Source organism: Falco peregrinus, chromosome Z, assembly GCF_023634155.1.
Source record: "Falco peregrinus isolate bFalPer1 chromosome Z, bFalPer1.pri, whole genome shotgun sequence".
Lineage (NCBI taxonomy): Eukaryota > Metazoa > Chordata > Aves > Falconiformes > Falconidae > Falco > Falco peregrinus.
The window spans coordinates 62,801,043-62,873,131 of NC_073739.1; positions in this window are offsets into that span (position 1 = coordinate 62,801,043).

Genomic DNA, 72,089 nt, shown 5'->3' on the forward strand with positions numbered 1-72,089 from the left:
ATTAAAAATTAACGCGTTTGCTTTGCTGGAGGGAGTGCTGCAGTTTACTCAAAGTAAACCTCTGTGCTTGTGCTGTAACTATGCTTTTGGAAGGTCTTAATGCAATTAAAGTTCTTTCATTCATAATAATGTAATGGCCTGCAGTTTAAAAGCAGTTGCTTACTCTGAATTCAGTAGAGAATCTCAGAAATCACTCTTGCAGATGAAACAAAGCCAGATTCTTTTCCAAGTTTTGCTCAACTGACAGCTGAGGCGCTCCAGACTTTTCAGGATTAAACGCTATTTAGGCTGGGCTGGATGATTTCTCTGTTCTGCCTTCATCTAATTCAGGCATGTGGAAAACTGGACCAGACACTGAACTGATACTTTGCCATACTACGCAACTGAAGGACATTGCTCTCAAATGTGGTTTTAAGCAATTCTTACTGGAACTGAGAAGAAATTCAAACCCCTCTGCTACTGGTACAATTGGAAGAGCTATTCTCATTTCCACACGTGATGCTGGAGCTTCCAAAGGTGTCTGGGGAGGTAAAGTCTTTTCCTTTTTGTGGCATTTAGGTGCATAAAATCTTGAGAACTCATCAAGCTAGACATTAAGCACCTAAGTGCCTCCTTGATGTAGGCAGATTGAGCCTATTTTCCAAAGTGACAAGCAGCTCACTTCTGTGCTGGAAGCACACACTGTCTTTCTGTGTTTAGGAACCATGACTTCAGACACCCAGATTTGAATGTATTGTTTGGATGACCTCATAAAATTGCTAACTGTCCCTCTCTTATAAGGCAGAGGACTGCTTAGGGGACAGCCTAGTTCCATCAGTCTCACCTGCTTACACCTCTGTAGCCCAGCTTCTCTCGTCTCCAGCTTCTGCTAAGGCTCCTGAGGGTCACCCTGTCCCTGACACCAGCAGTGAATCATGCGGTGCACCAGCCCTGACCATGACTGGGAGAGAAGCTGCTTGTCTTGATGCAAATTCTTTCTTGCAAATAACAGGACATCCTTTCTTGCCTTCAGGAAATTTCTTGGATCTTGGTCATCAAATCAAGTCCCATCTCCAGCTTCAGTGTCCTGAAACAACAGGCTACTTTCACAGCATGATGAGAGCAAAACTCAGTCTTTTCCTTGCTGACATGTAGAATTTATTTTTTTGGGTTTTTTTTTTTTTTTTTTTTTTTTTCCAGACTGTATGTTTGAGAGGATCAGTTTTTATAAGTGGAGGGACTAAGGCTCAGCACATGTCACTGCAAGGGCAAGTTCTCTTTATTTGCACAATATACTATTGTATTTATTGGCTTTTGTATAGCATAGTTTCTGAAAGCTGGTATAATAGAGAAATCATCCAGCAGGTTGCCATGTTCTTTTGCACTGCTGCACACCTGAATGTGCTATTATAAACCTTTCCCATTGAATCAATAACCTAAACGTTTCTAAACCATGAAGACTCTTCTTCACAATCTGCCTGTTTCCCTGTTCTGCAGTGTGGCACTGGTGCTACCACAGGCATTTCAGTCACAAACGCACTACTGCCAGGAGCAACTACCAGGGCAGAAGGGAAGGATTTCCTGCTATCTTGGTAAAGGAGCCAGGATACGAAGGAAAGGCTGTAAAGATCAGGTCAGCAAGGTTTTTATTTCTATTTCTGACTTTCATTACTGCTTATCAAGAACCCAACAAAAAACCCCCAACAAACAACCCCCCCCCTCCCCCCCAAACATCAACTGAAAGAATGACCCACGAAGAGGGAGGTGCACCTGAAATATTACAGTGGATTTGCCATGCATATAAATTAATTTCTTCAGATATGGTTTTTCTCCTCAAGCTGCTTAGAAGGTAACAATAGAAATCAGAAATCAACATACTGGCTGAGTTGATAATACCTTTTCTCTAGACTTACTGAGTAGATCTACCAAGTGACTGAGGCAACATGCATTGACAATAAATATGAGAAGTCATTGGCCTCAGCCTTGAGAGCACAAAACATCTGCTCTGAACACAGTGTTGCCTGAGCTGAAGGCTGCAGCATTGTTCACTTGTGTGCCTGTTGTCTACTGAGAAGTCCAAGAGAGGCTGCAACACTACAGGTGGGTTTGGGTCATAGTCACTGCCCAGTCTTCATGGAAGATAAGTCTACTCATGAAGCCTTTTGTTCGTCACAGATCTATTTACCTACAAAATAATTATTATGTAACATGTTGCAGCAGCATTCTGGCAGAATACATTGTGAGAAGCTTTGTTTGCTCTTCAGCTTACAGATTTTGATATTTTCCAGAACTAAAAATCATTTTTTGGTGTGCATCATTTCATAAGCTCTATGGACACACACTGCTTCCTCCTCATATGACCTCTTAGTACTCTTGTCAGTGGTCAATACATTCACCACTGTTCAGCATTAAAGTTTCTGCACAAAGATTCTTATAAATTTTATTTACGTCATGCTTCTCCTCTGAAAGCAAGGTGTAAATACAAAACTCTCAGGTCTTAAACGTACATCGCATCCACAGCAGCTTGAAGAATAACTGGTGGATGCTAAGGAAAGCTGTTGAAAGGAGACATGATCATCACTTTTTCAGTCACTTCTTTTTTTGAGAAAGGACCGCAACTCCTGAGTGTAGACCTAAGAGAGGAATAATAGTTACAAAGTGGCAAAATATTAAAGGAAAAATTCACAGACATGGGTACCACTCGGCTTGCTTTAATCACAACTCAGAGCTAGGCCACCACCTCAGTGCGTGGCAGAGAACAAAGGGATGCAGCACAACTTGTATACAGTTATCAAATAATTACTCAATGCCCCAAGTTTTTCAGAAGTTTCCTTTGGTCTTTCAGTTTTGCAAATCCATCACCTGACTCTGTCCCAGTGGATTCATCTATTCAGTTCCAGTCTCTGCCTCAGTTCCAAGGTCCTCCTCAGATCATTATCTTCTTTCTGCCTGCTTTAACTCACACAAGCCTTCAAGCACACTTAATCTCTGAACAACCGATTCCTATTCACATATACTAATTTTTCTAAAAACACTTGTGTTTCTGAGAGCACCTGTGTATACAAATTGATAATATTTTTTCAATTTCCCTACTGATTAACTGTAAGTTTTAAACCAGCCTTGGATTAGGGCTATACAAGGGACAAGGCCTGTTTCTGTCATTTAGCAGCTTCAACACCTTAAATTTCTTAATTCGAAATACATTTTCTTTAACACAGAACCACAGTTAATATCACCGCTTCTCCAACTGTGAAAAATTAACTGCTGTATTTAAATGTGTCAGCTAGGACTGAATAGAATTATTTTAAATGGTGAAATGCAGGTTCCTCAAGGATGATTTTAGGGACTTCTCTCATTAGCAGTATCATGGTAATATGTAAATGAAATTACTGGAAATCATAGATTTTAGCAATGAAGTGAACTACCAGTTTTCCCAGATTTTTGCTTTTTGCCCCCTGATTTTCCCCTTGCAATAATGGCAGCTCTCCCCACATAATTTCCAGCTTCTCTATGGCAGCTCTTTTTTGTTATCTCTGCATTGCCATCTTCATTGCTTCTTCAGTACCTCAGAGGGTCCCTTTCTTTCACCCAGATCACAAATCTTCACAAAACTCCAGTGGAAATAATGTTATGGAGACTCTACCTCTCTGTGTTAAATTTGAATTAAACTAGCCACCAGATTAAAAAACTGTTGGAGAGGACTGGCAAACAGACAATGATTCCATAAACTTCATTTTCTTAGGAGACCAAGCTAGAAGGTAGTAATAAATCAAAGACAGTAATTGGTCTAAATGTGAGAACATAATAAATTATTCTTAACATTGCAAATAAAATGACAGAGATTTATACCTCTTAAGAACTCGTGCCAGTAGATGGAAACAAAATTTTATATAGCCAAAGAAACCTGAAGGCAAAACAAGGTAGGATCAGATAGAATGTTGGTTACATCCCCCATCAATGGAAATTTTTCACAGAAAAGCCTAAGACTGTAGAAAATAAAGTCGGTATTTATGAATAAATGTTAAGGGAAGATAGACAGGGAAAAGTGGCACAGTTCTTAAGAATCATTAGCCTTGCACAAGCATGAAAATAAACATATTATTTGACACAAACAAAAAAAGGTATTTAATGCAAACAAAATAAGTTGTTTTATAAGCTCTATAGTTGAGTGCCATCTACAATACTATGGTTGGTGGTTTTCCTTTCTTAAAGGTAAAATACTATTACAACACTATGAGATGAATACTAGGCTTTAAGGATATCCTTTGTAAAAGAAAGCTAAACACATGAAAGTTGGGCATGTAACATTTTCAGAATGAAAAGCATACTCCAGAAAATCTAACTAAGCATGAAAGTGTGACTATAATAACAACACAATGTAAAAATGGTATTAACTTCTGATTCAGCAGTTCATCTCCCCATGGGTCAAATCCCGATCTGATGATATAGTCAGAAAATACAGTCCTAAAATGCATATTTTGAAAGGCTTATGATCAATCTCTTCTGAATGCTTGCATAATGTGAGTCATCAAATTTTACTCAGTAATTCCTGCAGAGAAGGTTATTATTTTCCATGCTATGTAACTGAATACTATCAGCTTCAATAATTTGTGGCTGAGTTATAGCATATCTTTCAGAAGGACATCCAATTTAAGGCTGGTGGCTAATGAACCACTTCCCTTGTGTTCCAATGATTAGTTACAGTGTTAAGGAGTTGGATTATATTTGCAATTTATTTTTATTTCAAACTTCATTTTTGGTCATGGGTTCTTGGGACATATTTGTCTGCCAGTTTAGAAAGTTTTCTGAAGTAGAACACCTGTGCAGTTATTTGGAAACTGCATTCAAATTGTCTGCTAATCTTTAGCCACTGGTTTCAGCAAGAGTATGGTTTGATAGTCCAGCTCCTTTGAGCTGTGCTTAGCTGAAAATAGGCTTGGCTGAGCTGTACTTAGCTGGAAATAGGAATAAACCAACACAGACTCTGCTTTACTTCTCAGAGTTCCACAGAGCAGATTCTGCTGTTTTTCTTACAGATTATGTTGCATGTGAAAAAAAGGGACCAGCTTAACATTCAGGTCAAACCCTGAGTTGTCTGACTAGTGGTTACAGTTTTCATATGAGGGACTACTTTGATGTAGAAATGTGTAACTTTATGTTCATAGGTAATGTCTTAGAATATTGCTCACAAATGGGAAATAGAGTTTTAAAGCTGAATAAATACCAGGAAGCATTTTCTATGCGTTTTCAGGTCTGATTTTTTTGTTTCATCTACAACCATGAATCTTCTGTGTTCTTCTGAGAATACCAGTGTACTCAAGCATTGCTGTGCAAATACTAGGAAAATGTACACTTTTGTAAAGCTTAAATGTGTCAATATTTGCTGAAAGCAAATTTTAACAAGAATATTGTAGCATGAAGTTCTAGATTCATGTAGTACTGTTCAGATACAGAACTCACTTAGACAGAGCCCATTAAAAAGAAGCGCATATTTTAAGGCAACAAACACACAGAGGACAGATTGCCTACTGTATTTTCATTTTATTATACATCGCAGTTAGATGCTTTACTTATTAGCAAGACTAAATAGCAAGAAAATTGTGAATCCAAGGATCAGAATTACCGGGGAATTGGGGTAAAAGCTGTCTTCTTGGGTTTTCTTCTTTTGGAGCTAAGGGTGGCATCACCTAGGACAAAGAAAGAAAATTACAAGAAAATATGATTTAAATAGAGCAGGTTAAGATTTTTTATCCTACTTGTTTCATGTTAATATACGGTTTCTCATTCTAGAAGCTGAAGACTTCACTTCTGCCTGAGGTGTGAGGGGTAGTGGTTTTGTGTCAGTCAGTCAGTCTTGGAAAACTCAGGTGTTCCTCTCACTCTTAAAAGCCATAAACAAAAATGTTCCAGATGTTGACACATCTCCAGCACACAAGAACAGAGTCATTAAGTCAAACAAAATATTCTTTTCTAAGATTCAATATATTCTGACTTAGTTAGATTTTGCACAGTTAATCAAAACATGCCTTCCATGCAGTGAAATAAGTTAAACCAGAAAGAAAAAAAATCCATCTAGGAAAATGAAGCAGCAAACCTGTACAATTCCTGTTGAAGTTAAAAGCATGATAAAGCCAGTGAGCTTCAGATCTTAGCGCTTACTGTATAAAAGCATATCTGCAATATGCACTGTGGATGTGGTTTTTCTAGAGCCAATATTGTGACACAGGTATTTGAAAAAGTAGGGGTATAATGTCTTTGTCAAAAATACACTTATAAAGCAAATGATGTTTTTTTCTGTGAAAAACTGACCTTCATCTGTGAATTGTACTGCAATCTAGAGAAAAAAATTTAACATTAGTCACTAGAGTCATATGTTCCTACTATTAAGATGCTTAATGCAGTCCTAAGCACCTTTCTTTGTCCAAAATAGTTCTTTCCTACATTTTACCACTGAGAGCTAGGAACCCAATTAAAAACAAAACAGAATAAAGCTGTGAAAAAGAGGTACATATGCTAAAACAACAAAAAACCAAGAAAAATCTACAGGCCACTCAGTCTCACCTCTCTGCCCAGCAAGATCATGGAGCAGATCCTCCTGGAAACTATGCTAAGGAACATGGAAAACAGAGAGGTGGCTGGTAACAGCCAATAAGGCTTCTCTAAGGGCAAATCATCCCTGAAAATTTGGTCACCTTCTATGACAGCATTACAATGTTGGTGGATAAGGGAAGACCAACTGGTGTTGTGCAAGGCATTTGATACAGTCCTGCACCATCCTTGTCTCTGAACTGGAGAGACATGGATTGATGAATGGACTGCTCGCTGGATAATGAGTTGGCTGTATGGTTGCACTCAGTGGTATTGCATTCAACAGCTTGATGCCCAAGTGAGACTAGCGATGAGTGGTATTCCTCAAGTGTCAGTACTGGGACCAGTGCTGTTCAACATCTTTGTTGGTGACATGGACAGTGAGATTGAGTGTACCCACAGCAAGTTTGTGGATGACACCAAGCTGAGTGGTGCAGTTGGCATGCTGGAGGGAAGGGATGTTGTCCAGAAGGACCTTGACAAGCTTGAGAGATGGGCCTGTGCAAATCTCATGAAACTCAACAAGGTCAAGTGCAAGGTCCTGCACATGGGTCAGGGCAATTCCAAGCATAAATACAGGCTGGGTGGAGAATGGATCGAGAGAAGCCCTGAGGAGAAGGACTTGGTGGGTGTTCGTAGACAAAAAACTCAACAGGACCTGGCAACGTACATTTGCAGCCCAGAAAGCCAGCCAAATCCTGGGCTGCATCAAAAAAAGGGAGGTGACTTTCCACTCTGCTGTGGTGCGACCCCTTCTAGAGCACTGTGTCCAGCTCTATGTGCATGAAGCTGGTGTATTTTGGGATAAGGATAACAATTTCTGCAGGGGTATGATGTGCATCACTCACAGAAGAGGCCATTCTTGAGGTAAATCCTTCCTAAAATTGGCAGTGTATTGCTGAACACTCATTTTTTTTGCACAGAATGTGAACAATGTGGGTATAAGCATAACCATATTTAAGTCCCTAGGAGATCTGTGCTTGACTAAACATGTTGATAATGTACCCTGCTTAGATGGGCAATGTTACCCTGATGCTCAAGCTGAAAATACTTGTAGTCTCAGATGTTACTCTTGTTTCAAATACAAATGAAAGAAAGGAAAAACGAACAGGTTTGTAGTCTGTCTTGAAGTGTTGGAGGAACAATCGTGATGTGGCAGTGAACATGAATTGCTTCCAAGGCACTTCCAAGCAGTGCAGAAGCTGAAAGAATAATAATGTATTTCTCTCTCTTGCTTTAGTAACAAGCTGTGTTGGGTAAAAGTTGCTATATACTTATTGTGAGGCTTGTGGCACTAACTTGCACATGCTAGTGGAAGCATACCTCTTAGTGATTGCAGTGTGAAATCAAATATATTTCCATTGAAGCTAGCGGCAGTCTCTCAGTTCATATGAAAGGGACTCAGTCAAACAGGTCTCTTGGGCAGGCCATGGCTCGTGTACTTGACATTGCTGGAAGACTATGTTATGACATCCTTTGGGAACTGACAAATAGCTACCCCAGCAAGCTCTGACTGGGCTGTGTGAAGCTTAGCCCAAACCATCCTCTGTTGAGTGATGAACTTGGAGGTTGTTGGTATAATGAACACATCAGATTGTTCTGCACAAGATCTTGATGGGACAGGAATATTATCTTAGTTTGACTGAACAGTGTTAAGAGCTGAATGCTAGTAGTTAAGATTAAACCACAGGTACAGAAATTTTCTTTTTAATTCCAAGAAAGCAATACAACATTTTCAAGACTCAAACTGAGTCTTTCCATGAATTTAATTTAAAAAGTCAACGTTGAACATATGGTATGTAGAAAGAGCAGCTGTGATTAAAACTTTTTTTGTTAAACTCACTTTTAATTTTGGAAGCACCAATTATTCCATTGTACCTGAGAAAACATCAGCAAACCAGAACTGTAAGTACCAGTAAATTAGGCTTTATTGTAAGGCATTGTATTTGAAGTGACTCGTCTGACTCATGGTGACTTCTAGCAAGTGTATTATTAATTTAGTGCAGTAAAATGGCACGAAGTTCTGAGACTGGATTGTCCTTAGTTACTGTCCTAGTACAGCTTTAACACTGCAAATGACCCCAGAATCATAGCAGTATTAAAAGCAGAAGTAATACAGTACAAGATGAAAAGCTTTTGTTTACTGTGTTTAGTAATGCAGGTCTCTTCTGTCTGTGCAACACCAGAACAGAGCTCCTGTTGCCACAGTCAAAAGTAAAGAGAGAGTTTCCAAATGAAAGCTAATACTTTGGAAGGACTTTCAAGTTAGTAGTATGTATAAAAAAGCTGCTAAGGGTAAGCTTTTATCGTTTTACTTGGGAATTTTGCAAGTTCACTGTTATTCTGTGCTTCTTTGAAATGACTCACCCACTGTTCTCATACAGAGAAAAACCTTTAAACCTGCTGAATCTGATGGGCTGTGCATCAAGGCTAAGGTGACAGCATGACTGAGGTGACACAGTCAGCCACTTGCAGGGTGTAGTTCTGCATTGATTTTGTGAGTTCTGCATTCTCTCTCACCAGTAGCACGTTATTCCCTCCTTTGTGCTATGCTGGGAGCTACGTCCTTGGTGAGAATTGGGTTTAGAAGATAAAAGCATTTCATATATTAAACCCAAACACTCAGGATTAGTATTTACAAGCATGTAGTGTGCCTACAGATGTGTAGATGTGTCTGTAAGGGAGTAGCTATTTCTACAGGCATTTAGGTGCATTGCATGTAGCAGGGAAAAAGGTAAGGCTGGATTTTCTAGGTACAGAACAAGGAAATGAAACTGATTACTTTCCTGTGGAAGTACTTAATCTGATTAGTTTCTAGGGGTAGTTTGCAAGTAAAAAAAAAGACTCAAATTCAGGTGCATTTAGTCCCTCTTTAGCCCTGGGACTTTTCAAAAGCACAGACCATTTCGTGCCTCTGTACTTTGCCAGCCAGTCTCAGCGAGCAGCTAAGCCCTGGGGGGCTAAAGGCATGGATGAGTGGAGGAGACCAGCTCTCCTAAATTATGTTTATATCTGTGGGGTGGGATTATATGTGGATCTGAGGTTTTGCAGTGGAACTACCATTTTCAGCAAGGTAAGTTATTAATCAGCTCTCCACTGTGTGCAGCTTTGTCTGAGCACTGCTGCCAAACCAGCTTCTCAGCCTGAGGGACGACTTGATGAGAGCAAGCCACCATGCTGCCAAGCTACTGTGACAGATACACTGAATCTGCCCCATGCAAATGTGACCTTCTCTGATTTTTGTCTCACTGAGAATACACGGATCATACAAGGGAGTTGTCATTGTTTAAAACATGCTTGTTGGTGTTCTGCATGGCTAGTTATAATCTTTGAGGCAGGAACCATTCACACTTGGCTGGTTACTATCTAAAAACTGCAAAACATCAAAGATGAAGCTGTAGAGATGCTGCACAGGGATCAGCCACTTGCTATAGCTTTGATCTTGTATCAGCTGGTAAATGTTTGGCATGCCCACAGCAGCTAAGTACAGGGAAATGCTTCATTAAGTTAAAAGCTGTGGTACTTAGCTGACCATGCAGCTTTGTAATTAATTGAAGAATCCTTCAACTGTCACACTAATGGTCCTGCCCTTTTCTAATGGAGTGTCCTTTGCTACCATGCTTTTGCTCTGAAGATCATCCACATTGAGGTACACTCTCCAGGCAGGTGTGGCTAGGGTGTCAAGGGACCTAAGTCCCCAATGCTTGATCACCTGGCCCACTCAAAGTTGGACCATGAAGCAAAACTGTTGTCCCACGCTATGCTGGGAGAAAAAATCCAGTGTCACCAGTGTTGTCATACTACATGTCAGGTGACAAAGTGGAGTGATCAATGCTTTCCTTCTTGCCCTTCCTCTTCTGTCTTCTAGTTCCACATTTTAACACATCTTTCTTTCCTTGCAGCTTCTTTCACAAACATCCCCACACTTCAGCACAGCAATCCTTCAGCCACCTGGAAGTGCTGCTACTTCTATGAAAGATTCTCTTCCTCTTGGTCAGTCACCAGTGAGCTAAACACATCGTGCTGGTGTGTGTGTGATAGTTACATGGGCTGGAGTGTGGTAAGTATGTAACCTGGGGTTTCCAGTGAAGATTTCAAGGTACTGCCTTCAAATTTCAACATGAGATGAAAAATGACATTGCAGCATAAAACTTCCTGTAGTCAAAAGCATCTTCATGGAACCCAGAATTGTATTTTCATTAGCAATAGCTGAAATAATAAAATTCTCTATAAAGATGGCAGAGACCATAAAATGTGTGGAAGGCAAAAACATACAGCCCAGTTCCTCTGGAATACTATAGCGTGCATTTGCTGAAGTTTACAAACTACATCACACTTCATTGATACTGCTTCCGTATACCCATTAAGCTAAAGACAATAATTCCTTTTCAGTTTTCTCAAAAAAAGCTATAGCCTGATTTATTCCTCAATTTAGTGTTGACATGGTTGGAAAAAAATAGTTTTGAATGCCTGTGTGAAAGACTTTCTGTGGTGAGATCAGGTTTCTCCTCTTGCCATCTCTCCACTTTTGCACAGAGATTTGCTGTACAGGCTGCTGGCTGTCCATGTGTTGAGGTTTAACCCTGGCCAGCAGCTAAGCACCATGCAGAGGCTTGCTCACTCCTCCTCTCATGGAGCGATGGGGATAAGAATTGGAAAGGAACGTAAAACTCGAGGGTTGAGAGGAGAACAATTTAATAGGCAAAGAAAAAGCTGCACACAAGCAAAGCAAAGCAAGGAATTCACTCACCACTCCCCACGGGCAGGCAGGTGTTCGGCCATTCCCAGGAAAGCCGGGCTCCATCACACGTAACAGTTTCTCGGGGAGACAAACACCATAATGCCAAATGTCCCCCCCGCCTTCTTCTTCCCCCAGTTTATATACTCAGCATGACGTTATATGGTATGGAATGTCCCTTTGGCTAGCTTGGGTCACCTGTCCTGGCTGTGTCCCCTCCCAATACCCCGTCCCCCTCCAGCCCTCTGGCTGGCAGGGCCCAAGGAACTGAAAAGTCCTTGATTAAGTAAAAACATCACCCAGCAACAATTAAAACCATCAGTGTGCCATCATCATTGTTCTCACACCAAATCCAACACACAGCACTGCACCAGCTACTAAACAGAAAATTAACTCTATCCCAGGTGAAACCAGGACATTTTGCTGGTGTGTTACCACTTACCACTGGTGTGGTGCATCTGTTGTTATTTTCCTGAATTGTTTATTCCTTTGGGTTTAGACTATGTTATTTTAGCAGGAAACAGAAACATACAAGTTTTTTATCGAGTTGTCTGTATCAAAGTACTAATGCTCTGAGCCTGGTGTAAGCCAATCTGCAAGAATACCATAAACAATGACAAATGACTGTTAAACATAGCTTCAAGTCATCACAAAAGCAGTGCGAGGAGGTGACAGGTCACTACTGCTTCCAAAGGCAATCGTTATGCACAAAACGCTATGTGGTGGTATAAAGCATAAATAGCAGTGAACATAGGAAATATATGTTGTGTCAAGGTCTCCCACTTTTCTCCTGATACCATCTGGACTGATGTCTGCCACCATATGTGAAATGACTGAGGTCAAGAAAAAGTCTCTAGATGTCAGACTAGCAGTATCTGTTATAATGTTGGTTTTGATGATCTTTTTCATCAAGTTGCTCCAGCCTGATTCTCACTATGTAGATGGCTCCCAGCTGCAATGTGAGTCAGCAGTGCTGTAAAAAGAGGCTTTCTGTGATCTGGCCCTTCTGGATCAACGTCTCTTTGTCACACGCATCAGCCCATGTAATCGCATCCAGAAACTTACTCTCTGTTCTTCTCATCTTTCCTTTAGCCTTCCCTCCAAGGCTTTCTACACAATAGTTTTGAGTATTTGTATAGATGCCTTCCATCAGATCATGGGTAAGTTCCAACAGTAAAATGCACTTCAACAGAAATGGTATCACAGCCCTTGTAAGGAAGTAATTTGTGATTCAAATTTTGTAGTTCTACTTGTACTAGGAAATGCTCTGGATCTTCATGTGCTGCATCTTTTGAAGAGTCAGCTTCAAAGACGTTCTTGAATCAGGGACTGTTTTATGAGTAAATATCTAGTGGGAGTTAATGATAAGTTCATTTAAAACCATTTTGTTTTTGCTGTAGTGCTGTGGGAAGGGTTTATGCGTTAGCATTAACACTCATAATCAGCAGGACTGAGAAGGAATCTAATCCTTGGCACTTCTTAAGCACATTTCAGTGATCAAAAGGGACTGCAGAGATTATGTTTTCTTTGTGTCATGCAAATCGTGTCAATTAAATGAATTTGGAGTCTGAGCAACTCAAGTAAGGCTAGAAGAAGCCTGCCTGCGTACTTGAGATACAGTTATTTAGAGGGCCATCAGGAGATATGCCTGCAGCAAAACCAGTGCTACCATGAGGAGGGGCAAGCTCCTGATCATTGATTCAGACAGCTCTGGAACAGACTGTGGTCCCTGTATGCCTGTAAGTCAGGACCTACTAGCACTAGTAGCTGTTTGCAGCCAGGGGCTTACTCAGGTGGCACCTGCTTACCAGTGAAATAAGAAATAAGTATTGACTTCCAGCCAAAAACAAGGATATTTTGTTCTACCCCTGAGGAGGACCAGGGACAATGTTCCTTCTCTGTGAACACTGTGTACTTTCAGAATGTTTAACTGCAACCACTGTGGCATGGGATATTAAAACACTGCAGAATAATTTAATTTTGAATGTCTGTAGAGCTGAAAAAAAAAAAATCCAAAGGTTTGTGGCCTTTGATTTGCCATATGACTTAATGAGGAGGGCTGAGTCATCCATTCAGTTTTGGATTCAAACCCTTGGAAAGTTCTGACCTTTTCCCAACTGATTCCATTCTCAGCACTGTAATTTGCAGCAATTGGTAATCTATGGCTAATTTGTTTCTCTACATTTATGTCTAATCACAATTTAAAAAATAGTCTTTGAATAATAAAATATTAATTAACTTTAATTTTAAAACTTCACGGCCTTGAGAGATTAAAGGCTAGGAGCACAGGGCTATATTACAGGAAAGAGGTACATGGATGAGATCTGCTGGGCTGTAGTTTCCAGCCCTTGCTACAGCAGGCATGGCCTTGTATAATCCTTTACATCACTTTTTGTAGGCATATCAAGAAACCATTCAGGGTTGTCTCCTTGAGTATTCCCATTAGAAAAACTGTCTTACACCTTATTTCTCTGATAATTAGAAACATTTCTCTAAATTTCAGACTAGATACATTCATACCCCCAAAATATTCTTATACCAGTTTTCTCTCCTTTACCTTCTTTTGTGTTTACCCCAAGGATACTTTAACAGGCAGCAGTCACATCATCTCAGCCTTCAGTCTTGCAGGTTACAAAAGCTGGTACCTCTAAGCACCTGCTGGCAGCAGCACATAGGAGGGCCCTGACCACTATATTGACATTTCTCTTCCTGTTCGCTTTTGACTTATTTTCCCTAAACTGAGGGTGGATTGATTATTCTTGCAGATTCTGCAAACCTACACAAAGCATCTCTCCACTCTGGGCATGTAATTTAAATCCACATGTGACTGTGGAAAGTTTCATAACCTCCATTATTACTCCAGAGGGTACCTCTGTGCTTCATGGCACTGTGCATGCTAGCACCCCTCTTTAGTGGACACTAAAGGTGTAAATAATCTGAACCTATACGATACAGAAGTCTGCATAAACTATTCATCCCAATCACCTGTAGGAGAAAAATTGGTATTTCTGGATATAATTTATTGCATTTTAAGGTAACATCTACAGTAAGAAAAATCATGTGACTATGATCTAGACAAGTAGCTCAAATATAATTATCTCTATTTGCCCAGGTATCATTCGCCTAAAGCCTTTGGTTCCATTTGCCACAAGTCAAACCCTCAGTTTATATTCTAAAGACAGAAAGAATTATTTTAACAAAAATCAAGATTTTCCTAAATATTACACACTACTTTTCCTTGCCTTAGTGTTATGGCTTGCATTATTTTGATGGAGTTGTATTTCCCATGGCATTTGGTATCTGGGAAACCAACTGTATGATTTTGTTGCAATCGAGAAGAGTTATCCACAAGTTTTATCGGTGTATTTTGGATGCTGAGGGGAGAACACAACACAGCTAAGCCTTAAGCCACAGATAAGCTAATGGATTGCATGTGAGGCTGTTCTGAGGAAGGTTAGAACAGTATTTAAGTTTTGCTATAATGAATAGTCGGAAAAGAAATAGAAGAAAAGCAAATAGCTTTTTTATTTTTTTTTTTTTTTTAAACATAGACAGGAAATAGCAAGACACAGAAAAATATGTTAAGTGCAGAGTTAAAATGTGCCCATGAGACATCAAAATAGAAAGGTGTATTTGAGTTTAGTTGGATGACATGTAATATGTCAATGTAATAATTATGCACAGCAATAAGATAATAATTGTGCAAAGCAATAAGTCAACTTTCTTAGTGCAGTAAGTGCTCCAAGAACTGTTGAGACTCATAACTTTTTGATTTAAGCTGGAGAAGAGCATATTGAAAATAAATAGATAAAAATGTTGCCTCAAAACACAGCATTTAAAATATATATCACAAAACCTTTCAATTAGTACGAGATTATGCTTATGCCACTTGTCAGTCAATTTGGCATATTGGAAAAGCTGAAACAAAATCGATTTTAAGAAGTTAAGATTTTTGTCTTTACTCATGTCTTTTAAAAATCTTCCCTAATCAAAGTGTCAAATGAAAGTAAAATAATTTTTGTGATGATATAAATACATATTGAATCAAATCACTAACAACTATGATCCACATGGAAGTTAGGAGACAGCTTATGAAGACACAGATAATATTTTGGTGACCTTAACTTTATTTGATGAAAATTTGATTACATTTGTTGCATGGAAATACTAGGTCTGCTGGAGGGTCCAAATGAGGACAGGCCCAAGAAAGATAATCTTCCTGGCTTTTTTCAGCTGAATTTAACATATGTGAAAGGACCACACTGTGAAGTCATCTGACTGAAATCCTGTTTAGCAAAAATACTTATTGGACAAAGTTAATAGATGGTTTTCTGCCAGGGTTTCCTAATCTGCCTTTCAGTGCAGACATGGAAGTATGTGTCAGGATCTACAGCCACCTGCTTTTTGAACTTCATATACAGATTGGTACCAAAGGTGCCAATTAGTGTTGACAGAAGGCAGATATCTAGTAGTCAGCAGCCAGCCTGAGATTACACACCTGGTCTGGATTTATATAAACATAAAAAATAAATCTAAATAAATAAAAAATCTAAATATAAAAGTTTCAGGCCCTATTGGCAATCCTTTGTGGCAACTTGTCTTTCTGGCTTGAGATGGATATAATTCATTGTGAGACGTATTAAATGAGTATTGTTAACCTGGAAATGTGGGCACCTGAGTCTGAAAACCAGATGGTATGTGTATTCTAGATCTTGGTTCTTAAATTTGGAAAGTCTGAGACTCAGTTCTTTATTTTAGGGCAAATAGCTGGGGCAAATCCACAGATACATTCTAGGACATAAATAACTCAGCGTCGTATTTGCTACTACAGAATACATCTACTGCTCATCTGAACAACATCTTAGGAGATAAAATTATTCAGGGGTATAAAGAGAGGCTGAATTCTACATCAGTCAGTACTCTACATTTTCCTTTCTTTTTATTTTTGACAAACTAGATCATTAATCATAATAATTTGCTTTTCTTTTCTCCTAATCCTACAAGTTTCTCTTTTTCACTCTGTCCCATTTCCTTCCACCTTCTGTGCAATGTTCTGTGTAGATACCTCACCTTTTTTTACGTTTACCCATCTTAAGCAGATAAATCTGAATGCGGAGATGACACATTGTCAAGTTCCAATTTTCTCTTTCCAATGGCATTCAGTGGATGTCATTCTTGGTGCCCCTGTCCCAGGGTTCATTTGGCCTTTTAAAGATACATCCTATTACTGAAGCTGATTACAATATCCTTTGACAGAAAGAGGTTTGACTAAATTAACAGCTCCAATAGACATGTGACGGTTCCTGTGGAGTTTCCAGACGCAGAGGACAACTAAGTCCGTGTAAAGTTCTACACATTTGACCTTCTATTACCCCTCAAGAGTTATTTTGGCCAGCAACAACGCTAATGCTTTTTTTCCTGTGCGCTGTTTGCAAGTGTTGTTAAATTGGATGGTATTTGTATCTAGCAGGTAGAGCACTTGCTCTATAGCATTGCAGTCAGGTGGCACTGTAGAAAGAATAACATGTTACAGTCTCATTTGGGGACAGCAAAGGTTTTTCTCACTATATTATAAAACAAGAACTATTAAGGAAAAAGGCAACATGAAAAAAACTGCTCAAAATTACTGGGAATGACACAAAGGTATAGGATTTTAAAATGGTCATATAAACTATGTTTGCTGTCGTTCTCAAACTGTTATTGAAGATTCCTGGCATATGAGAGAGATGTGATTTTCCTTTTGGGTAGCTGGGATTTCCTGTTTCTAAGGATTAGCATATCCTCAAGAACTGGTAATATTAGGTATGGATAGAATATTAAAATACTGGGAGGTGTTTATGGAAAGTGGAAAACTTTTGGTGGATGAATCTCCACTTGTGTAGCTGATTGCTTTTGCATGAATAGAAAAATAACATTTCTGCAAGTTTTAGAGATTTAAAGTCCTTTGGTCAGAACAGTTTGTCACCTTGTTCCTCCTGATATTAAATGCAGGGGGTTCAACACTTTTGTACTGGTGAAAACTACCTCAGATCACCTGGCATTTTTTCTGCTGAAAGAGCACGTGGTACTTTTTCACAGTAGGATGAGACCCAAGTTCCGCTGTGTGTAAGCCATTATGCCTTTGTAAATACAACACAATTGGAGCTACCTTAATCCCTGGTGAACTAAGAGTGAGCTACATCGTGATTACTGGGGGTAAGAGCCTGCCTGCATGTGAGAGGTTAATACACAGTGGGTAGTCTGAGATCTCATGGCACCTAGTTCATGTTTTCATAATAAGTGTCAAAGTCTGCTTGATGGACCTAACAAAATAACAAGGATGCTTGACCTCTGCCAGCTGCCATGAGGATGCCAGTGACCAAAAGTACTAATGAAATTGCAGTAGAGTACCAAGACTTTAAACCTGGTTAATAAAAAACTAGGAGATTGGCTGCATCCAGGGATGCCTGGTCACACCTGTCACAGCCTGTTCTTTACAAGTTGAAAAGGGAAAAGCTGAGTGAATGCCATGCAGCCAGCTGGGACCAGTATTCCCAGTGGCTCCTCCTTGTGCTTGTGGCTCCTGTAGCAAGGGTACAGCAGCTTCAGCAGCTGTGATGTGTGTTAATGCACAGCTCACTGAGCTGGGTAACTGCAAGAAGACCTTTGACAGACATACAGTTTTTTGACATCCAATGTATCCCCTACCCTCTGCCAACAGCTCTGAGTGCTAAGAATAAAAACTAACAGCGCCTTGGTCATGAAATAAGATTCAGCCTGCAATTTCAACCCTGTAGAATCTTACATATGTGAATCATCTATTACATATGGAACTGGATGCATTATTTAATCAGATTTTTATTTATGTTGAGAAATAAGTGTTTTTTCAATACAGCTGTGCTTTAACACATTTTAAAAATGTGTGTGAGGAAACATAGGTATTGATTTCTTCTTCCCAAAACCTTGCAAAAATTGTATTTTTTTCAAACCATTTTGTTTGTTTAATGTGAGTGGGAGCATACCTGTTTCTTTTTTCCATCTGCTTATTTTTTCCTAGTGAAAACCTTTTTTCTTGGGTATTGTGAACTATGAGATAAAATATTTTTTTTTCAAAATTCCAACAAAATTTATTTTATTGGCATGAAAACTAAGTGAGATTCTTAGTAGTACTGAAAAAGTGTTTCCTTCAACGTTAAGGATTTATGTAACTTTCTTGGATACAGGATTCTATCAGATATTGTAACTGAGAATTAATTTTAATTTTGGGAACAGCCGTAGTGCTTGAAGGAGAAGATTGTAGTTTCTTTGCACTTACTTTTAATTTGCAGAGAGAAGAAAGATGTGAAGAAGAAAAATCCACTAGAAAATATGGCAGCTAAGAGAGGTTGCAGGGAGGTAAAAACATCAGTTAGACCATATAGGCAATAATGTTAAAAGGAGACCACTGAAACATAAGTAATTAAGATTTTGGAACTGTAGTGGGTCTGGCTGGGATGGAATTAACATAGCTGTTATAATCCAGCACATTTAATATTTCTTTTCTTTTTTTACCCTAGACTTACTAAACTCATTTATCTTGACCCGTGAGTTTTTCTCACTTTTGTCTTTCTGGTTCTCTCCCTTCCCACTGCAAGGTAATTGAGTGACTGGTGAGTGCAGTTGCTGTCTGGGGTCAACTCACCACAAGAACAAAAATCAGTCAACAGTATAGTATTCAAACTGCGCAGATGAGATGATACTTTTCCAGTTTTCTTACTGAATTTGAAACTGCTGGTATACTAAATCATGTATGTAATGTGTTGTTTACAAGCCTCACATTACAAGAGAGAAGGGTGTTCAGTAAGGAGGCCGAGAATGACAAGTAACTTACATTTATTGTGATCCCATACTAAGCAAAATGAAAAATTGATAATAAAATATTAATTTACACAAACAAATGAGTATACTAAGTTGGCTTCATGCAGACTGCAGCACTATATTACTATATTTTTATATATATATATATAAAAAAATATATATTTATATATATATAAAATATAAACAAATGTGTTTATATTATTACAGGCATTGGCCTAAGGAAACATCCCTGGTCTCAGATCAAGTGATGGTGAGTGAGGCCAGTCTACATTGCTGGAGGCTGTTGTAGACAGTGATCCCGACGATGTAACCTTTGGGCCAGGAAGTTCCTACAGCTTTTGCTGGAAGTTGTGGCAGGAGAGGATCAGTGCGCCCTGGTTCTTGAGTCAATCTATCAACCATTCACTGTGGGTTTGAAGGGATGAGTACACTGACTGGGAGTGGCTGGTCATTATGTTCTTACAGCAATTTCATTACAGACCTATGTGTTCAATAATGTAAAGAATGTTAGTACCAAAATGGACCAAACAGAACTTCTGGTAAATAAGAAACACGGTCATGACCAGAACACAGAGGCTGAGAAATCGGAAGTGTTTGGGAGAGAGAGAAATGAGTTAAAAGATAACATTAAACATCAGTCATCCTATCTCTAGAAAACAGGGATAGCAAGGACAGATCTAAATGCTTTGGAAGGGCTGATGGATAGCTGAAGAGCTGGTACTGTCTCTTTGGATACTTTGGAAAAGCCAGCAACTGGCAGGGCTTTTTCTGCTCTTGCCCTGCAGGACAAAGTTTTTGACATGGATATATTACTTGTAAATCCTATTAGAGGAGGTAAATGTTAGCTTGTTTTTGTTTCCCAGGTAAAGATTCCGAAAAAAAGTACTGTAAACAATGACAGAGATTATTTTATCTGAAATGGAAGGACAGTCACTAGGTAAGTTTGTTTTAATTTCAAAGGAAAACTGAGAAAGTTTAGAACTTTTTTAGCTGAAAATGCAAATGTTTTATGGAATTTATATTGAATTTTGGAAGAAAAGAGTTTCAAGTGTATGTAAGAGACCACCACAGAAAGAATATTAAGATAAGCAGATTGCCTACAAGGAATGCATTAATGGATTAGCCAGCAAAGAAACTTATGTCAGAAATTGTGGCTGTAGGGTGAGAATTTCCTAATCCATCTGTTTAAATCATGTGCTGTCAGCTACCCAGACACCTAGGGAACAAAATCTGCCTGAATTTTCTTCTCTGCCTAAATGTTGGCCAATGAGGCATAGTTTATTTTTGTGCATGATTATCTACCTTTCAAAACCTTTCATCTTATTTTCATCTTATTTTATTTTATTTTTTATTCTTTTGTTGGTCTTAATATTCAGTTTTTTCAACATATTATTTCAGATTGATTTTTTTTTGTGAGCCACGCAATTACTGTTGTATTCCTCCTTGTTTCTTCTGTGTGGCACATAACTAAGAAAAATCCTTTCTTGGAGAGCTCTAGAAATAGATATCACAAAGCCAAGCTGTGCAACATTTCAAGATTTTTTTCCCCTGAACAATATTGTAGTGGGACATTTGACCTATTGATAAAGATAGTTTAAAAGATAATTTAACTATAATTTTTTGAAGGCAATAATATGACCAAAACAATACCCCCACACACACATTGTTTACATGTCTTTGGAGAGCTAACCTGTTTTCTGAGGAAACAGGAGTTTGCTGTCTAATAATCCTGAACTATGGGCATGACTACTCATGATTCAACCTTGACATGAAATAGTGCAGGAGATATGTTATTAAAGTGCATATAGCAGCCCTTTACCCCCAATAAACAAGGAAGAAAATATAGTAATACCTGTCTCAGATGTCATTAACAGAGCTTTAATGAAGGTCATGATCCTTTAAAAAGTAACAAATCCAATTAGCAGCAAACTAAAGGAAAAATTGGGCTCTGAACCACCACAGTTATACTGATATTTGGAAAAGGTCGTGCTGGACATACAGGGAGTCTGCAGAGACAATAAAAGGTAAAGGAAAGTGTTAAAAATAAAGATGCTGACAGCACGTCTTTGAGATGGACTCAAGGGCAGAACTGGGACTGTGCTTGATTGGCACTGTAAAATGTCCATCTCGATGGTGCAGAAAGCTGCAGGGCACTGACATGGATTGTAATTGATATAGCAGCCTGATACCAGATGTCTGATACAAAAGATAACTGAATCCAATAAGTTTGATTGCCTCAGATAGTTCCTTCAGCTACTCAGCTACTGGCATCATATGCAGTGACTAACTGGAATGATGGAGAATTAATTAGAAATAAACTGATTGTGACAAATCTTTCTGCAGATGAATAATACGGGAAAGGTAAAGTAAGCCTCCCCTTACAGGTTTCTTTTCATCCTCAAAGGAGTAAATGAAAAAATTCCCCAGAATGGCTCCTGAGGGTGTTTCCTGGGGCACAAGGCTCTTCAAAGAGCAGAAGCAGGGAACAGAACAAGGTTGTCCATCATGATGATGACTGGTGCATATTCAAACTGCTGCAAACCATGCAAAGAGGCTGGCACAGCCTGGGGAGCATTTGAAAGGAGGAGAAGGCAGACAAGTCCCCTCTGTCGGTTTGGCAGGTTTGAAAGCTGTGATCACACTAGGGAGGTTCAGATCCCCAGAAATGCCAACGCGAGCTGTAACCTTTGATTGTTGCCGTGATGAAAGATTGCAGGAACACACTGGCAGATTTTCAAGGGCTGAGGGACCTGTAAGAAGTGTACAATGCCATAAACTGTTGCTGCCTGTGAAGATGAGATTGTTAATCCAGCTGCAGTGCAAACCCAGGACAGTGCAACAGGCACACTGTACATACTCTGGTGTTCCTGACCCTTGGTCTTAGGTTCAGGACATTAGACACCAACAGCAGTAATACACTGCTGGAGATCCGACCCCTTTTTTTGTTTCCTCGAAGTACTGCACATTTTCTGTTTTTCTTCTACATTGGGAACTTTGGAACATTATTGGCCAGGGAAAGCCAACATCCTGCGGCTCCAGAAATATTATTTGCAGCTCCTGAATTATTTTAGCAGCAACACTGTCAAAACTTGGTGTGGATGGTGTGCTCTGAACCCAGAGCTCCTGCTGTGCCTTTGAGCTCTGCTCACTCTGAGGTGAAAACTACAGAGCTGTCTCTATTGCAGTAGCTATGGATGAGTTTTCTTTCACAGCCTTCAAGTACACTCTTGCTCAGGTGCTCTGACAAGTAAGGCGACAGAGATACATCTCCTCAGTTTAATGAAATGGAGTGGAGCTGTTACAATAACTCTTTAAAACGTCTGTTAAAATGTGCCCTTGCCAGGGCACTTTGAAGTCCCTGGGGCATTTTAACTAGGATTTTGATGGCCAGTATGAAGGTGGCAGTTAGTGCTTCACAGGTGGCTGCCAGTGAAGATTAAACATCCCTCAGTGCTCCAAGTTGCTTCTTGATGGGTGCCTTTAAGTAGTATTTGACCTCTATTGTGGTGATGGTCCTTTGACACCCACTACCCCCATAAATGCATGCTGCTCTGTCCTGCTGTTTCTATTAAGTTTTCATTTGTCTTTGTAAATCTTCTAGTAATTGAGCATAACCGTGGTACAGTACCCACCTAGAAAGTTCATGAGCCCCATGCTGTACTGCCATACAGCATTTTCAGAAGTACCTTTTCCTTCATTATGAGTAATTACTATTTGTGGAGCTCCTGGAGACCTGAAATGAAAGCGTCCTTTCCAAACACCACTGACAGATGACTGCAGATGAAGGCATTTCCATGAATATGCATTTAGTCTTTAGTTAAACTTGATTTATCAGTGCTCTTCCTGTTTCATGGTTGTTACCCATCAGAATTTGAAGTGAATAAATGATATGCATGACAACAGATTTATACTAAAGCATCTTCTTGGAAAACAAATGTTTGACTCTTAGAAATCAGCATTCATGCCAGAAAGGAGGAGAGAAACCTGGATGACTTACACTGCTAGCAAACATTACTTAAATTTCAAGTGTCCTTGTGTATGTAATAAACATAAATTTCTCTTTGTCATTAAAGACCACAAAACAGTTTAAAGGTCTATATAAAGAAATGAAATGCAACTAATTTATAGGTAAGGGCTAGCTTAATAATGCTTCCATTTAGAAACAAACTATTACAAATATACCCTCTCTAAACTAGAAGCAAATTAATTATTGTAATAATTAATTAATATAAAATTATATTAATAATTACAGAGCTAGGGTAGTAATGCTATCCCTAAAAAGCCACTGAACAGGCTCCAGCCAGGGGCCAAAAGTGACTTTAACTGCTCCAGGAGGAGCAGGGAGTTTGAGGGAGAGAGTCCATGGGTATAGCACATCTTTTACCCCTTCCAAACACTCGTCAGTCCCACAGTCTCCTGCTGCAACCAGTCACTTGGTAGCTCCAGAGGCAGCAGGAGGTGTTGTGGATGCAGAGGTCCAAAGCCTGGAAGTGGCTCTTGGCAACCAATATGGTATGCTCAAATAGAAAACCTCAATATGAGCTTTCTGCTATTTTCTGCATTTTTTAAAGAAAAACAACTAGGAAATTATCCCCTTCAACCTGTGCTCATGTTATTATTAAATGCAGAGCAATATGGCCAAAGATTGTAGAACTTTGTTATTAAGACTGCAAGTGTGGCTGACATCAGCACTTTGAAAATGTTACTTCACTGAACTTTTATTTCACGCTTCTGATTTTTCCTCATTAAGCCTTCTGCCACAGTTAGTGTGAGCGAGAGGCTTGCTTTGCAGGCAAGCAGCGACCACACAAGGTGAGAAAGGGAGCATCCACCCTCCTATGGGGCAGGGCTGGGAAGGAGCTGCTGAATGAGACAGCAGCTTGCAGGAAAGTAAAGCCTGTCTGGTGCAGCTGGGTGCTGTCTGGAAGAGATGGCAGCTGCCCTGCCTCTGCTGCTGACTCATTTATTTCCACACTAGCTGACCAAACCTTGATCTTTGGTACCTGTCAGAATTTTATGAATACTCAGTTCATCTTGTGGCGTCCTATCTGAAGAACATCTGATGACATCTAAACATAACTGCAAATGAAACAATGGAGAGCCATTCTTTCCATATGTAGTTTGCTGCACGATACAAAGCACTCACAAAATAAGGTCTCAGGCACCCACATATAGTACACTTCAAATTAGTGAAATATTTTGACCTTAATATGCCTCCTTCTCTGTTTTCCATCTCTAAAATGAAGGTAGCAACATCATTTAGGTACTTTATGAAATGTTAAAATGATATACAAAGCTGATCCTAGCAAACGTGATTAGCACTATTAGCACAATTAGGTCCTAAGAGGTAGCTTCTGAGAATGGCTGGTAATGAAGGGGAAAATCCACTAGTACTGTCGGTTGGAAGCACTGAATGAGGCAGGGATATTAACGAAGAAAATTCTGTGGTTAAATAACAGATAAAAATTTCATAACATCCTTAAATACTAGTAAAAATGTATTGTTATCAATGTTGAAGATTTTAGAAAATATTATTTAATCTATATGAATACAGTGATCATTTTGTTACTCCTGTGGAGCTCTACTCAGACTGGGCCACAATATTAGTCTTAAAATTTTTTGATTAATGGAAGAATTCTTCAATTGCAGCTGCTAAAATCACCAGAACTACATACCCCTGCTACCTGAGGTAAAACAAACCCTGAATAATAGTATTACTTTTAAGAAAAATAGAATATCTTCAAATTCATAATAACATCATAACTATTGTTTCTAGTATGTTGGTGTATCCAGTTACAGAAGACAGTGTTTCAGCTGGTGTTTAGATGGTAGCTGTGTTGTAAGAAACCTTTGGCAGATCCTAATGAATGAATAAATCTAATGGAATATTAACACCCATGTGCAATACTAAATTGCTTCCTGCTGCAAGAAACAAAGCTAGTGTCTTTGCTTATTTGAAAATATTTTTACTGAGTGAATATCAGCTTCTTTTGAAATTCTTTTGCTGGTTGGGGCAAACATGCTATTGTTTTTGAATTGCATCTCAAGCTATCTGCTAAAATCTGGTTTTGTCCTTCAGTTTATTTGAAGAATACAATATCCGGGTTAAAAATAAGGCTCATAAAATTAATGACCTACCGGTCCTCTGAAGTCCTGCCAGTTTTTGAATTATCCCTTTAGACAGAAATAACACACTGTTGTTTGCTAGGTAATCTGACTGTCAAATAAATAAATAAAAAAACCCCTAATTTGCAGCATTTACTTTCAGGTGTTTTACCCAGCTAGAAAAACACCAATGAAATGGCTTTCTATAGGTACACTGTAAACAATATAAATGTGTGGTTAGCTTAGTAAGAAAAGACTTCTCAAAGACTCAAAATAAAATGTTTTTGCTTCTGAAAGCTCATTAAAATCCAAACTGTTTCTTTAATGTATCTCTAATTGCAAATACAGGCTGCTACTTCAGCATCAGTGGGGATGGGTTCCAAATCTGGAGTCAGTCTGTGATATTTGGATATTCAGAATTGCTTTCAGCTGGTCATACATTTATTCTAATATTACATTTCCTGTTATAGTTCAAAGTGCCAAATCCTTAACAAAATATGTTTAAGAGACAGATTTTGTTAACATGAAAATCCCCAGACAAATGTTAAGCCCTGAAAATAAATCTGCAACTGACACATGAGTTTCATTCTGTATTCTGTCTTCAGTGGTTGATTATTTTCCTGGAAAGAATAAAGAAGCCATTAACATGTAATGAAAGAAACAGCTTCATTACTTTCCCCTTGAAAAATACATGGCCATATGGGGCCTTTTGTACACAAGGATTTTCTTTTGCTAGCAAGTTTATCACTGATGGTATGATTGCTTATACTATCATACCACTTGGAGTCGAGAAAAACCTTCTTGGATATCAATCAGAAGGTAAAAGGTAAAACAGCTTTTTGTTATCTCTAGCACCAGAGGTCCTGTCAATGCTCTGCTCCCGGTAGCAAGTGCCCACACTGGCTATGTGTGCTATTAAATAGGCTTTTTTTTTTTTTGTTTATGGTGTGAAGCAAACTGATTGCTATAATAAAATGATGTAGGCTTACTTGAAATGATGCTCACCTAGTGCAGAACTCTCTCTGGGTAACCGCAGAAAAATACACATATTTACATATATCCTAGCTGGAAAATGTATACTCTTTGCAGTGGAAGAAACCACATTACTTCTCTGAGTTGCTCATAGCCAGGCCAGCTGCTACACTAGAAGCTACAGCTGATGCTGAGTCAAAGACAAGAATGAAAATGCAACACTTGCTCTTGCAAATCTCCCTGTTTGTATTGACCGTCTTTCCTTTGTGTTGAGAAAACGTGACTCCCATAATTCTTCATTGTTTTATGTAGCTAATTACATAATGTAGGCATATACAGTTAAATCAACCATTTTAAAGGTACTGATATGGAGGGACTGGCAAAAGGTTGTTGTGATAATTGTGAAATTCTCCAGTTATTACAGTTAGGTCTTCTGCTCATCTAAGTAACTCCTTAAACTTTGTAGAGTTGTCATCAACGCATGGATTGCTTCATATATTGCTTATTTTAATGCATATTGCTTAAGGTGACATCATAAACTGAAAAATGAGTAAGTAAAAGGGGGTAGTTCAGTAAGACTAATATCAAATATTGCGCCTGGCCTTGGAGTTGTTTGAAAATTTGTGTAGTTTTAAAACTGTTGTCTCTCTCTCTCCATCCCCCCCACCCCCTAGTGTTTCCTTCATGCTACTAGAGTATGGAACCAGTAGCGAGAGCTCATGGTGTAACTGATGACCCAGCAGAGAGAAGCCACATTGGTGAAGTGGCTCTGGACCAAAATGGCACACCTTCTGCTCCCTTCCAGGCAGAGTGGTCAAAGATGAGACCTGCCACCCAGGTTCTTGCTAAGCACACTCATGGAAAAGTGCTTTTCTGATCGATAGCTGTCTCAATACTCACCATTACATGAGTGTTTTTGGAAATCTGACCCTTATGCTGGTGATCACACATTTCTTATCAATCTCCAGGCCTCAGCCAACCAAAAGACAGGCAAGGAAAAAGACTTGCCTCAGTTTTATTTAGGGGACATCTGTCCTACATGTTCTTATGCAGTTCATCCTATTATTATTCCTTTTTCCTCCTTTGTCCCTCTCCATTCTGTTTGCTTAGACATCACTTTTCGGGGCAGTGGGTTGTCATTTACTATGCATGTGAATGCTAATGATAATGCAGTCTTTTAAAAAATCAGAGCCAAAGGAATATATTACTTAAAATCTACAATTTCCATCATGCAGCATCATTTTCTAATCTCTGTGTGTTGTGCTTTTTGCATTTGAGACTTTAGATAACACATATGCTTTGCAAGGTGGTCTACTGGTCAATATATTCTATATTTGATTTGGTTTATGACATCGTTTTCATATACCTTTAATTATTGGGTTAGGGTAATGGAGTCAGATCTTATTTAGTGTAGGTTATGAATACTTATGTGGAAGAAATTTACTTTATTTTAAAACATATCTACTAGCAACAATCTTTGCTGAAATTGCATGCAGCCCATGGTACTAATTTTATTTATAAATTAAAAAAGTTTTATCAGAAGGCTGATAGGTTCACCAGATTGAGTTTTTGGGGAAAGCATGAGGTTTTATGCATTTTTTATTTTGCAAAAATCACTTTAGAAAGATGAATTTTTATTTTTTCTTGCAATACCTTTTAAATACTTCTTACACAAAATACCAGGAATCGGCTCTTCTGCCTTCTATACAGATGAGCAAATAGCACAGGTGCATAAATATCACTTCTTAGGAAAGCAAGACTCAAAAGGAATCAGTGTTCTAGTTTTGAATTGGCTTTGTTCTGAAATTTAAGCATTTCATGTCATACATCTTCTGGAACTAGAAATCTTGGAACATTTAACATATTTTTTTCCGAGATGATTTGCTAGACCATATTTTAAGGTTGTGATTGTCCTTGTGCAATTCTGAATGACAAGGAAATGACACAAATCAAATCATCTTGGACTGGTACAGTTTTTTTCTTAAGCTACCGGCAGGAGAAACCACCAAGGATTTCTGTTCTGTGCTAATTCTTGTACTGGCTCTAATGCCAGCTTTCTAAGTTGGTTCTGTTCTCAGGTGATATGAAATTATGTATTGTAAATGTGTTTGTTCACTTAGCACTAGTTTTCCTCTTTCAGTGTAATTGATTGTCATAAATTTAAACCTGGATGCCTGGTGATAGCATTTCCCTTGTTCCAGCCAACAAAAATTACTGTCAAACATCAATTCCAGAGCTCACAGGGCAGAACTTCTCTTCAAATGACATATTGGATTGATTTTTTTGGTGAGGGCCATTCACCTGTTTATTGCTATTATGCAGTGGAAGGGTACAGCTTTCTCTTCTTGTTTAGAGAGTTGCTGTGGTGTGGTGATTTTGTAATTTTAAGATTCTGAGACCCTGAGATTATCAAGGCCACTGGAATCCCAGTGGAGTATGAATAGGCTTTTGATCTGACTGTAATTACTTCATTTGATGCAACATTCCTGATATTTTAAAACTAATTCTAAATTATAATTCTTACTGGTTTTTATCCTTTGGGTATCTGCCTTCTTTCTAGGATGAGGTTAGGTTACGTGTCGAGACTAGAACTCTCTTTGCCTTGCTATTTGTGCCCATGCAGCTTTCCCTCAGTCCTAGGGAGGTATGTCCTCCTGGCTTGTTATTTTTGTATTTGGTTTTTTTTCTTCCCATGATTCACATTGACCGGATTTAATTTTAAAATGCATCAGGTTGCTCATTATTTTGGTAATGTCTGTGGCAGTCATTTCCTGTTGAGAGTAAAAAAAGAATCTTAATGTTATTCAACAGTTTTATAATCCCATTTCACTGTTCTCAGCATTTAGAGATAATAGTTTTAATGAAGCTGCTCCCAACCTTGCAGTTGTATGATCTCTCTTCTATCCTTACTCTGAAGGATCCCAAAATGCAGATAGCAGTTTTTATTCATTCCAAGCAGGAATGAGGAATAATTTGCAAATTGATACAGTTTAACTATCTGCTGCCGAAGGGAGAGAGGGAGGCAGTGTTCATACAAGATTTGCACATGTACAGTGCAACCACAAATTGTCATAGAAATGCTCAAGAGGCAGCGGTAATCCAAGCTGCCTCAGATGCAGGAGAATTTTAGTAGCTCAGAACTTTGCAGGACACAAGGACTCCAGTCAGGTCCTGAAGAACTTGTGGCAATGGTTTCATCAAATTTCAACAGCTTGGGGGATGGTCTTAAAACAGTGGCAAGCATCTCTGCTTGTGTCGCAATAAGCACTTGCAAGGAACTGAGCCAAGGTGATGCTCAGTATTAGTGTTGCTTCCTATTTCTCTTTCAAATATGACAAACCCCACAGACAGAGTTGATTGAGCACAGACACCACCTACCCTATGCTTAAAAAAGCTGAGTGGAAGGTGCTGCTGTTATTTAAGACCCCAGAAGCTGACAGCATGTGTAGGGACATCTGTCCCTTGGAGAAGCCCTGGTGATGAATCACTCCCTGAATATATCTTGTACAGTTTCAAAACATTTTGGGATCCTTTGTGACAAGTGTTATTACATAAGGGTGACTATACCTTTGAGGTTTGTGGCAGAAACTCTGGCTGCGCTCCAGCTTACAGTGATGCTGGCAGGCATCACCACAGCGCTCTTCTGCTGACAACAGAAAAATCCAGGCACTAAAAGCATGTCAGACTCAAAAAGCTTTCTGCTAATTTATGTTCCTTCCAATAGCTAGCTACTAAGGAGGAAAGCTTAATGTCCAAGTCTCTTCCACGCAGATGCAGTCACTGCAGAGCTTGCCTCTTTTTACTTGCCTCAGGCAGCACTGCTGTGAGAACTGTGGCAGAGGGTAGATAGACAGTAAGTCTGGCTTTCACACCACTGAAAGCCAACAAAATAAATAAGCAATTTTCTCTTTATCTTGGTCATAAGAAAGCTGGAACCCCTCCTGCAGACCAAGTGACACATCTTGTGTTTTATACTTAACCTGGTAAATTAGCAATTGTAGAACCTTTCAGCAGGGAGAACTGAGCAAGCAGTCATGGACTCAGCTATTAAAACTGGTGTGTAAACACTCCTGGGTATTTGCTACTTATGTAATCTGACTAGTTTTTCAGCCCTTGCCACAGAAACTGGCTGTAAGAACCTCAGTGTTTTCAGGGTCTCTGGAGGCAGTGTGCTAAATTGATTTGGATTGTCAAAAGCATATAAAATGAAAAGGCTCTATCTGAAAAACCTGTGTAATTAGGTTATACTTCAGGCATCAGAGTTGAAAGTAATGATATCCAGGACTGCAAATGAAATGAATATTCTTTCATTTTTGTAGGTTCCTTGCTAATGTTACTGCACTGTAATTATTAAAAATTCTTCATGAGTAAGTTGCATGACCAGTTTTTCAAAAGAAATTTTTGAGCTAGAGGTATTTACTTTGTCAGGATAGTCACTGCTGTTCTGTCATTAAACTTCCAGCCTTGTTTTCGGTATAAATTGATTCTGTACGTTCTCAGCCCAATCAGTTAACATGTAAGTGAGCTATTGAGTTTAGGACTGCTTACCTCAATCACAACAGCACTTGAAGACTTCCCCCATCCCAGACAGTGCAGAGAAGGGAAGAATTATTTTAACGGAAGGCAGGCATGACTGAGAAAACTCCAACTGACAATGAGAAATAAGATGTACTATTAGGTAGTTCCTATCTTAAATATGATGTTCAGGGCAGTTATGATGCATATGAAGGCAGGTTTGCACATTCGCTGGATTACTTTGCCTCGGACTTGTGCACAGAATGGAAAAGTTAGTTAGAGCATTCTGAAAAGGGTGAACGTGGAGAAAACATCATTCTTGAGTCACTGACTGAATACAAAAGAAGCAGAACTGAGAAGCAATCCTCTCATTTAACTGATGATCCAACTGCTGTATGATCCTTCCAATCTCCTTCTGGTGTGTATATATCTTTATTCTCCTTTCAGGGAAACTAATTTTGGCACAAACATCTGCAAATATTTTTATAGTCTGTCAAAATAGAAATCCTTATATATTATTTTTAAAACCACATTTAGATATTACAGCTATAGCAAAAAAATATTTAGCTCAGCTCCGGAATTTTAAATAGGAAAATCACTGGTCTGAGTGTCGCATGTTCAGTCCTGTCAGAACACAGGTTTGGATTTCTTTCCTAAACTCCTGTTGTCGTCTAATAGAAGGCTCTGACTCTATAACAATGGGCTGGAGGACAAGATACTAAAAAAATTATTCATAAGGTAACTCAGTCCCCAGTGTTCATTCACTAGGGTTTTCAGATATGTATGTTTACATAGACACAGTATTAGATAGAAATAATTACGGTGTAACGTTACAGAATTAGTTTAGAAATATAGTAGTTATATACTTAGAGAATAAATGATAGATAATAACTACAATCTTTGATCAATGTGAACTGCTTTACAGCCACTACCAGCTCGTACGCTTCTACCAGTGATCAAATTCCAGCTCAGTGAAGATATTGAAGCATATTTGCAACAGCTCCTGCTGATCACCCCTATCAGTGGAGCAAAACCATCCTGTGTCCACTGCAAAAGACTGGGCTTTTGATATTCCCAAGGCCAAGGAAGACTGAACTTTAGCCAGCACCTGTGCAAACTGAACCAGGGAAGTCTTTCATACATGCCAAGTCCCTTCCTCAGCTTTCCTTGCAGTGACAGTGATGGGGGCTCAGGGTGCAAGAGGGACTCCCCAGCCAGGAGTCAGGAGCCTTCCATCTCTCTTTCAGGCTTCCCTGCATTAAGTCTCCTCAGCTGCATGTGCTGCTTAATTATTGCTGATCCTCTTTTAAACTCCTGTGTTTCCTCCTACTTAAGGAAGTTGAGATTTAACTTTAGAAGTCTCATACTACATTAATTCCTTGACAGAGCTCTAAGTTGCATATCAGTTCCTTGGCATCCATGGGCTCCTGCTGCTTTGAGCCGTAGCAGTAAGACAGCCATGCAGCCTTGGAAGTCCTCTTTCCTACCATATTAATGAGTTTTCTACCCCTTCACCTTGGACGTACATGCTCCAGTTCTCAACCAGGAGAGGGTAGGCAGAGTAACTTTTCTGCAAACTATAAAGATTTATCAAATGTTCGTTTCGCCCTGGAATATTTTCACTGAGACATTTTAAAAACTTTTTTTCCAGCTTTGCTACTTCTATGACCCCTGCCGTAGAAAATAGCCCCAAACAGGTACATAATTTCAAGGGCTTTGCAAGTAGCTGCTCTAACTTCCATTTCCATTCACCAAGTTAATTCAGATTAAATTCATTTGGGTCCAATGAAAAACCCAAATAATTCCTGGGCTTTTTGAGGAGGTGTATATGTAGTTTTGGGATCAAATATTTTTCAAAGTTTTAAAAGTATTTATAAGAAGAGAGAAGTTGAAAGTGTAAAATGTTGACATTTCTCTTGCTCTGAGTCAGTGAGTTGGGATTTGGACATGCAAGTTTAGAATCAGAGAAACATTTTAAAATACACCAGGTACATATACATATGTAGCATTCATTATAGCCATTTAAAAATCAAATGGACTGTATGATTCATCATTTCACGTTATCAGTCTAGTAGTTGATGTGGAAACCCATGTACATTTTTTACAGGTATCTAAGTGTCTAAAGGTGTAGATGTGTGCCTCAGGTTTTAGGTATCATCTGAAGTGATTAACTAGGAATTCAGAACAAAATCTGTTATTAGTTACCTTTGTACTTTCAAAAATCCTCATGCATGGCCCAGATCTTTCGATATCCAATATGTATTTGTTTATGGCTTAAGACTTCACATTGGAAAATGGACAGCTGAGAATATCTTTTCAGATTGTGACTAAGGTTTGCCATGTTGTTTAGTACTGTTCTGTTCATGGGAGAAACAAACGCATGTTACTTATATCTGTAACAGGGAAAGGAACTTGTAAGAAGGATAATAGCTGGCTTGGCTCATCCATCTTATATGCTTGTTACTGTGTTAATGACTTTACAGATGCAGCATTCCCAAAAGGGACTGTTGTATAGAAAAAAAAAAGATAAACAGTGATCATTTTAGCCCTAAAGAACTTAAAATGAAGGATGTTGTCTAATGGCTGAAGAGCATGAACATTTATAAATCAGGTTCAAATGATTCCTCAGTTGTCTAAAAATCTAGGGCACTTAATAAAAAAAAAAAATCTCTTAACATTTATAAAGTTACAAGCCTTGGTTAACATTTCTTATTTTGACCAAAACTTCCAATATCTAGTTGAGCCTGTCTCAAGCTCTTCTTGAATTTTGAAGTTCTTGCAGCAGCTTTACTTTGCATCTCCATAATGAATTCTCTTGAGTGCCCTTTGGCTGCCTGAGCTTGGAGGCAGTTCTTGCCGTTTCTGTTTTTATTCTCCTATTTTGTAGTACACTTCTGGTCAAAGGAGACATAACTTACTCAGCGAAAGTATGCCAGTAGGTGTGTGGTTGAAAGCTGGGAAATTGGCAGCCCTTGTGGTTTATAGCATAGGACGGCCTCAGACAGTGCCAATAGGGGTTTCAGGCCATCATCCCTGCACTGTGAAACACATGCTGGTGTTGCCACAGTTCGAGGGGCACCTTTTAGTGGAGCTAATTAAGAGGTCCATATGTACAAATAAATAAAAGCATGGCAGGGATTTGTGTACAAGTCTCTGGATTTCTCCAGCAGGTAGCTGGGACATGATGAGAATTCATATCTGTTCCTGGAGTGCGGTAGAGGGATGCATCTGTGGGCCCTCCTCAGTCAGAGTAGTTTATGGACCTCTTTGGCCATGCTTGTGGATTATTGTTGATTGTGATTAGAGCACTGATATAGGGGTGCTGTCCCTGACACCTCCTAAACAAACTAAGTGATAGTACACCATTTTCAGATTCTTGAAGGACTTGGAAATGTGATTATTCTGAGCTGGACTTCCCACAGCCATAAACAGTACTAAGGGTGGCAGTGTTTTTTCTATCAAGGGACAGATCTACAGAGGCAGAATGAGCAGGATCAGTGGCATTAGACATAGGCCAGATGTTGAAATTATTTCATAAATTCATCATTAGGAAGCACTGAATTTACAGAAGCCCTTTATAAGTCAGAAGAAAATATCTTCTCTGATAAATGTAAAGTTTGTATTTATTAAAGAAAAAGGGAGACATCTAGTTAATGACTGTCCATGAATCTAATCCCTGGGTCAAAAAAGCACATCCATAAGGCAGCGTCACAGCAGTGAATTCACATTCACAAATGAGAATGAAAATGTTGGCTGTACGTGGAATTGTCGCATTTGCTCACACCATGAGTGACTGTATGCACAGTGCTGGGTGGATGTGTGTGTTCAGTACTCATGCAGACCCAGCCTTTGCACTTTGGAAAACTTCCTGTGCAAGTTAATTAAAATACTAAGTCTGTTATTAACCACTTAATTTCCCATGGTAGCTACTGAAAGAAGTTATATTGCCTCCAGTGAACTGAGAGGAAAAAAAAAAAAATGCTTCTGTGAACTCATTCAGAATCTCTTATAAATGTCAAACACTGCATTATTGGAAGGGATAATTCCTTGTTTATCCACAAGTATAATATGTGGACATACTGCCACAGACTTGCTAATCATTCTTTAGGTAGGCTGGTCTCTCTTCACCTCTTTCTCTAGTCTTCAATTACTAGTTCAAACACTGTGAATGCTTCTGCTGACTAACTCTTTAAAGGTCCTTGATTGCATTAACTAAAGAATGGAGTAACCCCAAAATCTTGGGGTGGATATTGGGAAGATTAAAACACTGTCTAATTTGCCAATCATAATTAACTTTATTGAGTACAAATTGCACCTTTCAGAATTTCACCCTGCATTGATTTCTCAAACAATGAGGAAGCTTTTTCAAGTCTTTAATCAGCCACAGTCTTCCTCTAGAAACAGAGGCATCTATGCTGATGTTTATTCTGCATGACTGGAAATATTAAAAATCGATGCAGGAGTGATCTTCTGTTTTTATTACTACTTGTGTTTACTGGAAATATGGTATATTCTTTTTTGTGATGGTACAAAGCAGAAAGGGGACAGGGAGAAACAACAGACTAATTCCAGCACAGCATGGCAAAGTCTCTTTGGGGCCTGGAGCCAGAAGGCAGACTGTTACTGCAGAGAGCTGAAGGAAGAAGACCTCTAGGAGCTGGTCACAGTTGAGAAATGTCTCCCTGGAAGTCCTGGTATGTTATCCTGAGACATGGGTTGAGCATGCAGCTGGGTCCCAGTGTTTCCCTGAGCTGGCCTTGTTGCTTTGCTTTTTCCTGGCACTAGGAATTAGGATTACCTATTGGTCTGAGCATCACACCGCTCCAATCCTGTGATCTAACTTTGGTCTGGGAACTGAGCTTGAACGGTTAAGTAACCCCAGGCTATAGCAACTCTGTGTGCCGAACTTCCCCATCTATCCTTCATCTCAGAGTACAGGACAAGCACGTGCAAGGGAAGAAAAACATGTGAGCTGGACTAGCCTCTGTGAATGGTGCATTTATTTTATGCTGCTTGGTTTCTGGCATATTGAACTACTCCTAGAAGATGTTCATTAGCAGGCAGAAGAGAAATCAGACACACAGCTTTACAACAAACATAATTCATGGCACAGACAGCATGAGCACACAGAGAAAATTTTGGACTATATATACTTGCTGGGGCTTCAGTGGGGTTATATAAGGAATAACTCAGATTTGAGGTTCTTTTGTTAACTAATACCTTAAAGCAGTTTATACCATGTTTACACCCAGCTACCCACTGTTTTAGGGAACAAGTGATGGATGTCTTAGCTACAGCCCTCTGAAAAATGCCCCCTTACCTGGTAGTTCCAATTTAGTGGTAAGTCACCAGCAGTTCTGGATTCCCCTTGCATGTCTCCAGAGACATTGCAATACTAGGTGAGACTGCTCTGATTTGTGTGTGTATATGCTTCAGAAAAGCTAACAACTCAGAAGGGAGGAGCTACCGAATTCAAAGAGATGTGCACTCTCAAAAATGTGGTTTCCCTCTGAATATGTCACTTTCTCAATATTTAGTCCCTGGTGGATCCATTTATTACACACCAGGCTAGCTCATTTTTGTTGGTATTAAAGACAGACAAGTTTGAAAAGTGTGAATAACACTGACACCAAGAAGGATGGAAAGGTTACTTGACTGTTGACATAAAGGACTGGCAGCGAAAGGGAAAAAAAAGTCTGAAAGTTGATCACATTAAAACTGAAAGCTGCCCTTAAAATTGCAAGTAGAACCATACAATGTTCAGGTAAAGTAAATTTTCATGTCAGAACTACATTCCTTATTTTGCCACCTCTTGCATGTGACTAACAATAAATCCTTTAAATGTAGTGTGTCTTACTATTATCCTCACAGGACCCATCCCCATTTCTTCAGGCTGGATTAAAGAGAGTTGGGCACATTTCTAGGAATATATTAGAAAAAAAAAAATGAAAGCAGTTGTTTCCAATATGTACTTTCTAGAAATCATGAAAAAAGAAAAATATAGCAGATCCTAGGGGAGATGCATATTTTAAAGGTGCCGGGAAAAATTTCATACAATGCAACTGAATTTTATTTGACTAGCCCAGCTGCAGTTCTACTTACAGCACCTCTCTCTTTACCGAGTTAGGGCAGCCCTACTGTAGATATAACCCCCAAGTGGCTGATTATATGTAGGTTAAAGGGAACTGGGGCAGAGACATTCCTGCTTGTTTTGGCAATCCCTGTTAGCTGCTGTGCTGCCATGGGACAGTGCTTGCCTGGCACTGTACCATCAAGATCCCCATTCCCCCCGTACGATGTTGCTAGGGCTGCCTTTCAGAAAAGAATAGTGGTGTGCTGACAAGTGGTGTACTGTGCTGGAAAATCCAGACCATAAATTAGTTTTGCACCTTTGCTTTCATAGCATTGCTGCTCATCTGCAGGACCATGTTCAATTCACTTTACGCGAGCCTTGCTTCCTTTACTATACATTTCAGCTTGTTAGAAGACTCATTAAACAATTTCTTTGTGAAGGGACAATTTTCTTCTAATTATGCTGGTATAATTCTAAAATAATTCAGTTCACATTTCATAATTCAGCCACTTTCCATCATCTTTGGAAGGTCATGGAGGACAGGAGAAGTGCCGGAGGACCAGAGGAAAGCCAGTGTCACTCCAGTCTTCAAAAAGGGCAGGAAGGGGGACCCAGGAAGAAGCTACAGGCCAGTCAGCCTCACCTCCATCCCTGGAAAGGTGGTGGAACAGCTCATCCTGGAGGTCCTCTCAAAGCATGCGGAGGAAAAAAAGGTTATCAGGAATAGTCAGCATGGGCCCAAAACCGAATACCATATTTGAGATGTGGCCTCACCAGTGCTGAGTACAGACAGTCACTTGCCCAGTCCTGCTGGCCACACTGTTTTGGATACAAGGCAGGATGTTGCTGGCCTTCTTGGCCACCTGGGGACACCACTGGCTCATATTCAGATGTCTGTCAACCAGCATCCCAGGCCCTTTCCCACCAGGCAGGTTTCCAGCCACTCTGCCCCAGCCTGTAGCGCTGTGTGGGGCTGGTGTGACCCAAGTGCAGGACCTGTCACTGAGCCTTGTTGAATCTCGTACAACTGGCCCTGGCCCATTGGTCCAGCTTGACCAGATCCCTCTGCAGAGCCTTTCTGCCCTTCAGCAGATCAACACCCCTGCCCAACTTGGTGTCATCTGCAAACTTACTGAGGGTGCGCCCAATCCACTCATCCAGATCATTGATAAAGATATTAAATGGAACTGGCCCTGATACTGAACCCTGGGGAACACCACTTGTGACTGGCCACCGGCTGGATTTAACTCCATTCACCAGAACTCTTGAGGCTCAGGCATCCAGTTTTTCACCCAGCGCAAAGTACCTCTGTGCAAGCCATGAGTAGCCGGGTTCTCCAGGAGAATGCTGTGAGAGATGGTGTCAAATGTTTTATTAAAGTCCAGGTAAACAATATGGATGGCCTTTCCCTCATCCGCTGAGTGTGTCACCTTTTCATCGTAGGAGATCAGGTTTGTCAAACAGGACTTGCCTTTCACAAACCCAGGCTGGCTGGGCCTGATTCCCTGGTTGCCCTATATGCAGCAATCCTGAAGCATGCGGTTTGGTTGCTCAAGAGGCTGAAAACTGCATTATCAAAATTTATATGACTGATGGGGAACCACATACAGGAAGCATTTTATAGAATCAGGTTCTTTATGTTGACGGTCTGTGTAAGGTGACAGTTTAAACCCAACCAGACCTTCCTCTCATGTTGTGCTTCCCCTTGTATCACACAAGATTTAGTGCCATTCAAGAGAAATTTCACACAGTATTGATGGTAAAGTAATTGCAAGCATCACCAAAATCAGACAGGGAGCCTGAAATGCCTAACATGCTTCTTGTCACTGAAGAAAAGTGTTAATGAAACAGTGCAAGGCAACAAGCTCTCCTGTCAGGGAAAATATGAAAAGGCTCTGATTCATGGTTACTCCAGTTTATGATAAAAGACAGTTCCATAACACTAGAGTTTTAAGGCTTCCTGCAGAGCAAGCAAGATGTGTTTCATTTCTCACATATTCCAGACACTTGGTGTCTCCGAGGCTGTTCAGATTATATCCAGTCTCTTGCAGAGCAAAAGTCGCTGCTTTCATTTCTATGCTTGCTCATAGAAATCATCAAAATCAACAAAATCATACTGTATATATAGACAAGAATTACATAGGATAGTGTGGCAATTGTGGTTTTGAAGGCGTGAAAACTTCTGGCATCCATAACTTTCTGAAGGTGGAAAGTTTCACACTTTATAGAAACCCCTCTAAAACACAAGCCTCCCAAGTCATCTGTGAGTGTTTAACCACTTTCTTATTGCTTAAAAGTCTGGCTGGGATCTCTATTTGCCTTTCAAAAGCACAAGCAGAAGTAGGTCTGTTTTCTATTTGCTACTGAGGTCTGCTGTTGTGTGTTGTAGTGCTGTAACTTTTTTTAACAGTCTGCCTATCATGAGCCTTAAGCGAGTCTCCACCTAGTTTGTGGATACCAAGAAGATTTATGCAGGTGAAAGGTGTATAGCTGCTGAGTTGGAGCAGTTCTGCATATGTCCAGGAGACATAACTGAGGGCGCTTAGGACACTTTCAGAATAAAACAGATGATAACCTACAGAGTCCAGTCACCTCCAGGGGCAGATGGTTGCCAAGCTGGGAGATTGTATTTTGCTGTGGTTTTTGGTAGCTGCTTAAACTACTGTTGTTTATGTTTAAGTTGGTCTTGAATCTTTTAAAACTACATTAGAAAAAAGTGTCAGCAAGAGAACAGTCATTACACTAGTTTCTATAGTGATGCAGAAAGATCAAGAGGTTTAAGTTAGTCAGCCACTTAACACTATAGCCATCTCTGCTGCAACAGCCATTCAGCTGGAGTTGGTATCTATTTGTCCCTGGACAGTTGTTGGATGCTGCAGAAAACACCAATAAACTGCCTGTTCCATAATTTGAGAAAAATTAATTCAATTTTGTAGTTGGACCAAGTATTAGAGAGTCCTGATTTCATTTCATCCAGTCATCCAGTTGTATTTGATTCACAGAAAAAGTAGATATTTTTGTGAAAGCCACTATGTACTGGATGAGAAACTTGTGGTCATAGTGTATATGTTATGACAGTGGCAGGGTATCAACTTTACCTATACAAATTTGGTCACTGGTGACTAAGCTGTTTGAGTGATGAGTTCTTTTCCGTCCATGTAACATTGCACATACTGGGGATCTAGAATATTTCTTGTAGATATGAATGTTGACCTTTGTTTAGGTCTAAATTGGCTTAAATGGTGATTTGACACCAAAACTTAAAGTAGGAGGATAAAGGTTTCGAAACTATAATGCAATTTGTTTCATAACCCAAGCTATGGGACATTAGAAAAACCAATAAATTAAAACTGAGTGAATCTGATGAATTATTGCATAATGGCTGTATGCATCTTGTTAAATTCAACCCATCTTGCTTATATTTGTATAAGAACAGTTATATGGCACCATTGGTTTGATGATATTTTCATCAGATAGCTCACATTTAGACAGTTGGCTAGAGCCTGAATTTTATTTCAGTCTTCCTGTGTAGATGAATTTCCTGCTGACTTTTTACTGTGGCTATCAGCAAGCTGCACAACTTAGTTTCTTTAAATGAATGCTCTAGGTTTTCTGTTCCTTTCTTGTCTAGAAAGATAGAGGGTCATGCTAGGTGTTGGACTCCTATTTCCCAGTTATGTTAATACAGCAGACCTAATTGTATCTGCTTACTGCAAATGCTTTCACTCAGGGACCTCTGGCCAGGACGCTGATTGAAGCAACTCCAAATGAGCATCTTCAAGCCAAAACATCATTTATTTATTTCCTCAAAATATAAATATGTAATGCAAGAAGTCATTCAAAAAAGGCTTTATCTGGGTCTGTCACTAATGTTACATGCAACAGAAACAACAAGTGAAAGCAAACTTTGGTAGTGCTTAGTGTGTTACTGGTGACCATCTGCACCGCGTACACTCCTTTGCCATCCACGGGACATGATGTCTTTAAAATGTGTTCATCCGCAACATATTACCCAGGGAAAGAAAGATAAAGGAATCTAGTTTTCAAACGGAGAATGATGTTTGAGGTGATACGACTTCACATCACTTAAAACTCTGGCATTTTTATTCAGAGAAGAACTAGAGCAAACACGCTGGGGCCAGTCTCTTCAGTATTAATACTTATACACATGCACTGCCGCCTCTGGAGATGTGAGGAAAACACAGCCAGCATCCTGCAGCAGTGTTGCAGTGAGGCAGAGGGGGCCAGTCAGAAGCTGAAGGCTTTACTTGAGACCAGAGGGTCCAGACTTCCAATGCCTCTCTCCCTCCTCATATGAGGCAGATTTTCCCATACCCTACACAATGCTGCTCCGTGGTGATGCTGTGCCCTAAATAAAGTACTATGACTTTCCACGTAAAAACTGTGATCCCAAAACCATAAAAGGAAGAAAGGAAATCTCTTGTACATACATAAGCTGAAAGGAAAAAAATCAGAACTGAAGTTGTTTGATATAACTCAAGTTCTTTTCCCCTATTGTTGCTTCTGATAAAAAAAAAATAAAAATTGCAGAAGTAGATTTTGCTACTGAATACAACAGTTTACAGAAGGTGACACTGTTTGGCTGATGTCTTCTTGCTTCCAAAGCATAGCCAGTTGACATTATTTTTTTCCAGCTAAGGTGACCCCTATTTTGAACTTCTGACATGTAAGGTTTTTATGTAAAAGTATATGGCAATGCCTGTTTCAGGAAGACAGAATTTATAATGATATTTATGCCTGCCTCCTGAACCACCATTGAGATGGACAGAATATACTGACTCACTTTCTTGGCTTCATTCTTCAAATCAAAGGGAAAGAAATGTCTGTTCATCTAAAATTCATGTTTTCAACTGGATACACAACAGGTGAATTACCGTCCAAAGATAAATGAGCATATTTCAGTTTGAGAATTGAAACTGGAGATTATAAAATTATGACCTACAATAGAGAATCTGGACTTATTTATCTTTTTGAATGCTGGAATTGTCATTCATTCTTCATCTTTTATACAAAGATATGGGAAAAATAAAAAGATGAGGTTTGCTTGTAATTCTGTTAATTTTAGGCTACTCCTTGAGTTCCCTTGGCACTGGGTCAGTCACCCACCCCTGGGCAGCTCGTTGGCTAAATTCTACTCTGTGCCCTTTAAAAATTGAATTTTTAAGATAAACTTGCACATTTCTCAATGATGAATTAATTAGTTCATTTCAGACCTCTGTTTCTTAGGAGATGCTTTGGAAAATAGAAAAATCAGAAAATTGTAAGATGTCTTAGGTTCTGTTCCTTCTTATGGCAACTGCTGTGACACAGGTGCCCATAGAGCCTCTTAATATCCAGTAGAGTTTATTTGTTTGGGTACAGGGTTGTGTGTGTTGAGCCTGCGCTACATTTGCAAAGCCAGTCCAAGTTAATTGGCACCATGCTTTGAAGAGGATGTATAAGCTTAGGAGTGGCAGCAGAGATGCGCACACAGTTATTAGAAACCTCAGGAGTCCTTGGAACAAGGGAGCATGGCAAAGACCTGGAAATGTCTACAGGGGGTCACTCAGGAAAATGCAGATTCACTCTTTTTTGGGCTGGTTGGACATTTCTGTTTGTCTTAACTAATCTTCCTGGTGCCTGGACTGGCTATGTTCCCAGGGAAAGTATGGTGTCATTGCTGTATGCTTGCTCTCAGTGACTACAAACCAAGTGCTTTGCATGAAAAAAAATGGAGAATTAACTGCATTTAAATAATTCAGATCAAATCACTATGAAAGGATCTATGAGGCAAGTGGCACCTCTGACCTGTTTCATCATTTTAATAAGGAGGTTAGTGAATCCAAACCCTGCATTGACTCAATTACAAAGCCAGACTTAATTCCTGTTCTGACTCTGGCACATTTTGAGGCACTTTATGCCCAACACAAACTTCCCTGTGTAGCATCCAGCTCCTTCTGATTGCAGGCAGAATTAAGTTTCCTTTCCTGGTTTCTGACTGTTGTTGGTCATGGATACAACTTACTAAATGCTTTTTATTTCCTACAGCCTTTTTACAAGACGAAGCATTTTTTTTATTAGCCAGGGACTTAGATCGCACCTAAATAAGAGAGACCTTGAAGGTGTTAAAACATTGATGAATTTAACACAAGTGATTTGGACTTTGCCTTCATAAAGATGGAAGGGCAGAGACTTCCTGTCATTTCTGTGCCCTTGATGTTCCTGCTGTTATGGGGTAGACAAGTGGGAGAATATAATTTTATGATCTCTATTTCTGTCTAAAGAGCTCCTTGGTACTTATGTCAGCACCTTGAAATGTCCACGTATCTTGAGCACACCTTTGGTCCCCACAACTCTTCCTCTCCTGCTCACAGGGGAAAGTTACCGCTGCTGTAACTGTAGGTGATAATAAACCAGAAGTGAAAGCTCACTCAGACTCTCAGCACTATTTTTGTTTTGCAGTGAAGATATGTCAGGTGACTTCTAGGAGCATTTATCACGGTCATCCACGTGGAGAAAGGGCACTCTTTTGCTGCATCCTTTAAGCTCACTTTCAGCTGCCCCACCTCTGCTCTTCAGCAGAGATGACCTGCATACATCATCGGGGCAGAGGAATGGGGCATGAACCTGCAGAAGTATTCTCTGATGCTGAGATATGAGGGCATACTTTACCTATCTAGGATCCCATGCAGTATTTCCCCCTCGAAAAAGCATGAGCCTGGCTTTATAGAAGTAAAGTGAATGGCACTCTGACAACTAGTTATACAATACAGTTCCTATATTGGAAAATGATACTTCTTTGAAACTGCATCTATGCCATGTATTTCTATGAAGAGTCCTGTTAGAAATATGTGATAAGAACATGCTAGTACACATATAAATGAATGTGACTGTGACATAAAGCCTCAGGGATTATAATTTTTAACAGTAAAAGAACAAAGCAAGTCTCCAGCGTTGACACTGCCACAACACTGAATGCTGTTCTAAGAGAGCTTCAGTTTGTAGATCCTACTTGCCTTCTTCTCTGGGTGTAATTTTCAAAGCAGATTGTGGGAATGGGCTTACTTCCTCTGAAACTACTGGCAAAACTCCCTCTGACTTCAGTGGAAAAAAGATAGGTTGATATTTGTAAGATGGTGAGTTTCCCTATTGCAGTTATACTCTGCGATGCTCTGCCCATCATTGCACTGCAGATACACTGAGCTTTTGAATAGATAGTGGGTCACCAAAACTTATCAAACTAAACCAGAACACATAACATTTCTACAGTGCTAGGTAAGTTTATCACCTCTCTGCTACACAAAATGGGGTCCAAAGTAGAATAACTACAGCAATGTATTAAGACTATAGAAGGAACAAGTATGTCAAGTAGCAATAATGCTGAGCTCTTTGCTTCCATGGCTCTGTATCTTTCACTGGATATGAAGATCATTCCGTGTTATCCATAGTTGGACATTAGCTGTGCCTTGGTGTTTTCTCTTCCATTTAAAGTCAATTAGATGTAGAAATAAATAGAAGAAACAACGAACAGATTGTGTCTATATTTTTCAGTGAAACCCAATACATTTAGGCCAGATGCTGAACACAAAGAAAGATTTTAAAAATAATGAACCAGTTGGAGTTTTGCCTGAGTACAGAGCATGAGACAGTCCCAATTGAGCACTTCCACCAGGCTTGCATTAGCTCTATTTCCATCTCCTCAGTAGGCATTAATTTGACAATTTTTTTTTTTTATAACCAAAGTAATCAGAACAAAAACGAAGCTCTGCAAGTGCTTCCCTCTGTGCTCACTCACTTGAATGAAAACCCCTGTTGTCATGAAAAGTACACCAGGGATACAGAAATACTTTTAAATGAACTAGTTATTGTGGCAGCGTGGAGCCTGGGATTAGATATACAATGCTATTAGTTTTATTTATGTCTATCTAGTCAGTCTTCTGTTACTTTTATCTATTTTTCATAAATGTTTAAGCTGGTAATGTAAATCATTCTCTTAGTCTCCCATAGTGCTCTGACAAGCAAAAATAAAAAAGATAAAAAATCTTAACATCTGACAGTTATTTGCAATCAAGCTCCAAGGCTTCAAATTGCATCACATGATTCTACCTAATGGTGATAAAGAGCTCCAGGAATGGGCTAAAGATTTAGATTATTGGCCACAGTGATCAGCTGTTGTGAAAGGCTCTGTATAAACAGTGAGGGATGTATGGATGTGATTTCCCAGGGAAGGCACTGATTTTCAAATATTTTGTGTTTCCAGTCGCCCATGTTATGCCTAGTTTTATTTTTGTTTGCAAAATCTTAGAAGATAGGATGGTATTATAAAAACTGCAAGATAAGAGGAGCCTGTACAGGGTCAGATCTGCCCCTTAGCCACAGTAAATCTCACCCCAAACCTTAGCACTGCACATGGCACTGCTAAGTGAATGCATGATCTGTATGCACATCAAAAAAGAAAGAGCTCTGACTTAGGTTTTTGAGTTTTGCTTATGTAGGGTAGAGCACTATGTCATTTCTAGAATTAGCCAGCACAACTGAAAGGGTTTTACAGAACTAATATTATTCCTTACAAGTTCTGCACAATTTTTAAGAGTAATGCTCATGGAAACCCATGGGCTTCATCCAAATTCAATTTTCTAAGGCTGTTTTGGCCTGATTCTGTAAATACAGTATAAACATCTAGCTGCTCTCTTTTTTTCAGCCAGTCCAAATTAACATGCGGCAGTAACATTACTTGCTAACATTTCAAGCTCTCAGCACTAAGTCCCTAGAATACTTGGTTTAAAAAACATCAAAACAACATCAATATTTCTTTAGTGCTTTTAAAGATGACTGAACATGAGTTCTGACCAGAAACCAATACATTACCTGCTATATGAAATATTTGTGTTCAATTTTCCTTTGCACTTAGACCAGTGGGGACCAAGAATTGTTCTAATGCATTTTTGGTGACCTCTGTAGGGAACTCACAGAGGAGTTAATTAATGAGGAAGCAGAGTTCAGCTCTCTTTGATCAATTCCAAGCGTAGAGCAAGCTACGATGCCTTTGACACAGTCTGAAAAATCCCCTAAAATGAACACAGCCTGTATTGTCACAGGCTTTCATACATTCCTGTTTTGATCTGATCAATATCATTTGGGAGCTTCTTTTCCTGATTGTGATTTTTCCATATGATCCTTACCTAGCAGTACAGAACATAATCACCACTGGCAGACTGCTGTTATGCCTTTCACCAAGCTGTACCGGGGATGTTCCCTACTGGCTTTTGAATCAGGTGCTTGCTGACTCAAATGCAAGTTTACAACATTCCCTCTGGACAATTCTCCCAGGCAAACTGCCTGGCAGAATCTCATCTGGAAATTCTTGATGTCACTTTTCCAAATCTTGCCTTCAGCTATAAAAGCTTAAGACACTGTCTCATCAGTATGCAGATGTGTTTCACTGATTATGTTTAGAGATTTTCTAAACACTGACTAATTGATTTCCAGTTTAAGACATACCTGATCAGAATATGTAATTGAAAAACAAAGTTAAATCTGAAAAATGTGTTGGCTGCAAACTTCTTGCTTTCCAAGAAAACAGAAGGGATGTATTTTGCAACAGTACCTGTCTTCCATTTCACCTTTGCATCTGATGTTCCAGTTGTCACTGCCAAACTTAACACTTCTTGCACTCATCTGCTAGCTGCCTACATATTTTATACAGGGCTGTGTGACGATGATGAGGAAGGAAAGGAGGGGAGGAGGGGGACACTGACTTGGTCCCTCTGCCTGTTTTGTACTCCCCTTCTTTCCATGCCTATGTTTGTGATTTCTTTTAGAGATTTCTGCTACCTAGGAAAGTCCCTCTCCCACTGTAATTTCCCCAATAGATGTCCCATCCATGGTGAGGAGATCACTGTGTTACTCCACAATGAATCTTCATAGAGGTTAAAGAATAATAAAAACATTGGCTGCAACACTACTGAGGATAGACTCTGTAATAACACAGTGAGATGTGTCTTATTTTTGAAATAAATTATAGATCCCCAACTCAAATAAAAACCAATAATTCATATTGTTTTCTTCTGAAAAATAGTTCTTGAGCTTTTTGTCACCTCCCTGAATTCTCCTCCACATCTCATTTTTTTTATTTAATTTCTAAGTTTTGTGGTGAACTTGCTACTGAAAGCAGGGATGTTTGCTTATGTACAGTGCGCTTTGTTTTATGTCTGAAAGGTGTCAATACAGGATGCATAAAAGAAATGCAAGATTTTGAAAAGCCTGTAAGTTAGGGAAAGTGGAAGAAGCTGCAGAAAGGAAGTACCAATATCAGAAACATCAAAGACTCCCCAAATTTGATGAGAGGAGTATCCTTTCCATGAGAACTGTAAAGCTTCTTTTCTGGACATGGCACTGCAAATTGCACTGACTTCTGTAGACCGACAGCCACAGAGGCTTAGTACTCTACAACCCTTGCAAGTGTTCTCCCCTTTCAGCTACAGGCAACATTTTTTCATTAATAATATTATAGAAGCTTCTATTTAAAGATTGTTTCTAAGTAAGATTACTGTAAAAAGTGAGCTGGGGAATAATGAATGATCTATGAAGGATTCTGCATAGTTCATTCCCCTGACCTTTCAGAGGTCCAAGTAGAGTGGCATAAGGACATGCAGAGGAACATAACTTAGAGATCTTTGCTTTTTGCCAAGAAAGTTGCAACAGTCACTCAGCTGGAAGTTGATTTTTCCTTACTAGGAAAGGCAGGATGGGTATGAGAATGTCATTAAAAGGCACACAGACTTCATGTACACGCAAAGTTGACAGCGCTTGGCCTTAGTTTTTGCATGTTGAACATGTCCTACCACAATAATGTTCCGAAGAAATGCATCACTGTATCTTGGTACCTAAAAGTATGTGCCGTTTAACAATCACCACCTCCCTCTGAAGCCGCTTTTCTTTTCTTCACCTCAAATCAAGGGCTTTCAGAGGGGCAAAAATATTTTCTTGTTGTTAACTTCAGGATAGCAGTGACACAAAGGGACTGGTTTGGGCATCTTGTGTGAACATAAAGCTGAAAATCTGTGTAAGAACCCACATAATAAAAATGTCATTTTCAAAACACTGAAGGAAAAAGATGAAATACCTTGATAAAGTCCTCCATGTTCTGACTGATCAATGCTCTTTAAAAAGTGTTCAGGAAATATGTAATCCAATTTTTCAATCTATCTGTATTACAAAGACAAAAGTACAGATTAATTCTACTCATTTTGATAGCATCACTGCATCTTTGTGGAATAATATCATACTTAGATGTTTCTACTGTAAGAAAATGGTGACCAGATTTTTTGATAATTTGATAATTTTGATAATAATGACAGATAATTTGAAATAACTTTCCCTTTTTGAGCATCAGGCTTCCAGATTGCCGGTCTTGCATTGCTTGCCGAACTATTCAACACTTTTCTATGGATAAGCTACAGAAAAGAGCCCTTTGACATTATCTTTAAAGAGTCTGTCATTATGCAGTAAGAGTAGGAATGGTGGGTCATGAGGTAGAAAACAGCATGTGTGCTAAAGCAAGCAAACCCAGAAGCTTGCAGACATAGAAATAAAAGGTGGATAATGTTTGTGATGAAACGTCTACTCTAGCTGGCCCAGAAGGAACCTCTTGCTCCTACACGAATGAGCTTACCTATGCGTCCATGGGATGGAGATGTTTAATGACTTCCCTGCCTGGACTTTGCCGCAATATTTTAGACCTTGTAGCCCGGGTCACTGAACAGATGGAAGGTAAAACTGACAGGCTGTGGGAGCAGCAGAGTAGAGGATGGATGCAACGATGCTTTGAGCACTGGCAAAACCCAGGATCAACAGTATGTGGTGGCATGCAAGTACAGTAAAGGTGAGCAACAAACAGCTGGAATGCTGCTATTAACTAAACCTACTATGCTGACTTCTCCACCAACAGAGGGTTATGTTTCAGATACCTTCAGCTCAACTAGCCCTCAACCCTTGATGGAGAAAGCTAAAGGCCTATTTGCAAAGGATGCATGCTGGAGACAACTTGACTAAAGTCCTTTCACCATGTCTCTGTGTCTCATTCACTTATTGTGAAGGAAGGTTAACCAGGAAAGACCATGACCAATTATTTGGAAAGCTGTTGAAAAGGTAAGGGAATCTGTGCGGGCCCTTGGCTACCCTGGTTTCATAAAATGTGAGCTGGTGCATGAATTGGTGCAACCCAGATTCTGTATCATTCTTACATTTACAGCTTGCTTGAAGGGGACAGAGAAAGGAAGGTTCCAGAAAGAAACCAGTATAATCTTCTTAGTCTTTCTCTACAAAAGAAAGATTCAAAACAGGATGGTAACTGGTTGACAGAAGCCTTGTCAAACACCGCATGGAATTCTGGAATACTTTTAAACAATTTGTATCCTGGGGAATTTATATAGTTTTATTTGCAAGTATGGGGGTTTTTACTGCTATCATTGTTCACATAGCACAGCTGAAAATTATGTGCATCAGTCTGTGATCGCTCGGTGTGATTCTTTATGTGAGTAAAGCAAGCAGACTTTGGTCCTTCCAATGCCTACACACCCAGTCATAGGAACTGCTTCAAAAATGCCATTGAGTGAGAAAAGAAAGAGCAGCACACATTTCTGGAAGCAGTTTTGAAACTCTGATTGTAGTATATTTATCAAGATTTACACAAACCTCAGTTCTCCTCCTGTCCATTAGTGGCAGCAAAACTAAGGTACTGTCAATAGAACTTATTGGACTTATGTTACTTGAATAATTGATTGCTATAACCAGTCCAATTTTTAGCCAAAATATTTTCAGCAAAAACTATTTTTGATTGAAATCTGCGTGTTTTTTTAGAACAGTTTCAGCTCTTCTAAAGTGTGTGGTTTTACTTTTTATTTGCACATATTATACCTATATAAATTATTTCTTGACAATGTAAGTAGTGCAGTACACACCAATCTCTTCACATGTACATCATATGAAGGGTGAGATATTCAGCCCATTCTCATCCCACTAATGTGATAATGTTCCTTTTAATATCATTAATGGCAAAGGCAATTTAGTAGTGACACATAACTTCTCTATAGCAAATATACTCATTCATGTGATTGAAATAAATTGGAATTAGATACTTACAGAAATATGAGAATCTAGATATTAATCTATGGACTGGAAACTAGTTTAATGCTTCTCTGTATTTCCTGACATGTTTTTTTTAAGTCCTTACAAGACCAAATGGGAAGTCAAACAAATTATCACTTACACAGCATATTCTAGCTATGGACTCTGCAGGATGTCAAGCAACACATATGTTTTCCTTTACAAGCTAGTATGCATGCTCTCTGGTAGCTTTAAGTTGCATTATGATAATGCAGATGGATATGAAATTAGTATCTGCAAAACATCAGTGGAAATTTTCTTGTGCCCTACGTCAGGGAGCCAGCACAGTATTTCCCTGATGATTTATCTCTTCACGGTTAAGAAAGTTTCCTGGTGTAGAAACAATTATTTTAATCCCATGGAATGACTGGAAGATTATTGTAAACTTCTCTGGCTAACTGTTGTTAACAAAATGTTCCCTAAAGCTGATTCCACTTGACATCGGCCAAAGGGAACAACACATAAAAGAAATGCAGGGACATGACAGGATGTACTGGGCAACTCATGGAAGCCATTCACTGGCTGGAAATTCTTGCAAATCTGCACATGCTTAATGTAAAAAGTAGCAGTCAACTTCTAAATAAACCCTGAAAACCTGTGGTTCAGATTTCCATATAAAGACAACAGCAAAAAAATCAGACTGTGGCCAAAACACCACTATAAAAGAAACCACAGCTGACTAACCAGTTCTCCACGATGCACTGTACTCTCTGAGCCCTTAAATCATTACCGGCTCTAGGAAATTGTGTGGACAGTTAAGAGAAACTTCTTGATGGTTGACAGGCATTATATACCATAAGTTTACAAGTTCACAGCAATCTTTCAGAAGATGATGGAATGATTTCCTGAGTTTTCAGTGTTTATTTAGTGCTGGAACTGTAAGGATATATTGCAAAATGAAAGTCTGGCAAAACATGTACCAAGTTATGAGTCCCATGTTCCTCAACAGCTAAGCTCCCAGCGACCTCAGTGCCCTTCTGTCTGAATCTGTCTACGCCATGTACTTGAGAGCTCCTTGAAATATTTTATATCCTAAATAAAGTCTTTTCAGCTTCAAAAAACATCTTAGCTGTCACCAAAACATGCATTTTACGAGAAAAAACCTAGTTACAGGAAGAATCTTTGCTGGCAATGGCAAGCAGATTTGTGTGCAATTTACATTGTCTTCTGATTGTGTCTCCCCCACCCCACTTTTTCACTTTTTCCAGCAATGAAAAAAAGCTAAGATCAGAATGTGCTGCAGTAACCTCTGAATATGGAAGCCCATAGCGATCTTTCCACGTAGTTTTGAAATGAAGAAAACTGCTCATTATCGAGTTAGTTTGTAATCTTCAAAAGTGCTTTCTGAAGTCTCTACCAGGGAAACATCATTAAAAATTCAGAACACAGCTCACTCATCTCATTTGTCCCCAAGTGTGCTGTACATCTGCTGTTCTGGATAAATGAAAGTGTTTCAGTTCTTCAAAGAGCAAACTTGAAAAACACAGGACCAGTTGGCCAAAACTAGAATTATTGCTTTGGTTTAAAGAGATTAAGGGGTAAAAACCTGCTTTTTCTTTAAGTAGCTCAGCTTCAAATGATGGTGAGACTCTACAGGGTGCATGCAAATATAAGAGGATAGTAAAACTACCATCAGGAAAATTATGTTCCTTTTCATGTGCAGATTCCCACCCTTAACGTGGCCTTTTAATTAGCTTGATTATAGTGGTGCTTACTTGTTAGTACCTCTGTGCTGTAATTTAAGAAACTGACTGTGTGTTCATTATAAATTCCTATTCTCAAAGATTTATAAAGAAAGTTGAGCATCAGCAACAACAACAAAAATAAGAGATAAATTTACTTGGAAAGTGTGATGAAAGAAATATCACTTGCAGATATTTCCAAACTCTCCAGCTAAAACTTGACTTCATCTTGGCAAAATTAAGAATTATGCATGTTACAGAGTAATTTTTCCAGCTTTAAAGTGTGGGGGTTTATAGGATTTGGGTTGCTCAGCATATAGAATACTTAAGCAAAACACAACAGCAATGTACAGAAACAATATAATTGGTATAAATGAGAAGGTGGTTTGAGAAACAGTTTGCAGTATGTTGAAAGAGTTGAAGTAGAACTGGTAAACTTCCAAATGGTCCACTCAGGAAGCTATTTTTTTTGTATTTGTGGATTGTTAGTCTTCTACTCATGAGCAAATTATTGTCAAGAAAGTGTTTAAATAGATTAATGCACCATAATCTTGCAAGTACCTGGGGACCTATATTTGTATACTTAGGACAACTGAAGAAGACAGCAGGGTTGGCTTAAAGGCAAAACTCCATTTTGCAGAGACAGCAGAAAGGATTTCCATGGGAAAACAGTTTGGAAGCAGGACAGGGAAGAGTCTGCAGAAGTCTCAGAAGGTGAAGATGAGTGAGGAGAGCTGGCAGAGACAAAGGAGATTTTCAGGATTGTCATAGTTTAACCCCAACCAGCAACTAAGACCCACACAGCCACTCATTCATTCACTGCAGGTGAGATGGGGAAGAGAATCAGAAGGGCAAAAGTGAGAAAACTTGTGTGTTGAGATAAAGACAGTTTAATAGATAAAGCAAAAGCTGTGCACACAAACAAAGGAAAACAAGGAATTCATTCACTGCCTCCCATGGGCAGGCAGGCGTTCAGCCACATCCAGGAAAGCTGGGCTCCATTACGCATAATGGTTACTTGGGAAGGCAAATGCCATCATAATGAAAGTCCCCCCCTTCCTTCTTCTTCCCCCAGCTTTCTATGCTGAGCATGACATCATATGGTATGGAACAGCCCTGTGGTCAGTTGGGGTCAGCTGTCCTGGCTGTGTCCCCTCCCAGCTTCTTGTGCACCCCCAGCCTGCTCGCTGGTGGGGTGGTGGGAGAAGCAGAAAAGGCCCTGGCTCTGTGTAAGCACTGATCAGCAGTGACAGAAACATCTCCGTATCATCAGCACTGTTTTCAGCACAAACCCAACACACATTCCCATACTAGCTATTATGAGGAAAATTAACTTAATCCTACCCAAAACCAGCACAAGGATTCAGGGTGGAGCTCCTCAAAGGATCAGAGGATTTCTGAGGTGTGGAGGGATAAGTGGAGTTTGTGGAAATGGTGAATGGTACCTCTAATTTTTTTTTCCTCCTCAAATGAACCATCTCTTCTGGGGCCTACTTCCCTGCTACCTTTGAATATAACACTTTTAGCCACAACCCCTCCCTTCCTCAGCTCTTCACCTACTTCTGGCCTGTGAGAGGAGCCTTGCTACCCTCCTGCACATCAGCCCCTACTCATCTTCTTGTGACCCCTTTCTGGGAAAGGGGAGGGAGTGGGGACACTAGTCAATGACATTGCCATGAGGAAGCAAAGGGGACAATCAGAGGAGGGTGCCTAAATAACAGGAGCTTCTGCCTCTCCAGTTGCCTGGACAGAGGTTGGTCCTTTGGCTCCTACAGTCTCTCACAACAACAGCCTGTGACAAGAGCTACAGATGAGGTGCTGAGGCAGATCAATTAAACCTGGTCAGCTCCAGCTCTCCGTACTCTGTCTACAGGCTGGTGCAAGCTGTAAGTGGATGAAGGACTGAAGAGGCATTGAGTTAAATGACTTCAGGACTGCAGCTTTAGATATAAAAATTGGGTAGCTACTTGATTTCCTTAAAAGCCCGTCTTGCAATACTGCACGAAGAGCATCAGGCCATGCAATTTAATCAACTGTCCAAGTCACAAGCAAAGTGCTGTGGATTGGACAGCTGTGGTGGCCTGTCCCAGTGCCACACTGGTTTGCCTCATCAGATCACATTTGTGTGGTGTTCTAAAAAATCTCAGTTATTCCAGCTAAATTTATCATTTAAACTGAGATACACTACTGAACCCAAAACACACTAAGAGAAAACAAGCCTGGTATTCTTAGAAAAAGGAGATTAATTTGCTTCTTGAGGTAAAGATGATTCTGCAAGCACCATGGCTATGCATAGATAGGTCTAATCCAAGAACTGTATTCAGTGTTGGTCAGCAAATTTCAGGTTTTGCAATACACTGAGGGAGCCCACCTGATGGTGAGGATGTTCACTCAGGATCCTTTTGGTCCAATCCCATAGTGAAGTTTGATTTCCATTTACACAGTAAGGAGTACTGGCATTTAAACTTATCAGTAGCAACAGACCCAAACCCCTAAATTCTATTTGCATTTGCAACTGTGACAATTCACTACTGCAGAATCTGGATCTGCAGCTGGATATGCTTTGATATCTTATATTTTCACACTGTTACTCTGATTTTCCCTCTTCAGTAAATGAACTTTCCTGATCCCAGCCTTGAAAGAGGTGGCTGCAACTTCAGATTATAAAAAGAAATAATGAAGTAAGTCCTGGAGCTGGATTCACATCAGCCTGGACATGAGGGAGGCCTTAAAAACAGAGAAGGCAGCATTTGATACAATGGCTTTCATCCGCAGCTGTCGTCGCTGGAGGGCACATGGTTGTCTCTGAATAAAACACTGAGAGGTAAAAGATGAGTACCCTTTGAAAACCAATTTGTACTTTAAAGACACTACATATTTCCAGGACATCTATACATAACATGGGGAATATAGCTAGCGTAAGTTTGAAGTGCACACCTGCTGAATATTTTTTAATAGTAATTCTTCCAAACTGAACAAGGTTCATGTAACTTGTTAACAAAGTGGTCTTTCACAGGAAGGGCAAAAGCTCTGTACCATGAGCAGTAACCACAAGGAGGCCTCCTACAGTGTAAAACCCCAGAGCTTTCCCAACCAGGCTTCTGCTATTATCTCTCCAGATCTTATCAGCAGCGTGACAGACAAACAGGCTGCTAATAATTTGTTCTTCCACCCTCTCCTCCTCCTTTCAACTATTTTTAAATGGAGCGTGTAATTTCACAGTGTTGGATGCTTAATATAATTCTGTACACAACAGGAATTGCATCTTCTTCCTACCTACTGGAAGACATATTCATTTAACCGGCAGATGTTGTAAGAATTAAGAAAAACAAGGGCAAAGAAAGGAAACAACGAAAGTTATGTACCAGAAAGGGACAAAATAAAGTCACTTTTGATTGATGGAGAGAAGCATGCTGGCTTATATGACAGAAATCAAGCATTTGCTTCCCCTAATATCCACCCCGCTCAGCCCCACAACTTTAAAGTTCAGTACCAATAAGCAGGATATACCCACAAAGCATTCATAGAAACTACTAGCTGGGGAAAGACTGAACGAATAACTGCTTTTCATTGCAAGACCTGGTGACTGCATGGAAAAGTGAAAGCTCCTGTAAGTCAAGGAAATGTTTTTAACAGAAGTTTCATGGTGATGTACACTACTAATGCACAGACAACCATAAAGCTGGCATGCCAGTGTGGGCACAGGGAAGAGGCAGGGTGGGAGAGCCCCATGACAGAGCACTGCTATAACCTTGGTGCATTTGTGGAGCAAGGGATATTAGGAAGTCTGCTTTGTCCTGTGTGATCAGCAAGCAGACTGGAGAGGCCAAATGCTCAACTGGCAAATCTGGCATTTTCAAACACAGCTTTCTTGGGTGCAAACAGGTAAAGTTAGTCATAACCTGTGTGCTGTGTACTGGGGAGAAGGGTGAGGGGGTGGGAACACGGGCGTGTTTGAATGCTTTCTGTGTATGTATGTGCAAAAAGCAAAGTGGAAAACCTTGAAGACCCTGGAAATTTCTAGACTTTCACAATAGCAGAACCTGAAGTTTTACAAAAAGCCACTAACAAACACTAACAATTTAAAGTTACTCTCAGCAGACAGAGACTGATCAGGAAAAACTTCAATAAAAATATCTGTAAATTTAAGTTATGCAGGGTTATTCAAGAGGGCTCAGCCACAGGAAAAAAACCACACTGCAGCAAAATGTTTACTGCTGAGTTTACTCTGAATAACTAAACTGTTCCAGATACAGTCGTGAAGAAAGAAAGCAACACTCACCTGCCTCTTTTTAAATATAAAAGCAGGTTTGGTTTTCATTTGGAAAAAACCTACACTCCTAGTTTCACAGGCTAGACTCTATATTGAGATTTACCTGGTGGTTTTTAAGAACTGGCCATGCTGAGATGGCAAAAATATGGGGAGCTGCAAAAGCCTTTGGCAGTGCCAGGTGGTAGGTCAGCAAAGAGCTGGCAGGAGCCACAGGAAGCAGATGACTTAGAGGTCAGGGCACTGATGCCTCCCTGATAGCACGGCTGAAGTCCAAAGTTGGATTAAGCAAGCAAAGTTCAAAGCACCAGATCTTACATTTACATTTTCCTGTGCCTGGTGGTTGCCTGCCTGCTACGAGTCAGTCTATGAAAAGGGTAGGGCTAAGACAGCTCCTTCCCAGCTTCTCTGGGAAGAAACAACCTACTGGAGATTGTGAGGAGATGGTCTGTGAAATGGCACCTGTAAGTTCATTCTTTTAATGTGAATTTGGACTTGTCTTGAGAAGATAGGGTCACCTTAAATTTGGGGGCACATTACTGTTGGACTGGCATGGCACTTGGGCTGTCTCACTGATGCTTATAGCCAGCTCACAGTCATGGATTTCACTGAAAAAAGAAAGGAAAGGAATGGAGAGGATTTGTGAACCCCAGAAGCTACAGAGGCTCTGGAGGAACATTTGATGTTAACCATCAGCTGTAGGTGGGAATCTGTTAAAGAGAGAGCAAAAGAGATCTGAACGATCCTGCATTAACAGAGCTAAGAGCCCTTATAAAGTCCATGAAAATGGTAACTTTTAAATGTTGCAGCTTCTGTACCACTACACACCTACTGGGCCATGGTGGAGGCTGTTGATGGTTATTCAGATACTGCTTGGAACAAAGGAGCCATGGGGCACTTCTTAAGCTAACACTGAGCATTGCAGTTCTTCCCAGGCTCTGAGGATATGTGCACATGATCGACAGTGGCACAGGAAAGGTCATGTACACATGTGTCCAGTAACACAGAAATATAAATGTTTTACTCAAACTACATACCCAGCAGTGAAAGAGTGCTTAACATCTGTCTGTGAAGAAACTGTTGTGGTATTCAATGACATTGTCACTAGGAAGGGTTTAAAACACTATCCCAAATATACTTTCAGCGTTGTATGTAGTCTACACCTGAGTAACTATCAAGTAGCTCTATGTCTTTATCTTCCTTAGGAGCTAAGGGAAAACTGGAATTTGTGATCACAGGTTCTGAGTACCCTGTTAAATGTTCCCTTAAAGGTCATGGGCAGACATAGTATCACAAAAAATCAAATGAAGATGCAGGAAGAGTGAGTGTTGTAGCATTTAATACAGAATTCACTTTCACACTGGTACACAATGGAGAAGAGAAGAAGTGAAGCTGTGGTATTTTGCTCACATTTTACCCTGGCAAAAATCCTTTGCTTACTTAACAACAAAATATGATTTTATTACCTGCTTATTTTATTATCTGCATTAAAGTGGTCAATAACCAGAAATATATATAACAATTTAAGACACTGTATATTATGGAGAGAGGTAAGGGATTGTAAAAGAAAGTCCAAGTATTATACAAACTGTGAGACATAGCCATGCGCAGGAGTTAAGCCAGAAGTTGAATTATTGCATATGCTAGCATTCCTACCACCCTGATCCACGTGTTACTTAATGGAACAATGTTTTCCCTACACTTCAGATGTTTTGCTTACAGTACAAAGGAAGAAATTGATTGTAGTGTTTTTAAATGTGTCCGGTATACACAAAGCTTGATATGGACACAGAAAGACATACCAATTGATTTATGAAATACACAGTGCCCCAAACTCAAACCACAGAGAATGGAAAGCCTGTCCAAATGAGTTACAGTAATGACTTCAGTTAGGAAGATTAACTTCTGATGATTTGTGTATAATATGGGAAGGCAAACAGTGGATTACAATTCCTGTAACACAGTACACGGATTCCGGAAATGCTGTACTCCTTCTTCTAGGTACAGACTACCAGACCGCAGCAAACTCTGACAATTTATACAGCCACACCAAGTAAAAATCTTGTTTTCCACTTTAAAGGATGGGTGAGTGTATTGTGCCAGGAAGGGCGAGTTGACAGCTGTTCGCACGATCTTGACCTTTGGTTCAGGTACATGGGAGTGAAAAGATGTAAGTCCGTAAGCCTGTTTAGGAATGGTGGGCTGGTAGAAGAGAGGATGGAGAGAGACTTCAATTTGCCTGCATTAAAATACTTGCCTTCTGGGACATATACGCCGGTGGATGTTGTAACTGGCAATGCTTGATTCATTTATCTGCAAGGCCTGTTAATAAGACACTGCTAGAATTTAAGGACAGATGGGTTTATCGTGTTACCTTGCCAATCTGAGACTAACTTGCTCCTGGATGAAGACACAAAATTTGTGCCGGTTAATAGAGAACTTTCAAGGCAGCTTCTAGGCTTGACTTTTCCATATTGTGATGGAGATAAACCTCCATTTTCCTTAGTACTTTCTACAAGTTTTTAAGGACCTTTTCCTCAGTAGTTGAGAAGCCAGAATGGGTCATGGAAGCAGTCATGAGTCTGAACTGGGAAGTCTGAGATTCATCAAAGAACAGCACCAGAGAGATCACAAGAGCTACAGCTGTGTTTGGGTCCATGGAAACATGTAAAGCCTGGTGCAGAAAACTGGTAAATGACCAGTGGCTGGAGCTTCACAAGGCAGGTGTGAATAATGACAGCTTCAGCAGTGAGGTACTAAAATTTCCATCTAGGTACTATCTTCACTATAGATATTCTGTGCTAAGGTAAGTGCTAGAGAAAGTTCAATAATTCCAGATGGTCCTTTCACAGGCAGGTCATGAAGGTGGATGGTAGGTGAAAATGAGTCTTCAGAAACAAGTACTAAATAATGTTGGGTTAGAAAACTTGGAATGACCAGTCTGCATTGCTGATAAGTGGTTATTGGTTTGGTTTTCAAACTAAACTTTGACCTCTTAGGAAGAAAAAGAGCAGGAAATACAGCAAATGAGGATGTAGTAGGACACAAGAATACAAAAAACCCACTGCTATGCCATCACTTGAGAGGCACTGCAGAGATGAATGTGATATTTCAACCAAGTTATTTACCAAATGCAAATAAAATAAAGTGTACAGTTAGGTGACAAGAAATAATCAGATACAGAGAAAGCCCTCCTCCTCTGGGAGACTGAAAGGGTTAGATTTGCTTGCCTTGCAGAGGAGATTAATTACAGTTTTGAATATTATAAATGCAAAAGAGGAAATAGATGAGGAAAGTATGTTTACCAACTCTTACAGCAAAAGAATAAAATGATATCCAGTAAAAAATTAAAGGCAAGAAATGTGAGACTAATTTTGGGGTTTCTTTCCTTTGATAACATAAAATTAGCCTCCGGAATCCATTGCCATGATTGCTCAGTAAGATTTGGAAACAAGAATGCATATGGCTAACGGTAGTCTTTGTAGTCACAATAGATGCAAACCAAGGATAACTGCAGATACAAACCTAGGACATTGTGCACAACCACGGCATTACATACGTAGTCAATAGTGACCTGCCTTTCATTTGTCTTCCTGAATACCAGACAGTGTTTCTGGTTCTTCAATTAAGCAGAAAAGTGCAAATCACATTGCAATATTCTATAAAAGGAGGCATTCTCTGTCCTGGAACACGTATAAAGGACATAGAAACATTAATACACTGGAAAGTCCAAGGCACTTTGAAAGCCAAATGGGATTTTGCTAGTGAATGCTAAATGTCAGGCAGCCTGTCACAAATGAGGTTTGCAGCCCTAGACTAAAACACAGTGCTAGCAAGCAAAGTTTGGCAGGTGGCTTTCTCTCAGCCTCTCTTCTCATCTGTCACTCGCTTGAAAGGTGAAGACCTCCTAGTGTTATCCTGGCAGCTGGTGCCGACCAGGAGAAAATCAGACAACTACTGATATCTCCACTAAGCACCTATGTTATTCAGGAATGCACATTCAGGATTAGCCATATTTATAAAAGATAAGTACAGTAATTATAATATGTCTTTGTTTTTTAGGAAAAAAATTACACTCTTTAGGAATGAGGTGTATCTTGGTTTAAAAAACCTCTAGGCTAAGGATTTCAATTTTCTCTGTGACAAAAAGCTGGATTTTGAAGTGTGTCAAAAACATCTCAATTGAGGAAACACATTTTTTTTTGCTGAATTTTTAGGTATAGTTTGTATCAAATAGATCTAAGAGGGTAGAACAGAAGGTGGAAATGCTATTTCAGTGCACAGAAGCAAAACAGCAGGTGCTTTCTAGTTTCCATTATTGTGGTTTATAAGAACCTCACAATCTGTTAATAATTGCTCCTCATGACAATTGACATAGTAGAAATAAGAAAGGTGAATTAGTTTCAATTGACTGGCATGAGCATGAGATCTTCATGGTCATTTAGGGATGAAAGAATGTTCTTCAAATTCTATTACGGCTTCCATTTATCTACAAATGCAACAAATTCAATGAGATAAAAGGAAAAATATTTGAAAAAGTGTGGAAGGAAGTGAATCATCAGAAGCACTCCAGGACAGGATTGACCCCTACCAAATACTCAAAGCCTACTTTTAAGGGAAGGATTTAATGAAGAGTTTAACTCAGCTGTTACCTGGCATTATTGATAGAAGTGCATCAAGTTCAGTGCTGCTGGAAACAGAGAAAAAAACCCTGAAACTTGTAATTCATCCATTTTGGAATCTTTTATGAGTGTTTCTAAGGTGACTGCCAGTGTTCCTCAAAGCCTATCTAAACATTTGAGAATGGCTTTGTGCATTATTTTGTGTGTTCTTTTACATGGGAAACAAAGACAACCAACTGCCTGGGAGTTATAAGAGTGAGGCAAAGATGCAGCAGCATGCTGTTAACATAGCAGGAAATTAAGGAGGAAATATTACAAAGTACAGTCACAGCTGCAAAAATTATTATAATGTTTTCTGTATATTTGGCAACCCTGCAAAAATGACCGTTAGTTTTGTGCAGGTTGATTTCTGCAGAATGCACATGGTAGTCAGCTGTGAAGTTCATGCCATTCAGCATAGCCGTGTCAGACTTGCATTGTGTGCGTGTGCCTGCACTTCCATCCAAACTTTTCCAAAGCAATCGGAACCCCAGCATAACAGAGAGAGGACTTTTTGTGGTTGAACACAATGAATCACTACTGTCACACTTAGTTCTATGTTTTTTTGCAGTGCAGAAAAGGAGTACTTAAAACTGTCTTACTGGCACAAGCAAAGTCTGATCAGAGTTGTTAGTATATAGTGATACTTTTCAGAAGGATTCTACATGGAAAATTGTATTACATTGAAAGCAGATCTCTACAGATGTGTTATTTGGTGCTTGTAGAAGTTTTCATTTTTTTTTCTTTTTTCCCCACCAATTTAGCAAATTTGACACTCAGGAACAAGGACAGCTGAAAGGTTAGTTGTTAAGAAGATAGGCAAGAAAATAGTCTTGTTTTGCATCATTCAATGAAATTCTCATAAAATTAGGAAGAGCCAAATTAATGTATTGTGTATTTCCATATCTGTCTGTTAAAATTTTAACTTCACTGGCTGAGTTTTCTACTTTTCAGAACATATTTTTTCCTCTCTCTGTCTGTTGTATGAAAGATCTATACATAAATAGTAGACACAGTACCAAAAATAGCCCACCCACAAATTCCTGCTTGTAGTACAAAGCCAACAAACTAAATAGAAGACAATAAACCCCCCAAGAATCCTAGATTTAATCTTTTTGTAGCATGGGTTGACAAAATCTTACTTTTACATATTAATAAATGAAGTTAAATGAAAATCAAACAAATTACTACCTAGAATAGACTCTGAACACCTTTTTGTAAGTATTGCAATAAAAGCTTTCTTTCTTAAATGTAAAATTCTTTGACAGAAATTCGTGACCTGATTTTGGAGCACTAAGAAAAAAGTGTACCTGTCACAAGCAAAATATAAGCAAGAAAAAGCTTTAATACATGCAATGGTATTTTTGCTGAAAATACATTAATTACAAATTACTAAATAGGAATTTTTGAGAAGTGTTGTTTACGTACCTGTCCACACTACCAATATGTATCCTTCCTTCCCACAACCAGAGTTGGTTTTGCCTTTGCAGTATCAGGCAGAAGATAGCCTAGACAGATCACAGAGGGATAGCTTTTCCTGCTAACTTAGGAGGTGGAAAGGATCTTGGTGATCTTTACCCAGGGGTATGAGAAAGTCGTTTAGCTCTTGCCTTCTGCTTGAAATGGCTCAGCTGGGATCTGACATCGTGTTCAAAACCTCAAAGAGTTAGGTACTGCTAACAGTTGAATTTGATGTTGGATACAACAGTCCTGAAGATGAACTGCTTCCCGGCAAAGTGGAGAGGTATTCCTACCCCCTTGCTTTCAGCGTAAGGAGCTGGGGTAGTTCTGGCTACTATTACTTTGATATGCTGGCCCTTGAGACATGGGAGGAATGATTGGTACCTGCTTCACAGGAGTCAGGTTATGCTATAGTTGGCCTCCTCAGGAAAACAGGGAGCCTGAGGCTGTCCGTGTGAACAGGAATATGAAGCACATGGGATAACAGACATGAACATTGGCTCTACTTTCAGATAAAAAGAGACTTCCTTTGCATGTATCGAATTATAGAAACATCTAGGAGAAAGGTGTCTACTACCAGCCCCCAGCGTGGGGCATCTCTCCACATTGCACTTGGTTTGTAGCATGTAACAGAAGAGCAGGTCACCACTGGCTCTGCATGACTAGACAAGATCTAACAGATGAAGTGGGATGAAATCTCAGCAGACTTTTGCAGAGGTTTCTCAACCATTTTTAAGAGGTCCTGGGGATGTAATATGTGACATAAACCAAATCTGGAGTGCCTGCAACAAACTGCCCCAGAGCTGAGGTGTTTGTATACTTAGCCATTAGACTCAGAAAGTTCAAAATCCATCAAATAGTATGAAGAGGTGTTTGAAGTCTAGTTGTCTGAAGTCCTTCACTAATGGAAAGGGATAGAGAGACATCTCCACTGCATCTGAGAAGTAACAAATACCACAAAGTCATTTCTGAAGAGCATGAAAACCACGTACAGTCCAAATAAGCAAAGCTTTGTACTGTAGCAATATAATGAACTGGGGTTATTACCTATGCAATGACTGAATCAACAATGCAAAAATAAGTATCCTGAAGTCTGAGAGACTTTAATCAGCTTTGCTTTTGGAAGCAATGTTATGACCTCAAAAATGGTCATGTCCCTGAACTTGTAAAGACACAATTCGTGAGACAAAGAGGGGTCTGGGATTATTTTTTCCTGGAAAAATTTTAGAGAAAAGTAGGGTGAAAGTACCTGGAGAAAGTCCATGTCTATTGGCATACTCTCAGATACCCTTCCCCAGTGGCGGGATATAAAAAGCAGATGAAGGAGTAGCTTTTAGTCCCTTGCTGTGCTCTTCTCTTGGGGGTTTTGGAGCACAAAGCTGCTTTTCAACACTGAGGATGAGAATCTCAGTGCAGCAGTGAAGAATCTGAATGCAAGTTTCCTTTAACTGAATCTGGAAAGATCTGCAAGGTTCTCTCACATTGGGTAAAGAGGGTAAGTACTTCAGCTGAGCTTGTTCCCAAAAAATCTATGGCCCTCAAAAGACAGATCCTCCACTGCACAGAGTGAGCTTTGGGGCTTGCTAGTATTCTGCAGGAGTAGGAAAAAACTGCAGAAGGAAGGGGTAGTTGCGTGATTTAAACAGAGAAGCGAAAGATCTGCAGACAGTGAAGAGGCAGCTGTACTGGGGATTCCTCTTCTCAGATCAACATCTCATGGTTTTCAGCGAGAGAGGATATATTTTGTCATTACAGTATCTAGTGACATTTTAAGAGGATGGTATCTGCCCGTGTGTAGGAGCTGTGTGCCACAAGAAGATATTGTCAGATACAAATAAGTGTTTAGAGGAGGTGTCTCAGAAAGGAAGGCAAGGGCTTTAGCTAATTTCTAAAAACCCTCTACAGGACAACAGGATCTGGGCACAAAAAAGAAAGAGCTTTTCTTCTTGCCTGTCTACCACTAATCCCATGATGCTAATGACTTTTATGTACGTGTCTGGTTTATGTACTGGGGGCACAGTGGGACAGAGTGATCTCTGCAGCTACTATCAAGGGTGAAATGACACCATTCTGGCATGACTGAGGTTGTGCACACACCATGAGTACAGATAGGGAAGAGAAAAAATTGTAGTAACCCTGCCTTTAATGTGTAATGAGCCAATTATGATCTCCTCCCAAGTTGCATGTCATGAGATGTCCTGGTTTCATCTGGGATAATTTTCTTCTTGGTGGCTAGTGCAGTGCTGTGTTTTGGATTTGTGTGGGAACAGTGTGGTTGGGGGCTTTTTGGTTTCTCAGGCCCTGCCAGCAGGAGGCTGGAGAAGCACAAGAAATGTGGAGGGGATGCAGCCAGGTCAGCAAACTTGAACTAGCCAAAGAGGTATTCCTTAACATGGGACATCATGCTTGGTGTATAAATTGGGAGGGTTGGCCAGGGCTGCTGATCATTGCTCCAGGACTGGCTGGGTATCAGTCAGCAGGTGGTGAGCAGTTCTGTTGTGCATCACTTGTTTTCTTTTTTCCTTTTCCTTTGGATTTCATTCCTCTCCCCTTCTGCCTCCTTTTCTTTGTAACTGTTATTATTATTATTGTTATTATTGCTATTGTTGTTATTATTATTATTATTGCTATTTTTATTGTTGCTATTATCATAAACATATTCATTACTATTTTTATAAATTTATTTTTTATCTATTTAATTTTATCTCAGCTGTTAAACTGTTCTTATCTCAACCATCAAGTTTTACCTTCCTTTCCGATTCTCCCCCCCATCCCCTGGGTGGGGTGGGGGTGAGCGAGCGGCTGCCTAGCACTTCATTACTGTCTGTGGTTAAACTGTGACATGAGACTATACCTTTCAGTATTGTGGAGTTGACATCTAATTCTGAATGATTTAAAACTTTTTGTTATAGCTTATGGTTTCGCAGCATCTCTTCCCTTCAGTTTCAAAAAATACAGGAAAATGATGGTGATTTTTTATGATCCCACTCTCTGCATGGCATTTGCCTTTGTTAGTTTTTCTAGGGAATCACTGACTCCAAGCTAAAACTAATTTTGTTAGCTCTTGAAAACAAAACCAGAGACTGCCCTACATATTTTACCACAGTCATGCATTTGTGTAGCAAAACATTGGCAGCAAGATTAAAAATTATTTTAAATTAAATGTCATGATTCACAGCTCACACTAACAATAAAATTCTTATTACAAAGCTGTGAAATTGGACACTTTAAACCTTCTGAACAAGCATAGATGCCTTAGGTAACAGTCTGGTTAGTAAGATATCTGATTATTGACACTTTTTAATGTTTTGCCATGTCAAACTGTCAATGGCACCCACAATACTTTCACTTTTCAGTGATTTCAGACATAAAATCAGACACCGATTTCAGAAATAATATCAGCATTACTAGCTTTGTCATGACTTCTTTTTCTGTAGGGATTTCATTAGTACAGCTCCCAAGCCTTATGGCTGGAAAAATCTTCACAGGAATTTTCAGAATTTCAGAATTCAGCAGGAATTCTGCTGTTGATACATATAGCAGAACATCAGAGCTAGAAATTTTTGGGTTTTGACTGTGTTGTAGTGTAGTCACACAAGGGGGCAAATCGGGTTGCCTGGAGACCCACGACTGAGGCATTTAATGAGTCTGCCTGCAATGCTTGATAGTGCAGCCAAAATGGTCTTTCAACAAGCATTTTGTATGTTTGGAATTACCTATGTGTATGTGTATATATATGTGAATAAATAATTCTTTAAATTCTAGTCTAAATGGCTGTTATTAAAATTTTGGAAATCAATACTTGACCAATATGATATACCAATATGTCCATGCAGTCTTTCTTAATTTTTGTACCATGATATATCCTCTCATTACATAATGACATGCCTAATCTTTGATGCCTACTGATTCATATTCCCAGTCTCCCTATGAAATCCTTGCCCAGTTTCACTGCTGCCCTCCTCTTCTGGATCTTTATTACTGTCAGACCAACCATATGTAGCCAAATGAATTCCAGTCTGGAGTTTGGAAATGCTGAGGCACGAGCAGGAAATTTTATCTGGAGGATGAAAAAGCATAAACTAAACATTAACCTAGACAATCTGAGATTTTTTTTAATCTAAAAGGAGGAACAGGGGTAGATGACTGCAAGTCTGCTCTCTAAATATATAAAATACCTCTGACACCACATTTTCAGAGATATTCTTTGGCATGGTAACTCAGTTTTTTTGGATAGCATAAGAATCTTAGCAAATAGAAATCCTTTGCAAATATTTCTGCTAGTTGATTTGTCTTTAATGTATTAATTATCCTGCATTGTCAAAAAATTATTCATAGTGATAGTGGGCAGTAAGTAACTCAGCTGGTACCTTTCTGAAGTTAGAAAATCTTAGGAGAGAAAAAATGTAAGTCTAATCCTATCCCACTTGCCTTGAAAGCTCAAGAAAACTAAGAATGCAATGTGCTATGTGCTTACCTGCTCACCCCTGAGGGCTCCTGTTTACTATTATTTATATTTGGATATGGAAAATAGAGTGCGTGAGGGTTTTTATGAATGCTTAACTACGGTAACTTAACAGTTTCTCAAAAATATCACCAAAGTAAGGGGCTAAATGAACACTGCACTTGAACATTAAATTTAATGTTTTAGATTGCCAGCATTGAATGTCATATCTCAGACATGAGTATAATGAACAGACATGAGATATAAATGCCTCAGTTCATGAGGTACTGAAATACAACTGTCAGTCACGAGGATAAATATATAGCAACACAAAATGGTAGGGCACAGGGAAAAGCATTCAAGACAGTATGCAAAAATGTTTTGTATTTTCACAAACAAAATATTGTCATTCTGACCAGAAGAACTTCAACAACACCCGCACCTTATAAAAACACCACAGAATCTATAAAATTATTCTATGATTGGAAAAAAATTAATCTCAAATAGGCTTGATCTGAGCAACTTGGTTCTGAGAAACAGCAAAGCCATAGCAACATGGACATCAGCCACTTGTTGGGTACCAGAGTGCCTGGGTGAACTCATGATTTCATGATCTTCAGCACAGACTGTATTACTGTTAATACCTGCGTTAATTTGACTAGGCCTGTATGAAGTACAAGCCCTCCCTTCTCAGTTACACTACAGTAATTTTAAGCTCTCTAGGTAGCTTGTGATCTCAGTTCTTCATCTCAGTAAAAGACTAACTTGAGTACTTTAGTACCAGTTCATGTTTTGTTCCAGTACCTCTAAAAGCAATGATGGGGCATTCATTTTTATCAGTACAGAGGGAAAAATGTCAACTACTGAGTTATGCTAAGGTTGCTTCTGCAATCTGGTGATTTCAATTTATATTTCCATTTGAAAAGTGAATGCACACTATTCTATGTAGCTTGAAGACTGGGGGAGGCACAAACCTCAACAAAATGTTTGCTATTCCACTAGCTGGACCTTAAATTTCAATGAGATGAGAAACCAGTTATAAACTTTGCAATGGTTGAATTACAACAGAGTACAACAATGAGTCATGAATCAGAAGCTGCTTTAATTGATTTTGCATACATCATAAACTCCAGAAAAGCTGATTAAATGACTTGTAGAAGACTTCATGAGCGATTTCCAGTCAAGGGTTGTTCAATTCATTATTAAGGGGCACAAAAGTATACAAAAGTGCATGGGAGGTTGTTTTTTAAATTAAAAAAGAAAAGCAGTATCAAGGTCCTACAGCTGGCAGGGATCTTAAGAGTCATCCTGGCTGCAAGATAAGGGGAACATGAAAAACTGAGAAACCCATTAATTTTGGCAGAGAGAATTTTGGCAGAGGGAATCTTAGATAGTACTTAAATTAATTTCAGTTCCCTGTCATTAAGATATCTAAGCACACTGTATTTTTATGACTTTTTCTTCAATCTTTTTGATTCCTCCTGGCTATTTCCTGTTTCATCTGTTCTCTGAACTCAGGACAGGTGTATGAGCTCAATGCAATCAAAGAAGGCTAAAGATTCTTATCTCAACTCAGATGAGACTTTAGTGACTGTTGGTACCTATGCTGGTCAAAAGGTACAACAAAACCAAAAAAGTCTGGATCCAGAGGAAATAAAAGCTTCACACAACATTTCAAAGCATTCTTTGAAAAAGATTATCTGCTGGATTTTTGACTTCCTAGTAAGAAGTGCAGTGCTTCTACCCCATCGCCAGGTGAAAGTTTAGATTCATGTATTCATCAGTTCTTAATTCATCTGTTCCGGGAAAATACTATTTTATGATTTAAGATTATGAGACAATAATCCTTTGCTTCAGCCTGTATTTTAATGGTGCTAGATGACACTGTTTAAGAATGAGATGCTAAATCACAGAGCAAATGTCAGAAGAATATGAAATTGGAAAGAACATCCTGGGTGTGGTGTGTTGACCTTGGCTAGACACCAGGTGCCCACCAAGCCCACTCTATTGTTCCCCTCCTCAACAAGACAGCGGAGAGAAAATATAATGAAAGGCTCGTGGGTCGAGATAAGGAGAGGGAAATGACTTAGCAGTTACTGTCAGATCACTCAGCAGTTACTGTTACAGGCAAAACAAGCTTGACTTGGGCAAAATTAGTTTAATTTATTACCATTAAAATCAGAAAAAAAACCACCTTCCCCATGACCCCTCCCTTCTTCCTGGGCTTAACTTAGTTCCCAAGGGAATGGGGGCTATGGTCAGTTCATCACACGTTGTTTCTGCTGCTCCTTCCTCCTCACAGTCTTCCACTGCTCCAACTTGGGCTCCCTCCTACAGGAGACAGTCCTCCATGAACTTCTCCAACATGAGTCCTTCCCAAGGGCTGCAGTTCTTCATGAACTGCTCTAGCATGTGTCCCTCCCACAGGGTACAGCCCTTCAGGATCAGACTGCTCCAGTGTAGGTCCTCCATGGGGTCGCAAGTCCTGCCAGCAAACGTTTCAGCATGGGCTTCCCACAGGTCACAACTTCCTTCAGTCATACACCTGCTCTGGCATGGGGTCCTACATGGGTTACAGGTGCATATCTGCTCCACCGTGGACCTCCATGGGCTGCAGGGGACAGCCAGCCTCACCATGGTCTTCACCATGGGCTGCAGGGTAATCTCTGCTCTGGTGCCTGGAGCACCTCCTGCCCTCCTTCTGCACTGACCCTGGTGTCTCCAGAGCTGTTGCTCTTAAATGTTCTCACTCGTCTCTCCTACCACAATTGTATTGTGCAGATTTTCTCCCCCTTTCTTAAATACATTATCACAAAGGCACTATTCTTATCAATATTTGGCTTGGCCTTGGCCCATGGTGGGTCCCTTTTGGAGCCATCTGGCATTGGCCTCTGGGACATGGGCAAGTCTTCTGGCAGCTTCTCACAGAAGCCATCCCTGTAGCGCCCGTGCTGCCAAATCCTTGCCATGCTAACCCCATGCACTGGCATATCACATGCTGTCTTCTCCCATATCATGCAAAACTTGTTCTTTAGAAATGCTACCAAGTGACAACTTAAAAACATATTCCTTGTTTTGCACAACTTGTGTCAGAAGGTTTCTTTGAAATCATACCCTAGGGAATTAAAACTTTCTTGTCATTTACAGCCTAAAATGTATTCTTGATCAGTATATTTCCAAACGTTTTTGTAACATTATAGTATTTTTTTAGAATGTTTTCCAGAAACATGGAGACTAGTGCAACTGGACTTTCTGTTTTGAATTGTTGGAGACTTTCAAGAAAATACAATGGGGGGCAGGGGGCTGTCTTGCAAAGAGCATACTCCTATTAGTCCTGTTAAAAAGTCAACAGCTTGCTAGAGCTGAGAGGCTCCTGCCACCACAGCAGAGCAGAGGAAGCTCAGCCCTTTGTCACTGTTTGATAGAAGCCTGTCAGCATGTCTGCAGTAACTCTGACATGCTGCTTTTTTGCCCACATGTCAGTGAGGTGTGTACAGGCTGTACAAGGGGGCTGCAAGGTACCAGTGAGAGACATGAGCTGGTGGGAAGAGAAGAAAGGGTACAGAGGCAAGAAGAGGCAGAAAGATTGCAGTAGGAGCCTCAGCAGATTTGATAGGAGGGAAAACTGGGATATAGCAAGTGTGATCTTAGTGGGTACTACAAAAAATAAATGGAAGAAAACAAACCTACAGGAGATGATATGTAAATAGGTCCTTTGCTTTGGGAAAAATGTGCATCTTGAGCAGTGTCCTGTTCTTAAGCAATGTACAGCAGTTATGTCTATCCCTTGCTTTCATTTTTTCTAGGCTCAGTACAGAATGCTTTTGCTTTCTTTAACAAGATAGCATGTTTGTCCTTTGACTGTCACGCTACTTTTCTATTTATGCTGTACTTCCCTATGTTTTATAACGCCTCAGGGGAGGTGGCAAATCCCCTTCTTTGGCGGTTGTATATACTGGCAAGCTGGGGTGGGAGGGAGAGCAGACTTAAGTCAAGCAGGGCTACCTACATTTGAGATATATAGTTGACACCAGCCAAAAAAAGAGGGAAACTATTGAATAAGAAAGTCTTATCCACAAACTCATTACAGTTTTAATTTTTACATGCACACAGCAAAGTACCTGTGGGATCTGGGATAGTTCTTATGCTCAACTGAGGTCTCTGTGTCCTGGATAAGTCAAAAAGTTCCCTTGCAGAGCACTTCTTGGAGGTCTAATTATCATTTCTTTTTTCTGCTAATGAAGTAGAGCATGTTTTTCCACTTCCTCTGGCCATCCTTCCTTTCAGTCTCCAAAGAGGTGCTTAGCACTTCAGGCAGGAATTGGTTATGACAGTTTACTAGTAGGCACATCAAAAACCTACCATAGTACCCATTTATTGATCTTAGTGGAAATGGTATCCTCAGCTGTATGGCTCTGTGCTAAAACTATACAGTCACAGTCAAGATTATTTTTTTGCATGTGCATTTACTTCTTATTCTAGGACCTGATTTTGTTCCAGGGCTATAACAGATTTTTAAATTAAGACCTTATAGTAAATATTCAATATCAAGCATGTGAAAGTGTCTCAGCTGAAAAGACTGATAGATCAATTGATCCATCAATCAATCTATCTATAAATATAAACTCCACACGATTCTCTCAATAGGTAGGTAAAAGTCAGTATTTAGTGTATCTACAATAAAAAGTAATACTTCCACATAGGGATCAAAGGAGGTTCCTTTTAAAGTTTTATTTCTACCGTGAAAGAGAAGAGCATTAATTCAGATTAATTTGAAAACAGTATAAAATATCTTTCCCTACAAAGATGATGTAAAGAAAAGCTAACTTTTAATTTCAGCCCTTACTTGAATAAAATAATATTTTAAGGGCCAGATGCATATAAAATTTGTAAAGCCAATAAAGATACAAAAAAACTTCTTGAAAGGTGTAGGAAACAATGAAGTCAGCCTTGGACAGTGTTAGATTGTCATGGTTTAAGCAACCCTGCCTGGTAGCCAAGCCCCACACAGCCACTTGCTCCCTCCCCCTGCAGTGGGATAGAGGAGAAAATAAGAAGAGTAAGGTGAGAAAACTCATGGGTTGAAATAAAGACAGTTTAATGGGTAAAGCAAAAGCTGTGCACCCAAGCAAAGCAAAACAAAGAATTCATTCACCGCTTCCCATGGGCAGGCAGGTGTTCAGCCACATCCAGGAAAGCCGGGCTCCATCATGTGTAGAAGTTACTCAGGAAGGCAAGTGCCATAATGCAGAACGTCTCCCCCGTCCTTCTTCCCCCAGCTTGTATATCCATCATGACATTCAATGGTATGGAATGTCCCTTTGGCTAATTTGGCTCACCTGTCCCGGCTGTGTCCCCTCCCAGTTTCCTGTCCGCCTCTGGCTGGCAGGGCCCAAGGAACTGAAAAGCCCTTGACATAGTATAAACATCGCCCAGCAACAACTAAAACCATCAGCGCATTATCAACATAGTTCTCACACCCAATCCAAAAAAACGCACTGTACCAGCTACTGAGAACAAAATTAACTCTATCCCAGACAAAACCAGGACATAGATTCAAATAGTTCATCTGCTCCAACCATGTAAAATTCACTTATT